The 72,089-nt window shown below is 39.7% G+C and overlaps 3 protein-coding genes across 3 annotated transcripts; 2 read left to right on the top strand and 1 right to left on the bottom strand.

Annotated features, from left to right (window-relative positions):
• The first annotated feature begins 15,674 nt into the window (after positions 1-15,674).
• rcn1 (reticulocalbin 1, EF-hand calcium binding domain) lies at positions 15,675-24,297 on the top strand. The gene is made up of 6 exons (XM_061710859.1): positions 15,675-16,103; positions 17,402-17,595; positions 17,712-17,890; positions 22,837-22,897; positions 23,018-23,217; positions 23,367-24,297. The coding sequence occupies exons 1-6, from the start codon at positions 15,883-15,885 to the stop codon at positions 23,472-23,474; spliced, it is 963 nt and encodes a 320-aa protein (XP_061566843.1). The 5' UTR covers positions 15,675-15,882; the 3' UTR covers positions 23,475-24,297.
• A 9,449-nt stretch (positions 24,298-33,746) lies between these two features.
• On the bottom strand, positions 33,747-43,546 carry wt1b (WT1 transcription factor b). The gene is made up of 9 exons (XM_061710858.1): positions 42,697-43,546; positions 41,128-41,250; positions 39,756-39,852; positions 38,001-38,081; positions 37,362-37,464; positions 37,113-37,260; positions 36,929-37,018; positions 34,938-35,030; positions 33,747-34,815 (listed from the first exon to the last, which is right to left on the bottom strand). The coding sequence occupies exons 1-9, from the start codon at positions 43,091-43,093 to the stop codon at positions 34,694-34,696; spliced, it is 1,254 nt and encodes a 417-aa protein (XP_061566842.1). The 5' UTR covers positions 43,094-43,546; the 3' UTR covers positions 33,747-34,693.
• An 18,937-nt stretch (positions 43,547-62,483) lies between these two features.
• Positions 62,484-69,467, top strand: eif3m (eukaryotic translation initiation factor 3, subunit M). Its single transcript, XM_061744463.1, has 11 exons — positions 62,484-62,601; positions 64,513-64,645; positions 64,987-65,125; positions 65,221-65,344; positions 65,440-65,534; positions 66,215-66,298; positions 66,386-66,485; positions 67,529-67,610; positions 68,028-68,171; positions 68,452-68,512; positions 69,238-69,467. The coding sequence occupies exons 1-11, from the start codon at positions 62,560-62,562 to the stop codon at positions 69,359-69,361; spliced, it is 1,128 nt and encodes a 375-aa protein (XP_061600447.1). The 5' UTR covers positions 62,484-62,559; the 3' UTR covers positions 69,362-69,467.
• The last annotated feature ends 2,622 nt before the right edge of the window (positions 69,468-72,089 follow it).

Genomic DNA, 72,089 nt, shown 5'->3' with positions numbered 1-72,089 from the left:
AAGCAGGATTTTAACCTCTTATCAGTCCATTTATACAGACATAAAGTCTTTGTAAGTAGTATAACCGTGTGTAACATACTTTCTCATCACTAGTCTTTGAAAAGAACTGCATTCCACCTCTAAAAGTTTGAAACTCGTTGACTTTTTTGTCAAGGTACACTGACCAGTGACCACAACGAACCTACTTTTTTCGTCACTTGTTACAGGAGAGCACCTCTGTAAAGCTTCTTGCTCCAAGTACATGAGATGGAAGCAGGCAATTATCCTTAATATCTCAGTAATGTAAAAAGAATGGGACTTAATTTTCCATCTGGTTGCATGGAGAGAAATGTCAAATGTATTGGATTGAGACCGCTGTTTTTATCATTAAGGGAGCACCGTTAAGGTTGATGAAGAGGGATTAAGGTTTTGCTGCTTATGCATAATTCAGAGTATTGATCACTTGGTTCTCAGGCTCATGCAGCCACCAAACAGCGTTGGTCTCCTTTATGATTCTAATGCAAAAAAATACATACAAATGTGTTTCCAACTTTGAAATATTGTCATGGCCTATAGGGTATTACAGTGTAGACGGACATTATTTAATGAAAATGTACAGAATATGTTGTATATTTTAGTTAAGCCATGTTTAACAGACACAGTGAGCTGCAGTTTTGTCTTATGATACCAAATATATTTCCCTTGAAGGTTCACTTTCTCTCCTTCTTTTTCTTTCTCCTTCTATGCATACAGGGAGGGTGGCATTTACTTGACAATTTCTTCCTTTAAGTGCAGGCTTTAAGTGCAGTGTTTTTTTTTTATCTACACCTAAGATAGCTGCAGACCAGGACAATTTAACAGGCAATTTAACTGACCGTGTGTTAGTGAAGCTGTCTGAGCCCCTCTCTTTGCCAGAGCGCCATGGCATGATGGATGTAGGCCGTCTGGGCTAGGTGAAAATACACATACACACACCAACATAGAGACGCACAAACACAAGCATACAATCCCAGTGAATATGCAGACACACAGACACACCGCCCTGCCATATTTTCCCAATATATACGCATATGGGCCCATCCACAGCCAACCCCCTTCCATTAAGTCAACATCTTGTGCTGGCGGTTGGAACAGTGCGGGGCTGGAGTCAGGTCGTCCAAATCCGTCAGTAAGAGGAGGCAGAGGCGTTTGTCATCCTCCTCTCTGGGCACCGTCTTCCTGGAAGAGAGAGGGGGGGGACAGAGGGTGGTGGAGCTACGAAGCATCTGGCTTTGGTAGCTCCAGCTGCAGGGAGAAAGGGGGACAGGAGCCTCGCTGCAGCCCAGGGGAGACACTCCACCCACAGCCAAAACCCCTCCAATGCTCTATCTGCTGAATGAAGAGGTGGAGAAGCAAAGCGGGGAAAGAGTTTGGAAGTAATGAAGAACCTAAAAGGTGGAAGAAGAAGCAAGAACAAAGAAAATGCTTCCTTGTGTGCCCTGCAGTATTGTGCTTTGCTCACTCCAGCTATACCCTAACTGAGTATAGTCCAGCACTTTGAACAATTTGCCCACTTTGTTGTCTGTACCTCTAAAAGAGAATTACTTCACAAACATGATTGTATTTGTATGTTCTGCTATAAATATGGACTGATTAGAGTAGTGCATGATGTGTACCAGATGAGATAAAAGTGGAGCAACATGCCATTAAGTCTTCAGGAAACAAAAACACAACTTTCCATTCAAAGTCAGTATATATATATATAGTATACTCTATGTGTAAAAAGAGAGATTATTATGGAGAGGGAAAACCTCTGTCCATCATATGAAGTGTGATGTCACAAAAACACCCTATGGTTACAGCAACAAAAGGCTGGAAACTGTATTTGTAGCACATCCACACACTTGGACAGTCTCCCTCGAACAACCCATAGCACAGGGAAGGTGGAGAGAAATTATTTTAATACCACTTGACTGGAATGTTGGACCACAGGAAAAATGTCACCCAAATGATGACCCATAAATCACAGGCCACAGTCCCACGGCCAAGGCCTACAGACACTCTTTAGCATCTAACGTCAACACGTAAATTATGTTTAAGCCACCGGTGAACATTTAGCACCAGAAACTGTTGCCTTGGAGGGCGCTTTGTCACAGACTATGGATGATGCAAAGCCCTGGGAGCACCATTTAGTATTAGCACTTAATGTGTGTTCCAGGGTTTGTTCTCGGGCCATTCAGTTATGCTGATTGAAGGAAAGAGATCAAATTAGATGTTTTCTGGAAGTGGATGAGACGTCCTCAGTGGGGCAACACATCCATTGTCCTCCTATTGTGCAGTGTGACCTTTATGGAGGGAAAAGCGAGGGGGCTGAGAAGCTCCTCTCCTTAGTTGGAGTTGTCCTCTGGGATTAATTAACCCCATTCTTCCATTAGGCCTCTGGGACTGCACTCAGACTGGGAGAACTGCTGCAAAAACCTCCACGCACTGGACTGCTGATCTTTACCTGATGTGTGGGACATATCTTAAACCTAAAACCATTGTCTCTTTTATACGCCTTTTATTATGATCACATATATGACTGCTGCTTCCTAGGATTTTATAAGTCAACATCAAGAACAGCTGATGTGCAGCTCTTTTAACTGCTCCGTGCCACACTTTGGCATTGCAACGGTGAGAAAACAAGCAAATAAACAGCAAACATAAAAAATATACAATGCTCCCTTGTTAATACAGAGACTCCAACTATATGTTGTTACTGTTATCTAGAGAACCTAATGAAATTTGTGGCACAGATCACAGGCAGCTGCTTGATGTCACTAACGATATGTCAAGGGTGCTTGTTCCGATCGCCTATCGATACATGTTTTGATTATGTGCTAAATAAGAGAACCCAAATTACCTGCACTTTTCTCTCTCTCTCTCTCTCTCTCCAAAAGTGGAGCGTTGGTGTCAATCATGCCGCCGGCTGCTGGCCGCCACAGACCGGCCCCCACAGCACTCATGATGACGGTCCCCAAACAGTCTGCTGTAACAGCTCCAGCTAATCTTCTTTTCATGGTCTCCATTACGACCTGTCAGGACATAAATTGACGGTAAATTGCCATGTTTATTAACACAGCACTAAAATGGCATCTTTAACCCCCCCCCCCTTCCCCCCCACACCCTGCCCTCTGCTTGCAAAATGTTCACATTTAATAGTGACCAAGAGGATCAATTACAAAGTGGCATGAAATCATGCTGCGTGTACAATAAATAAATAAACAAACGAGGTCCCAGTGCATCCACAAATCCGGCTAAATATGCCTCCTCCAAACATGATGTCCTCCGGTGACCACGTCCAAAAGAGCCATTCAGACAAGTCACTTTCTCGTTGCATATTTTCAGCTCGAGTAGCGATGGGAAGGAAGGGCCATGCTTCACAGAGCACTGCAACAACAGAGTCCGGAGTCTGAGACTCACTGCGGCCTTTGCCATATAACACAGTAATTACTAGATCAAATCTGGATTCAAACAGAAGCGACGCTGTTCCGTGATCCCTCCTCTACTAATCAGCGCGGAGGTATGGCCGCGCCACTATAAATTGCTGACTTAATTAAAACCAGGACCTCTCTGTCATCTAATTACAGGGAGAAAAGGTTATTGCTTCAATGCAATTTTCCAAATATGATTCCTTCACAGTTATTAAAGGCTGAGGTGTCGTTTATTGTTTCAGATTTTTCAATATGGAAATGGCCCCGGTGACAGACGTAATGACTCGGGGAAAACGCTTCATCTTGATAGTGGCCCGGCACGGCCATTTGTCTAAGATAAGTGGAGCGGACAGGAACGGGGAAATGTCATGGGAGGCATCCCATGATTGCCTCCACTTTACAGTTGTCATTAAACAGAGCAAAGGTTTCTTTTCTCCTGTGTGGCAGCAATGAGAAGTTTATTAATCTCTCCAGAATAGTGGGAGCTGTGAGTTATTAGAACTATGAAAATGTAAGGGAGAGGGGGTACTGGAGAGGATTTCAGTGATGAGGGCCTCTATGCTTGCTGCTATTGTTTGCTTTAACAAGTCTCATATATGCCCTGCGATGCCATCCTGAAGCTGGCACAAACCTGGGAAGGATGGCATGAAATGCAAAAGAGTGAATAAATATCAGGGATACCCCGAGAATACACTTTCAGCCTTAAACAGCGAGGTGAATGTTGTGGGAAGTCCCACTTGGAGCAATGTTTATTATGATGGAAAAGTTCACTAGTTGCGGTTCAATCTGCTTTTTTGACATGGCTGGTACCATTACTACTCAACTACTTGGAGGTGGAGGTTAACTTTTTTCCTTTTTGTTTCTTTTTTTTTATAGACCTCTTATCACAGGGCCACGGCTAGTAGGCTGGTAAACATTTTCACGGCTTATGGTTTGTCTGTTAATAGCTGTACCACAAGGACTCTCCTTTCATTTACAGCTGTAAAGGAAAACCTCAAATAAAACAAGATGAGGCTCTTGCTCAAAGTAAATCACACTAACTCAAAAAAATATCAGTTTTTATAATTAAAAATGTTGTTTTTTTTTTTGTTGCATGGCTCACTTGCTCTAACCTTTTACAAAGATGTTGGCCACCTGTATTGACTGAAATATTAAGAATGGCAAACACATACCTCCACTCACGGCAGTTTTAAAAAGTAAGAACATTGTAGTGACTGTTAAATCCGCTTCCCCTGTGCACGACCGTGGTTAATTATAGCCACTTAATTGTCTGTATGTTCTTATGAACTGTCTACAGAGAGCTCTCGGAGCACAAAAACAGACTTAAATCACATAAATGGAGAAGTGACAGTCAGCATGGGGCAGCAGGAAGCCAAAACACAGCCGCAGTATATCCTGGACACTAATGCCCTGTGTCTCCCACCATAGGGTTTTCTTAATTACATTAACCAAATGCCTTCTGCAGTGTATGCAATCTCATGGTTAACTGAACACCCCAGTAACTGCACTGCCCCACCCCCCCACTCTCCTCTTCCCGACTCCACAGTGAAATATTCATGTTGAAAGCCGCTCTTCCCATCAACTCTCGCGTTCCACCATGTTCATGCCTGCAGTTGTTTAACCACGCTGCCATTGTTTGAGAGGAACCTCTAGTTCATGCACCCCCAAAGTTGACACTATTGTTTGGGTTTATTGGGGGGGGGGTAACTGAATGGAATGACCCGATCGTAATGAGTTTAGTAACAGCACCGACTCTTTAAGATCCATTAAGTAACAAAGAGGAACGAAAGAAAGAAAGAAGGAAACATACATAAATTTATATGTTTTTAGTATATTTTGGGGGAAATGTCTCTCTAGAACAAAAAATGTTTGCATTTCTTAATTTCAGCACCACACACTGATTCAAACTGACCAGGCAGGACTAATTTAAATACATGAAGTATTCATTAATTGAATAAAGAGGCTAGTTAGCCCCAGGGCCTCTTTATAACCATAAACTGGGGTGTACTATTTATGCAAAACAGCAAAGTGCCATGTGCTGGCTTATTATGCTAATGATGAATGGCAAAATACATTTTTCTTCTACTCATAAAGGAGAATTAGGCATGGCAGTTTCAGCAAGTTGTTTCCAGCGTACAGAGTCTGCTCTTCCACATTACAGCATGTTGAGATGGGGTTTAGTAATCTGATTCTTTTCATCTTCTTCATGCAGCCTAGATGTGACCACCCCGTCTCTCCAAACAAATTCTTACTCTGCCTTTCTAAAAATATTAGAATGGAAATAAAGACTTAACTAAACTGGATCACCTTCACACTCCCACGCTCACGTTTGTCTTTGAGTTTCATCATTATCGTTGTGTTGGTCAATTCGTTTCATTTGCCGCGGACAAAATTATAAAATGTATCTGTCTATTTTTCATTTATAAAATACAAGATGAGCAAACAAAAGAAAAATCTTAATCAAATCGAGTGTGACCATCCTTTGTCTTTAAAACAGCATCAAATATTCGAGATACCTATGTGTGCAGTTTTCTGCAGGAACTCTGCTGCAAGGTTGCGCCAAACATCTAAGAAAAGTAACCGCAGATCTTCGCTGGATCTAGACTGCCCAAAATCTTTCTGTTTCGTCCTCTAATCCCAGACAGACGAGATGACGAGATCAGGGCTCTGTGAGAGCAATATGACCACTTCCAGGATTCTGTTCTTTTTTCCTGAAGATAGTACCTGCTGGCATTGGAATGTATGTTTGGGGTTGTTGTCTTGCAGCAGGATGATTTTGAGGCCAATCAGACGCCTCCCCGATGGTAGTGGATGATGGATAAGTATCTGCCTGCTGCACTAAGGACCCCATCACTCTTGACCAAATCCTCAACTCCATTTGCCAAATTGCAGTCCCAAACTTGTAAGCACCTTCCACCATGTTTCCCTGCTACCTGGAGAGACTCTTCATTGTACCACTTTCCTGTCATTCTGCGATCAAACTGCCTTCTGCTGGCCAAATATCTAAAATCTTAACTCATCAGTTCAGAAAATCTGCTAGCATTTTTCTTCATCCCATGTTTAAATGGGATGGAGAAGATGTAGATGAGTGTAGAGTAGATTAATAAGTAGTTTTGTCTTTGAGATGCAGATGTAAATGAGTGTACATGTACGGTAGATGAGTGTCCATGGACTTTGCTAGTTTCTCCTATAGTTATGAGCTAATAGCACTGCTGGACATCTTCTGATTTTAAGGGAAATAAGAATAATGTGTCTTTTGTTGCTCTAAGTTTCCTTGGTTGACTAAGGCTAAGGCATCTACAGCCTCAGTGTCACCCGTTTCTGAGCTGTTACAGTTTTTCCATGGTCTTCAGCCTGTGGCATAACATTGTCTCACCCAGGTTTAAGGCTTCTAAACAAGTGTTATATTATATATTATATATATTTCGATCTAAATATGAATTGATGGCTCTTAGCACCTGTTTGAGATAAGTACGGTAGTTAATCCTAAAAGGGAATAGGATTCAAAATCTTTGACTTTTTGCATGTGTACCCAGAAGAACTGACGCTGTTCAAAAGAGTTTCTAGTATTGATTTGATTTATTTTTACCATGTTCCCTTTGCATTTTGTAAATGGATACAGAAAGACGAATCAGTTTTTTCTCTGCAACATTTCTTCACATCTGCGTAACAGTTCTGCACAGTGATGTATAAGAAAACTCTGCCTGAGCCAAAACCAATGCCTGTTGCTTGCTTGATTTACATGTTGTCTACTGCATTTTTCTGTGACGTACTGGTGACCCGTTCAGCATGTACCCCACTGCTACCTGGAGTTGACCAGTTGACAGCTGGAATAAGTTCACACCTGAACAGGACTGAAGCAGGTCCTGTTGTACAAAATGACTGACCTGGCATATTTCCGTCTTGATTCATTGTGTGTAATTTTGGACTACATTGGACTAAGATCTTAAACTTCCCTGTACATTTGCACAATATCTATATCAATCTAATATCTATATAATATCAATATCTATATCTCTTGTATATATCTCTTGTATATATGTGTACTTATGAGCTCAAGATAGTTCAAGTTTCGTCTTGTTGATAAGAAACATAGAACCAGTTTTTGTTAACATACAGTACATCTAGTTTATGTATTTCAGATCAGCAACACATACCAAAAAAAGTTGGCTCACAGGGGCAATTTCATGTTAGTAGCAAAGTGAGAAAAAAGAAGGAAAAGTGTTTTTCTGTCTAATAAGTGACAAATAAAAATATGACTGAAATGATGTCTTTAATAATACTAATAAGTAATGTAACAAACACAGCAGGATAATAATACTAAAACTCGGCCTACTGTAACATAGTACCACTAAAACTATGGGTTATGCTGGAACTAAAACAAACCTTTTTTTTATACAGATTTTGACAAAACCACTTCAGTTACTAATGCGACCTCCGTTGTGGAGTGTTGCATTATTACCACCAACTGTGCCTGTTCATTGAGGAACAATAGATTAATCAGTGTAGTGGAGAGGAGATATTAGGAACCATGGCGGTCTCCTAACTCTCAAAGTTCACCCTGACAAACATTATCAAGGAATGTCAAAATTAATGCTTATCAGAGCTCTGTACTTGAAAGGCGCCATTTAAGAAGGCAGAGCCAAAACAGTCCCCCACAAATATGCTCTAATCATGCTCAATTCACATATGTGTGACCATTCTTTTCTTCAATCCAAAGATTTATAACTAACTTTCATATATTATACATTTCTATTTTACAGAGTCATCATATGGGATGGCTCTCTTGTATATAACATAGCCTAATTAATTCATCCTGTACGTCTTTAAGACATGCTTGCGGTCTAACTGATTTAATTACTGGTTTTGTCCAACTTTATGGATAGGTACCCGAATAACAGAATATATGTATACCAATCCAAGTTTATACTATGCTGTCTATTAACAGTATCTTACAGAAGCATATAAAGTGAAAAGTATCAGTCCAAGCTCCGAAGTGAAATCTATGACCAACTCTATTATGAAAGGAGGACAAAAAACATTCACATGAACAAACTGAAATCTGCCATATAATAATGATTTAAACAGCCAAATGTGGTTCCTTTTTAATCCCAATAAACCATGCAAGCCCCTGTAATAAAATGCTACGATCCCACACTGAGATTAAGGCCAAATATAGACACAAGTTTGTTGCCTGGGGAGATATTTTGCTTTGACCAGTGCCAGTTCTGGACGTGATCCAAATACTTACTGGAGGTTTCAAACTGACACTTTCTTTGCAAATACTCAGATGGTGTATTTGTAGCAGTGGCTTTTTTTTAAAGTTAGAAATGTAGGGGAGGTTTGATATGGGTCTATGTTGGAAAAAAGCTTGAGGATTAAGAGTTTAGTTTTTTTTTAAGAAATAGAATAGAAATAGAATAGTCCTTCAAGTTCCTGGGCGTCCACATCAATGCAGACCTCTCCTGGTCTGTCAACACCACTGCACTGGTTAAGAAGGCTCAGCACTTCCTGAGGGTGCTCAGGAAGGAGAACTTGAACACACAGCTGCTGGTGGCCTTCTACCGGTCCACCATAGAGAGCCTGCTGACCCATGCCGTGACAGTGTGGCACTCCAGCTGCACGGAGGCAGACAGGAAGAGGCTGCAGAGGGTGGCAAACACAGCACGGAAGATCATCGGCTGCCCTCTGCCCTCTCTGCCCTCCCTGTCTGACATCTACAGCTCCCGCTGCCTCAACAGGGCAAGGAACATTTTAAAGGACAACACCCACCCAGGTTTCCACCTTTTCGACCTGTTGCCCTCTGGGAGGCGCTTCAGGTCCTTACAAACCCGTACAAAAAGATTCAGGGACAGCTTCTTCCCCAAAGCTGTGAACTTTCTCAACCTATAAGCTACCTCATATTTTCTGTGCAATATTTTTCTACCTTCTATCCACAATGTCCCAATATTCTACTATCTATGTACAATACTCCCATCCTTTCAAGGGCAATATTATTCTTCCATTCATTTAAGTGCAATATCCCCCCACCCATCCATGTACATTTTTTATCCTCCCATTCACTCTTGTTTATAGTGTGTGTACATATATATACATTTATGCTTCCTTGCTTACATAGTCTTTGCATGTGTGCACTTTGACAGAGCTGCTGCCTAATTCCACTGTACATGTACATTGATAATAAAGGCTTTCTATTCTATTCTATTTAAGTGGAGGTTTAATTACAGAAACCTTGAAACCCCAAGGCACTGAACCTGCCTATAAGGATGGACTGATCAGACTCAAAATGGAAATGTAATTTAAGGGAGAAACTTCCTTTATTTGTCTTTGTCTCACAGAAGGGTTCAGGCTAACCAGGTAGTATTAAAAACTGCATTTAATTGATTGACCACTGGGGGCTCTCTGCAAAAACAAATCAATATCCACTGAACTTTGCAGCAGAAATAAACTTAACAGCCTGGTGTTGAAAAAACAACAAACATTTTGTGGCAACATTTCATAGCTACATTTCACATTTTTGCACTCCACATAACGTAAAATTATATAGAGCAATAAATGTTTGTAAAATTAGGGGCATGGACCTTTGATTGGTGACCAACTTAGCCATGGATAGCTATCATCAATTTGCCACTTAATGCTCACTCAGTTGAATTCTGTAAGCTGTGAATAAAAATCTAACAGGGCATAGTCATTCATATTTTAAAGGGAATATGTTTTGTTGTTTTACTTATTTTTTATAACAGACTGCTGGGACTGGCGGTGGATTGGCCCAGAAGTAACCAAGGATGAAGCTTAGTTAAGCAGGTGACACCTTGTGCTAAGCAAGTGTTGAAACGCAGTGCTCATTTCTGGTTTTGCCACGGAAAGGACTTTTGAAATAGGATATCCCACCACAAATGTTTGCCATGCAGCACCACTGTTTTGATCAAAAGAAGGAGCAGGGAGGCTCAGTGGATCATTTTAGGACCTTTCCAAGCAGAAGTCTACTCGGACTCACAGTCACTGCAATAACTGGCTGTAGGTTGGACGAAGCTTTGCTAAGACCAGGCAGCTTAGGCTTACCAAGTATGGACTAAATGCAACTGTTGTTTCGGATTTTGGCACTGAAATGACATTTGAAACAGGAAGTCCCATTGCAAGTATTCACCGGCTGCTTCACAGTTCCTCTGGCATTCATTGACTGAAAGAGTAGGAAGCCATTCTGGATCATTTCAGGACCCTTTCCCGCAAAAGTCCTCTGTAACCTGCAGTATGCTTGGGCGACTACAACAGGTCTAACCCTAAAGCAGATACTCAAGTGACACATCAGGGGGGGTTCCAGTGTGGCTCTGATACTCTGAGCTCTTGCAGCACTCGTTCTGGAAATAGTTCCAGTGAGAGACTCGGAAAGAGGATGTTTGGACAGATTTGATGAGAAGAAATGTAAAATAATATTAACTAGCATCATAGTTAAGCATAAGATAAGTCAGCCAAACTAAAATGGTGAACTGTAATTGGCATAAAGCGTGTTCCAGCTAGCTTCCAAGGCTCGTTTATTCCACCCTTTCGTATGATGCAGAACAGGAGTAGGCAAAAGAGGCTTCACTAAGGCCTCACTAAGACCAAAAAAGTGGACCCCATCAGTCCAGCTCTGAGGTTTCTACACTGGCTGCCTGTCCCTCAGAGTTCTGATGCTGGTCTATAAAGCTCTGAATGGTGCAGGACCAAAATACATCAGTGACCTGCTGACCCAGTATGAACCTTCCAGACCCCTCAGGTCCTCTGGATCCAGTTTTTTATCTGTTCGTAGAGTCAGAACCAGACATGCTGCATTCAGCTTCTATGTTCCACATGTCTGGAACAAACCCCCAGAAAGCCTCAGATCACTGAAACACTCAGTGTATTTAAGTCCAGGTGTAAGACACACCTGTTCTGAGCTGCCTTTGAGGAATTGTCTATATATGCACTGGTAATTTTCAAAAGGTGATCATATTTTAACTACTTATTTTATCTGATTTTGATCTATTGTTCTTATTTCTTTCTCTTTTCTTTACATTTTAAATCATGCTCTTTATTTATGTTTTAATGTAGTTGTAAAGCAGTTTGAATCACCTTGTTGTCGAATTGTGCTATAGAAATATCACCCAATGTTTATCCAATAATTATAAAGTCTATAGTCCAGACACACATCAGGTTCCACAGTTGTCTCCAAGCTTACGCTTAATGATACATTAATGACATCAGTGGAAAATGCCAATTGTTTGTTGGCTTCTCTTAAGCCCAGTCATTATAATCAGAATACAGGTTGATAAAACATATTTTCCTGAGTAACCAAACATACTGTTGTGTGCAGGAAAATAAATGCCATATGGTAAGTATTAGTTTGAATTTGAGGTACACATCTCTGCATTTGAGGAACATCTCTGCAGACCCCTCACACCCAGGACACAGTCTGTTTGAACTCCTCCCCTCTGGACGGCGCTACAGAGCTCTGGAGCCAAAACCTCCAGACACAGAGACAGTTTCTTCCCCCAAGCTGTTGCTCTGATGAACTCATAGTCTCAGAGAAATCAACACTGTGCAATAATAATAATAATAAGCACAATCATATGCTGTAACAATGCACCTTTCAATAACCATGTCTACCTCATACTGCTGCACCTTTCACTTAAAAATAAAAATTGTATATAAATTGTATATAAATTGTTAATAAGAGCTGCCATTTGTCTATTTACTGTACAATGAGCGAAAATAACCGAGTCAAATTCCCTGTCTTGTTTGACCTGACTTGGCCAATAAACCTGATTCTGATTCTGATAAGCTTTATTGTTTTTTAAAAAAAGAAACATTTTGAGCCTGATCTTAAAAGCAGAGAGGGTTTCTGCCTCCTGAACCCAAATCGTTCCCAAGAGGCACTTATAAACGAAGCATTAGTTATCAGAAATTTCCTCATTCTTTACTTGTACCTATGCAAAGGATGGCACGCTATTACCTGATGCACCATATATAGCATTTTAGAAGCAGAATTATAGATTAAAGGGTAAATATTGTGGTGGATGGAGTGAGCGTCTTGTTTTACCTGACTTGGCCAAATAAACATGATTCTGATTCTGAGGTATCTGTGTATTTGTAACACACATGTGAACCCACATGTCTCACACAAACCATGTTGTAGTGTATTGGAATATCAGAAGTGCATTATTCAGACGTGAACCCACATGTGTTATACAAACACAACATGTACATGAGTATGAATTAATGAATACTTTATTCCAGACTCAAAAGGTTCCATATAAAATACATAAAAATTACAGGTCACACATTAAAATACATGCAAACATCTGTTCCAATGTTTCCATAGTCCAGATGTGTACCTTGTATCAGTCCGTTTGATGTTAGTGAGTGCAGTTATTGGACAATTTTCTGACTCATGGAGTCGACACATAAATTTAAACATAAAATTCCTAAGCAGCGCATGTAACCAGCCAGGAACTCCCATAACAGGAGGCATTATTGATGAGGTGTGTGTGATCAGTAAGGTACAAGGAAGATCACAGGAGTCACAGGAGATGTTGAGTGGTGATGCAAGTGAAAAATTACTTAAAGCTGAAACGTGACCACTGTGTTCACATCACTCAAATGAAATGTGGGTTGTGATGTGCCATGGAAGGTGGGGACATAACAATTAACAAATAAAGTGCTTGCACTTGTCCATCTTGGAAGCTTAAGGAGGATCCTGAACGCATCATTATATGATACCTGCAACTTCTTTAGCTTGGCTTTGGTGGTATAATTACACCAAAGGTGAGCTGTGTAAAGAGGTGTACAATAGGCTCTGAATAGATTTACTTTAACATCAGCTGTGCACATATAATGGAATCTACGGGCAAGCATTTGGCCTGAGCATAGAGCTGACAGCACTGACGCTGGATGTCATCATCATCACAAAGATCCTCATTTATGATGTGACCCAAATACCGTACTCTCTTAACAACATCTAAGGGTCATATGTCGGAATCATGTTACTGTGTTGCTGCCTGTCTTGGCCAGGACCCTCTTGTAAAAGAGATTTTTAATCTCAATGAGTTTCGTTTCCTGGTGAAATAAAGGTTAAATAAAATAAAAAAGGGGCGGTCAGACAGTAAGAATGGGGGAAACTTTTGTTCCTGATCCTCCTTAGCTTTAACAATCAGAATAACACCCTTCTTAGGGTTAAACACAATGTCATACTGGACTCCATAGCTAGAGCACACTTTAAGCAGTTGCTGTAGCCCAGCACTGTATGGAGACATGATGACCAGGTCATCACCCTGTAGCGTCTTTTTCTCCTAAAGCCATCGGTGCAGCTGTGTTTTTTCGAGAGAAGAAAATAGTTATAGGTTGTTTTGTCGCTGTTTTTTCTTCTGGGCAAAAAGATTCTTATAAACCGACATGCCACCATTGGTTATTATATTTGAGACTGTAATGAACGATTCATCAAAGAGTCCCGTTCTTGAGCTGCTGCTGAAGCTCATTGGCCATTCTCAGCTTGTTGCTAAGCAACCAACGTTATTAATACAGGAAGTGAAGAAGCGGGGAGACTGTTTAGCCAATCAGAATGCAGAACACAAGGCACAATACAAATCCATACAGTACCTGCTGAAATGAAGGCTAGAGGGGCATTAATGGGAGCATTTAAAATAATGTTTTTATTTAAAGTAACTCAATAGTTACTTTTCATAGTAACGCATTACTTTTTGGTCTAAGTAACTGAGTTACTAACCGAGTTACTTTTTTAATGAAGTAAATAGTAATGGTAACTAGTTACTATTTTTCAGTAACTAGCACAACACTGGTCATCAGCATATATGAGGTGATTAATAAGACTACCACCTATCATACATCCGGTCTTGCACTCACTAAGCTTCATGGAAAAAATGCCACCCTGTCTACATTACCCATGTTACATGAAAAGGTGCAGATTTACCCAACGAACCCGATTCTTGTATAGGATCGCCCCTGTAGTTGGTAGAGACACACTGAAGATTTTGGCAAGGGCACTAGGGCACTCATTCAACCTCACTTTGATTATGGAGTTCATGTCTGGTACCGTGACACCACTAAGGCTCTGAAAACCAAGCTCCAGACAGCTCAAAACAAACTGATAAGGCTTCTGCTCAATCTTCCATCTGGGGCTTACCAAACAGCAAACCATATGCTCAGCGTGGGATGGCTCCTGGTAGCCGACAGAGTACAGTTTCTTGCATTGATTTTGGTGTACAAGATACATTACACCTCCAAAATACCCTTGTACTTGTCTAAATACTTTCAAAATGTAAAAGATGTTCACCACCATAACACTAGAGGCAGCTCCACAAATCACTTTCAGCCCAGGGTTAACTCCAAGAAAGGTTCAAACTCGTTTGCATCCTATACTACCAACATGTGGAATTCCTTACCGACAGCCATAAAAGAGAGCAAATCCCTAATCTCCTTCAAGTCTGCCCTAAAAAACCACCTACAGGAGGCTGCTACTCGTAACTGGGAATAATCAAAGCCTCTACTGCACATCCCGCTGTTCCTTCTGATTATTGTTTCTTGTTTTTTGTTTTGTTTTCTGCTTTTGTTTTGTATTACCTAGCTTATTCTATTTGTCTCATCACCTTTTTAGTCTCTCTCTGTGCAAAATAACAGTAATTCCCCCCTTTTTTCTTTTTTTTTTACAATCTTCCCTACAAAGTACTGCTTCTTACCTGTATGTCATTCAATGTTATATGAGTTAAAAAGGTCTCCAATGTAAACAAGTGTAATGCTTTCTTGGGATAATGCCTTTTAGTTGACTTTGTATCAGCGAATCTGTACTGTCATGAAACTGTACCTGATCCTATGCAATTCTTCTAATAGGCTACATTCTTCAATCAATCAATCAAAAACCGTTAATTAGAATCAGGTGTGTTGAAACAACTAAAACATGCAGGACAGCGGCCCTCGAGGACCAACTTTGGACACCCCTGATGTAGATGTTGGTGTAGCGGTATAAAACATTTTAAACCCTTTCTGGTAAACCTTAAAGCTACTCCTGTCCACTGAAGTCCTCACTTTTCTCAGAAGTCTGCTTGCAACGTGGCGCCCTTGCCCCTCTCGTGTTACGAAACTCCCGCGGACCAATAGCAGCGCGCCGGTCATTTGACGAGCCGGTGACGCCCCTTGAAACGGACGCTGTGATTGGCTGTACGTGCGACCACGGGAAACCCCGGCTCCGCTGCTTCCCTTCCTGCAAGAAAAGGGATAAGGAATGTCCCAAATTGTGACTGCGAGGACTGTAGCGATGTTAAGGGACCTGTAGGGCAGGTGCTCTTTAAATCTGCATGCTGTTGGTGAGCTCCCCGCTGCAGGTCAGTGAATAATAGCGGTGCAGCACTGAGGCATCTGGAGGACGCAGTGATTTCTCTGCAGTGATTTTTGTCAGCATCAGTCCAGACTCCACACACCGATGGCCGGCCTCAGCTTGCTGTGTGCGATGCTGCTCTGCACCGCCGTGGCTCATGCAAAGCCCATGATGAGGAAGGAGAGGGTGATCCAGGACTCTGAGCTGGGCAGGAGGACCCCCGAGGACAACAAGAGCTTCCAGTACGACCACGAGGCCTTTCTGGGGAAAGAGGAGGCCAAAACGTTCGACCAGCTCAGCCCAGAGGAGAGCAAGGACAGACTAGGGTGAGGAACAAGAAAACACTTTTTCCCACTTATTTTATTTTGCATGTACTATACTCATGTACTGACAGCACTGTAACATTCAACTATTGAACTATTTATTACTATTTATCATGTTTTACAGCAGATACAACATAGCACTACAGCACTTTAGTTCACAAACCAAAACCATCCATTTCCCCAGCACGGGTTTTATCGTCATTTTTATTGTGAATGCATATGCCATGTTATGTGTGTTATATTGTTGACTTTTTGTGATTATTATTATTATTATTGTTGTTGTTATTATGACTTTTGCTGATTACATCTGGCAGGGGGACTACCGATGTAAATCAGCCTATGGCTGCAATCTGGGTGCATCTACATTTTATTTTTTTATTAAAAGAAAATGTTGCCTGATGTACAATGTCCCTACCAAAATAAATACATTGAATTGAAATTGAACACTGATCCTGATACCAGCTCCTGCACCTCTGTCACCCTTCACTTTGAGGACATGCATCTAACATTCAGCATCACATGTTATAGAAAGATGTGCATGTGAAGATGCATATGGGGTTGACCTGCTATGCATACATTATAAGAGAGTTTCTCAGGACATGTAAAGTTGTGAAATCAGTAATGTTTCAGGCAGAGCCTGCACTGTACCACGTGGTCCTGGTACAGACTGTGCCACCCTTTGACCCGTTTGGATAAGAAAACTCCCTCCTGTGGTGTTGGGAGTGGGTGTGAGAGTGGGATGCCTGTAATATCACAACGTGGCAAGTCAAGTCTAAGAATATACTACAGTGGCTTTTACTAAATTGGCTTTGTGGCTCCTCCCACTGGAGTAATTTCATTGAAGTCACATTCCTTGTGGTTATTTTTCCCCCTTTTTTTCACTGTGTATCTCAGTGCCTTCTGCCAGTTTATCATTGTGTCACAGGGGAAATGTAGTAAAGATGACCTTGTAAGCTCTCCTTTTATTTCTTTGTACAATTTAAATTTTTTATCTTGTATTTTCTGCATAATTCTTGTCTGTAGAAATTGTAAATAGGTCATACTTTTTTTTTTTTTTTTATTCTCACTACCTCAAACTGCTGCACCTTAAAATGTTTATAATTTTGTACATAGAAATTCCACATTTGTCTATTGTTCATTTGTTTATTGAACACCTTTTAATATCATAGAGAGCGAAACTACCGGAGTCAAATTCCTTGTTGGACAATGTTCGAACCTGGCCAATAAAGCTGATTCTGATTTAAAAAAGTATACAACTCATTTAACTAATGTCTTACTTTTTTTCCCCTTTTGATTCTCAGTAAAATAGTTGACCGCATAGACGGCAACGCAGATGGCTACATCAACACAGAGGAGCTCAAGACTTGGATAAAACGTGTCCAGAAGCGTTACGTGTACGAGAATGTAGCAAAGGTGTGGACAGATTACGATCTGAACAAAGACGACAAGATCTCCTGGGATGAGTACAAGCAGGCCACTTACGGCTACTATCTCGGTAAGGGTCAGCGGGTTTCAGGCATGGCTTTTAGTCTTCTCTGAGGTTCGCCATTGAAATATTACAGAGCTATTTGTAAACCTTATTGTTAATTAATTTCAATCTGCTATTTTAAGCCAACATAGAAGAGTTTCAGGAGGAGTCAGACCAGTTCAGCTTCAAGAAGATGCTTCCTCGAGACGAGAGGAGGTTCAAGTCAGCTGATCTGAATGGCGATCTGTTGGCAGACAGAGAGGAGTTCACGTCGTTCCTGCACCCTGAGGAGTTTGAACACATGAAGAATATTGTCATTCTGGTAAGGCCTCTGGATTAATACTTTTTTCAAATAGAAAAACTGTTTTTAACACTTTTGCAACACATCAAAAGGAAGAATACATGACGTCAGACAGACCATTAAATACTGTTAAACTAGCCTGAGCCAACATGCAGGCTGAGTCGTGCTCAATGGGGTATTTACGAGCATCAGACCTCTCATTTGTTCGGAGTCTGACTGGCTGCTCCTGCCACCTGTTTCTTCAGCTCTATTTCTAGATCCAAACTGCTCGTAGAGCTGCAGGACTGTGAGCAGCTTGGATCAGGAGCCGGTTAGGAGGTCATGATTGGTATGGAACGCCACATATGAAAGTTTGTCCGGCTCTGTCGCCCACTAGTATGCTGTCAGTGAATCAATAGAGGCAGAGAAAGAGTCCCTTTCTTCTGATGTAAGCTCCGACTGACTCACCCACTCCCACGTTGCTTCTCCTGCTGGTTTACGATCATCAACCCACATGGAAGCTACTCACCTACTGCTATTTAAGCGATGGTGATCACTAGTGTACTTTCTTTTATTATTTGTTTGAATTATTCTTTTATATTTGAAATTAATTAGACACATGCAATGTGCTTCTGTAGATGTCTCTGTAAAAGTGTTTTAACAATTTAACAGTAAATACATCAGTGGCACTAATCTGCAGAAAAAATGTCTTAGCAGGCTCGATCAGCAAATGGTTTTGATTATTTATTTTTTTATTTTATTTGTCCTTCAATTTTCCTGTCAACTCCTTTTCCAAAATAAATATTTTTTTAAGATTTTGTGGCTCTACTGGCCTTTAGTCAAAGTGTAGACAGGAAGGGGGTAGACAGAGAGAATTGGGACGACATGAAGCAAAGGGCTGCAGGCCGGGACTGAAACCTGCGCCCGCTGCAGGAGGACCGTAGCCTCAGTACATGGGCCGCTTGCTTTAACCACTGTGCCACCTGGCGACCCCCCACTTTTTCCAAATTTGTTGAATCCTTGAATGATTGCTCTGAGGTATTGTATGTGATATGTTGTGCAGTGACTTTTATTATTTATTTAAGTCGCCACACCATGCAGCCACAATTATTCCCACCAAAAAAACGAGCCGGATTAGCAGGTCATGCTCATTATAGCATGCTGGACACTCTCAGAATGGCAGCTCTATAGGGCTATATTAGTCTCTGAAATGGTAGCAAGGTAAGGCTTACTGTGTTCATGTTGGTGATATTGAAGATAACTTGGAGACGAAATAATATCCCCTAAAGTAGGGCTGGGCGATATGGCAAAAAAAGTGATCACGATTTTTTTTCCCATATTGAACGATCTCGATTTTTAATCACGATTTTTTTAAATCAGAAGATCCCCCCCTCCCTTCTGGAATAAAATAGAAAGAAACCAGAGATTAGTTTTTTTTTATTAACAAATAAAGCAAATAGCATGTTTTAACAAGAATCCAGAATGCTACCAGTGGTACCCACCGAAAAAACTAGGGATGCACCAAAATGAAAATTTGAGGCCGAAACTGAAGCGGAATAAAATTTAAAGACTTGAATACTGAGTACTGAATAGCCTACGGAATGCGGTTGTTCACAGTTTTTCATTTATTTTGCCATTTTTTCACAATTGCATAGATAAAATTGCAATGACATTATTAAAAACAAAAACAGTAAACTAATATGATTTGAGCCACTGTCAAGCAGCTGGCAATGCGGTTGCTTAAATTGACCAACAGGTGGCGCTCTAACATCACAGTTTGTGTACTGTGCGTGACTCTGACGCTGGTTGGTAATTAAGGAGTTAAAACTCACTCGCCACTTACAGGACTCAGTAGCCAGCAGAAACGGCAGTTTTATTACATTTATTAACTGTAGTACCGCTATTATGAGAGGTTATTTCTCACAGTATTAGCCTAAAAGGGACTTAAGGCTGATTTATGGTCCCGCGTTACACCAACGCAGAGCCTACGGCGTCATCTGCTGAGCTCTGCTTGTTGCCTCCGCGCTCCGACACATTCACTCCGCTGACCGCGCGCGCGCACACACACACACACACGCACGCACGCACGCACGCACACACACACCCATGTCGGGGCCGCGGAGTTTCTGAAGTCGGCGGTGATGAGTAATTTGTGGTACAAGCAGAGCGAATCACAACTTTAATGAGTGCGGTTCGAATACACAATACATCCATCACGAAGGGCATTTTGCGAATCCATCACACCCTCCTCCTGTACGCTCGGAAGAAGTTGTCCGGCGAAATAAATAAATAAATAACCGCTAACCGTGAGTCCCGGTCGGCTCGAAGCTAAGCTAACGCTAGCCTGCGGTTGTTGTCTTGTAGTTTTATTCTCTCTGGTCACGCTTGCTCCCACCAGTGCAGGGGAGGCAGATGTGACTACTTTACTGCCTATGGTCATGCAACTTGCCGCGGCATGTCATGCATGATCAATTAATGCAGACAGCGCGGTGCCAGGAAAGCGGGTTGTGATTGGTTGTCGTGCACTTTGCTGCAGCATGTTTTGCACGTGATCGAGAAAGTAGACCCACAGCTGATCACCGTGATCGAGCTTAATTTGATCGCGATCACAAATCGAGATCGTATAATCGCCCAGCCCTACCCTAAAGTTAAAATCATGAACCTAATAGGCCTATTCTGGAAATGACTGAGTCTGTTTATTTATCTTAATTATTTTTGGAGCAGGTCCGATGGGATGGACACACCGTCCCATTTAAGACTCAGTCTTTAAATATAAATTTGGCATAGCCAATGTTGCACTATGCAGCACTGTGCTGCCTTGTTCATAAAAGTTGTACCACCCATTTGACAGAGTTAATTATTAATCCCCCATTTTTATGATGTCATTGCATATTACCAAAGAAAAGTTCAGCCAGTGGCATCTTCACTGATTGATGTTGAATGATCCACAGTAGTTACAGATTAGATACCGCAATGCTGGTTTGTGTTTTTATTTTTTATATATATACAGTATATATATAATGGTGATAGACTGATACAGCCTCAGGTGAGCAACAACACTATTTTTGCACTATGTCAATATTTATGTAACAAAAATGAAGGTCAGAGGAAAAACAGTCATGTTTCTAATTTTAAGTACCACCTCGCTGCTGTGTACAGCTTAAGAGTTGTGCAAATCTCCTTTAAAGCTGACACTGGTAGTTCTCTTAATATTAACATAGTACCCAGAGGGAAAGATATAAGAAGTTGGATTAAGGAAGTATTGTTTCTACGCATCAATTGGGAAATAGTTCAATGTTCTACAGTAAAAAAGTCTAAATATTTTTTTTTACAAGTGGAAAGTATTCAAGAGAGTTGTCTGTCTTCCCAGGAGTAAACATCCCAACAACTTTATACCAAGGTCAGACTGTGAAATGCTCAGAGAAACACAAGCTTCTCCCCCTATCTCTAAGGGAGAGTCCGGACACCCTGCAGAGGAAGCTCATTTCCACCACTTGTATCTGCAATCTTGTCCTTTCGGTCACTACCCACAGCTCGTGACAGGTGAGGGTAGCAACCTAGATCCGCTGCTAAATCCAGAGCTTCGCCTTTTGGCTCAGCAACTTCTTCAGCACGAGGATGTGATGCGGATGCTGCATCGATCCACCTCTCGATCTCCCGCCCCATTCTTCCCTCACTCAAGACCCCAAAATACTTAGGGGAGTATTGGATTCCCAACCTGGAGAGGACACTCCACCCTTTTCCGACTGAGGGCAGGGCATTTCCCATCTCCCTAAAAACGTGTAGGCCCTCCCTGTGAATCCCACACAGCTCTGACTTGTCCAGGTAGCATCCGGCTGGAAAGAAACCGCCAGTCATAGAAAGATCCTTTGGACCCTGTGGATTGGAGAGCGCATCAGATATGTTCTTGCACATATCAGGAATACTCCGATTTACATCTGAAGAGTTTGTAGGCTGGATCGGTGCCTAGAACTTTTATTATGCTTGTTGGTTTTGTTCCTGAGCGCTTCTTTGCAGTATTGTGGGATATGTTTTCCTGCTGGTTGAAGCATCAAGCAGCGCTGTTGTCACTAGGAGCTGTGATCGTTCTCAACGCTGTTATAATACGGTCTACGTGTTATAATTAGGGCTGACGATGATGAAACTGTAGTTGATGATTACTTGGCATATAAATAATGATGATGATGATTACCTGCAATTGAGTGGTTTTTATCTGTTTGTTGTTATATTTGGTTTTAAGTCGAATTGCTGTGTGTGTGTGTGTGTGTGTGTGTGTGTGTGTGTGTGTGTGTGTGTGTGTGTGTGTGTGTGTGTGTGTGTGTGTGTGTGTGTGTGTGTGTGTGTGTGTGTGTGTGTGTGTGTGTGTGTGTGTGTGTGTGTGTGTGTGTGTGTGTGTGTGTGTGTGTGTGTGTGTGTGTGTGTGTGTGTGTGTGTGTATATATATATATTATATTTATTTGTGTATTTCAAGTTAAGGGACTTGAAATAAACAAATCTTTGTCTAATTAAACCAAAGCAGAGCAGATAAAGGAGGGTCACCACAACTATATCATTTGGATGTCAACAGTAAAACTTCAGACTCTGAACAATTATGTAAAAAGAGTTGTGCAAATAGGGTATTTCTTTAGTTTTTTTAATGTTATTTTACACAGATGAATGAAAATTTGTAATGTTTCTTTTTATTAATTGTGATCTGTCTGAATACTTTCATTTGTGCCATCATCATGATAGTGAAAGATGCTGTTGTAACAAGAGGAAAGATGGCCATCACTTAACCTGTAAATAATCTTTTACCTCTGAGGGTTCAGTTGTCAAGCACGACACAGTAGCTACTGTGTCTCTCTGCCGGTCCAGCTGTAAGCCGACCCTCGCACAGTCACTCACTTCTGCAGCCTGAGGGAACGTGTTACTCTGTCATCACTCAGGCGGGACGTTTCACCGCTCTTGCCCCTACTTTTAATGACATTGTTAACTTTTTGTGAATACAGGAAACACTCGAGGACATTGACAAGAACGACGATGGATATGTGGACGAGGACGAGTACATTGGTGAGTTTGAGGATTTAAAGACCAACCATTTATAATTCACTTTCATCACATAAGCGTAATTAAATTTTGAAGAAACTTAAAACTGAATGAGTTGTAACTTGAATGTTCTTGTGGGGGAAGCTGACATGTTTGCTCATGAGGACGGGGGTCCGGAGCCAGAGTGGGTAAGAACCGAGAGGGAACAATTCTCCGACTTCCGGGACTTAAACAAAGACGGAAAGATGGACCAGGATGAAATCCGGGCCTGGATTATGCCCCAAGACTACGACCACGCCCAGGCCGAGGCCAGACATCTGGTGTACGAGTCGGACCAGGACATGGTACGCCTTTTCAGCTGCATCGCCACCGTTTAAAGTTGTTTCATGTCATTCTAGCTTTGATTTATTTAGGCCTTTTTTCTCTTAATTTGGCGTATTTTAAGGGTTAGTCATTGTTGCTCATCTTTCCGCTCTGTTGTCCCCCACCTCAGGATGAGAAGCTGACTAAAGAGGAGATTCTTGAGAACTGGAACATGTTTGTGGGAAGTCAGGCCACAAACTACGGAGAGGACCTCACCAGGAACCATGACGAGCTCTGAGTGTGTGTGTGTGTGTGTGTGTGTGTGTGTGTGTGTGTGTTTGTGCGTGTGTGTATGTGTGAGAGCGCGCATGTGGGGATTGTCGAAACATGTTTGTCCTCAAAGACAGAATCAGACTTGTGGACTTCCTCCCAGCAACACTATCACCACTCCATCCTTCCACTGAGTGGTGGGACAGACTCGAGGACGGACGCGCGTCGTGTTTCAGTCCTCCATTTGATGGCTTTGCTTCTGACATTCAGGAGCAAAGCCCGACCTGCTGGACTTCCTCTCCGTCAACCGGTGCCTTCCCGCGGCGTCGCAGCAGCAGCCGCCGCTGCTGCAGAGTTTTGAACAAATGCTTTTAAAATGAACAGGTCATTTTCAGATTCAGGAACGGTTTGCAAAAGCAGTGGTAATGTGAAATGTCGGATCAGAACATTTATTGTGTTAATATTTATTTTCAGTTATCTTTGAAACTAACTTTTAGAGAAATTCAGTGTTCAGCTAGGTATCTTTTTTTTTTTTTTTTCTTTTACTGAAAATACAGTTTTTCCTTTCAATGTTTCTGTTTACAGTCTTCTGGGAGAGTTTGTTTTTTTAAATGTTGATTTGTTTTAATAATGATTGGTAAATTGATGTTACACAACAGGGTTTTTTGCACACATTTGGTTTTAGCATAGCCTGTGAACAACTTTTTTTTTTTTTCTGTGCTCTGAATTGCTGTTTTTAGTAAACTTAAGGTCAACATGTATGTTTCCATTTTCAACTTTGCTAATATTTAAACTGTTTATCCAGTTTACATTTGTTAGGTTTACTTAGAAGTGATTTTATTGTTTTTTTTTTTCTTGAAAAAGCACTCTGGCTTGAATACATAAGAGAAACGAATAAAATCCTCACTTCTCCCTCCCACAACATTCAGTATTTACATTTGCCCATTTTATTTTCCCTTCTGCAACACTCGGAACTCTACTTACAAATGCTCAATACAGTTTCAGGGTATAATTCAAATTAAAACTTTTTTTTTTTTCTCTCTTTTTGGAATGAAACATCTATGAATAACCGTCTGGCTCCTGAGTCTCAGCACTCAGTCTCTCAAGAGGACTTTTCATTTTTCATACACTTGTTCTTTCATGGAATCAACTGTATTCAGTTAGAAGGACAAGTAAAATTGTGTTACTTTTATGATTGGCTTTTTGTTTTTAAAAAGAGCCCTTTTAACATTTTATGCCCTCTTGTTGCAACATATACAACTGTGCCGTCTGCACTGCCACCTCACGACAAGTTAGTGGTTTGAATTTCAGGACTTCTGTGTGGATATTGTGTGTTCCTCCTGTGTATTTTCTCTGTGTACTCTGGCTTCCTCCCGGAGTACAAAAACAAGCTGGTTAGGTTAATCAGTGATTCTAAATTGATTTATAACAGTGTAAGTGTGCAGGTTGTCTCCTTTGAAACTAAACGACTCTCGTGATGGACTTGCAGCCTGTTCAGGATGTGCACCACCTGTCACCAGGCAACAGCAGGAGGAGGCTCCAGCTCCACAGTGACCCTGCACAGGATGAAGCAAATAGAGAATAAATGGATGGATACATCACATAGCTGTCAAGTCTGACCACCCTAAAATGATTACGGCGTCAGTGGACCATGAAGAGTAACCAGGACTTCTACGTTCATTGTTTCAAACATTGTTTTTTTATTTCATCTTTATAAGAAATGGAAAAATAATTGGGATCAACTAAGAGCAGTCTGTTTGTTTTGTTTGTTTTGTTTTGGGGGTGGGGGGGTTGTCCTCATCTCTCATTACTCTGTAATCGGTGGCAGTGCAAAAAGTAACATTGATTTTCTGCTTTTTCAATTCTGCTTTTGTAGATTTAGTTCTCTTTCCACGACAAAAGGTGGTCATTTCATTCAGTCTTTGAGCCTTTTCATTCAACTGTAAGTACTAATTATACCAATAAGTACCAAGATGCAGCCAGCTTCCATGGCTCAGTGCCAGCTCTGAACCCTGGGAACAGTTAGTCTCCTGGCTCCGTGCAAAGGTTGCTTCATGCAGTCTGCTTAAGTTAGTTACTTAAGATATGGGGGGAGGAAGATTTTGATGGGACCTCAGGAAAAACTCTACTTGCAAGACTAGGAGAACCCGTCAAAACCAGAAGAGGAACTTCATCCTTGAAGCATCTCAGATCATTGCATCTTGGCAAACCCAGACTTGACCCTGGTCTTGTCATTGGTTTTTGTTAGTAGAATGTTTCTTAACTTAAAATGAACATCATATAGGCATTTGTAGTCATTTTTGTGGTATTTGGGTACTCCTTTATTAGCTTTGCACCTGTTAGACCTCCAAACAGCTCACTTTGTACAACGTTTTCAACAAGTCCAGAAATGCAGCCATGTGTTTGAGCTGCAATCAGGTCTGGTCTGTAAAAGATGGCTGAAGACATGGCTGAAACCGTCTCCCTGATGTCATGGCAGAAGCTGATCGATGAAGGGAATCACCATGTTATCACGTTTGTTGTCCCTAAACAAAAGTCTCACATCGTAAGGTTGGAGGATGTCCTGTGTTGATGTGGAAAATACATTAACACCTCTTAGACATTTCTTTTAATTTTTGAGCTAAGAATTATGTTTGAGGCAAGAATGTATTGTTGCAATAAATTAAATGTGTCAAAAAAACACACATGCAGAGCACATCAGCTCAGACTGCTGCACAGATTGGAGGGAAACGTTCTGAGAACACCACATCATTGTTATATGAAAACTGTTACCTTTTATTGTTGTACAGCTCCAATGTTGCATATTTCATCTCTAAGAGTACATGTACACAATGTTAACACACCTCCTATTTCTTAATTTCCAATCTTTGGTTTGAGTCGCCCCATAGTTGATTTTTCTCATTTAACTGGGCAAGAAAGCCTAATAGTTGACAAACTTGGGTGGGCTATTACTTTAATGAATATTTCTTTAGATCACTGCAGCTGATCTCTCTGTCTAGAAACACCTTATTACATAGTTTAATCAATAATTTAGCCAAATATGCAACTCTTTGATATAACTTCTGAGTCTACATTTCTTTGCTAAACCAACAGAATCATCAGATAATAAACATTATTTCAAAAACGACTTCAAATACCCGTCCTCTCTTGTTCACATGGTGCGTTGGCTGAGCATCCCCCGTTTACTTGGAGGACATTACAGGACTGTCTCAGAAAATTAGAATATTGTGATAAAGTTCTTTATTTTCTGTAATGCAATTAAAAAAACAAAAATGTCATACATTCTGGATTCATTACAAATCAACTGAAACTGGGAATCTTAATCTTAAACTGTAAGCCATGATCAGCAATATTAAAATAATAAAAGGCTTGCAATATTTCCGTTGATTTGTAATGAATCCAGAATGTATGACATTTTTGTTTTTGTAATTGCATTACAGAAAATCACAATATTGTAATTTTCTGAGACAGTCCTGTATAAAGGTACAGTTGATCACCAGTGTTCATCGACTGGACTCATCTCCAAAAAGCACACAAACACATTTTCAGTCTAGTTTCTCAGACTTCTGTCTCAACCTTCTGTAGTTGATATTCACACTCATCTAGCTTTTTTTCTATTGGTACAGTATTTTTTTTTAAGTTGCCTAATTGTGACTGAGGTGAGTCATCCTAATGAGCAGTATGCATTTACACTTTCATTTGGACACACTGCAGACAGCTAATATGGGCTTCTCGAGCATTAAAGTCTCTGTTCAACTCTGGATTCGCTCACGATACGGAACAAGCTGTTAACACTTCTCAAGACTAATTGCAGTCTGCACACACCGCAGAGATGGAGTTAAGCTGACTCGCTGTTGCTGCTGGCTGTTGCAGTAAAACTCTGGGATGTAACTGAGAAAGCAGATCTGCCACCCAGCCTGTCCTTCTGCTTGCTCATGCAGAACATATGGATATATGTGTGCCAGTTAGCAAGACAAGTCAAGCGGGACCAATGCGATAAAGCTCATTAGAAACAAGGGTCAGGGCGATGTATGTATGTGTGGGCCGTGTTATTCTATTGTGACATCGGGCCATTCTTTAAATTTAATCTCAGGCTAGAAACCGAATGTGCTGGGAAAGGTGCTCTGAAATATTGAAGCCGCATTTGATGTTTTTACTGATATTTGAATTACTTGGAGATTTGGATGGCTTTGCAAGAGGAAGGCCTAAGACTGATAATAGAGTTTTGCAGAAAGTGCTTCTCCAAAGTCTTGCATGGCTCCACTTTCACATCATCCAAGAATACAAAATTATTTTCAGATGAATTCCTTCTTTGTCCACCTGAGAAAAAATGCTCCTGGTCTGGGGAGCATCCAAAGTGGAGGTGTTGCCCTCGGTGACACTAGTTATTTTTGGTCTCTGTTAGATGATATAATGGGTGCTGTGTTGCTTCGCTTAAGCGTGTGCGGTCATTCTTGTTGCATACATTTGAATAATTGGGAAGCCTAAAATACTAAGGCGGTCAATGCACTTCCTCCAGACAGCATATGAGGTTTGTCATGTGTCATGGTGCATCTGTGTGTGGTAGCCAGTGTGTAAGTGAAGGTAAATGTGTATTAGCGGCGCACAAAGATGCAAACGAGCTAAATGTGTGTGCTTGCCTGAAGAAGATGGGGACACACGGACAAGCTGCCCCGTGGCCATGTTTAACAGTCTGCCCCTCGTGTTTGTGCTAGGCTCCTAATCATTCACACGGGGGGAGTGTGTGCACAGTAATGCCTTCAGACGGGTCTCATATGAGTGTCTGTGTTGATCAACCCCTCTCTTCTGATAATAATGAGCCCTCTGGGTGAAGACGGGCTGGAGACAGTAGGAAAGGACAGTCATAAAATGTAGCATACAACTGTCCAGAGTAATTTTCACTTAGCTTAAAAACTCACTGTGTACTCCTACTTCCTTATTAGTAATTCCCAACAGCGAAACCTAATTAACTGCAACAATCAAAGAGTCTACATAACATAAGCAGTTCATCTGATCCCCCTCTGCCCTGCTGCCTCCTCTGACTTTCACAAAGATGCCCTATTTTCCATCTTCATGTGTCTTTGTCTTTTTTGTCTTTTGTCTTTGTTCCCTTTATCCTGCAGGATTTGTAGCCAAGAGTGTTATTTACAATGATCTTTGGGACATCTAACCCGGCCTGTGCTGAGGCTTTCATAACAAGCTCTCTGCTCATTATATAATAACATACAGAACAGCAAAAGAGTGGTCTTTGTTCATTATTGAGCTGTTTGAACAGCGATGCTGTGCCTCAACATGACAGCTCAAGGGATCGGCTATGCTTTCAGCCTCTCCATGGAGGACAAATTGCATGTTTTTTTGCTAAAACTGGTAAATAGGCAAATAGAGACTAGAGAAATATACTATTCTCCATTACACGTAACATTTAAATGCTAACATTGTTCGTGTCATTGATTCATCAATTTAAACTGTATATTTATCAATGGCATACCAAGTAAAGAGAACAAGTGATGCACAGGTTCCACCAACATGGACAACTTGTCATGTCCTGAGGGAGAAGTCATATTGTAGAGTTATAAAACGTGCATGTTGTGTATCTTTTAACTGGATTATCATTAGGTTATTTATCGCATCATGTGTGTGCACTGTTAACCCGAATAAGTTCACAGAACTCAAAAAACTTTGTGTAACTGATTACACCAAAATATTTAAGTTATATTTTTTAATGTTTTAAGTCTCCACAACTTAAAATTTTCCTCAACTCATAGTCTGTGGGAAATACACTCAAAATTTTCTATTTTCCTCAACTTATAGTCTGTGGGAAATACACTTAAAATTTTTAATATTCCTCAGCTCATAGTCTGTGGAAAATACACTCAAAATTTGCATGCAGTGCTCATCTCAGAAATTCTACTTAAGCGGCAACACATTCATGAGAAGTGAAAATAACTTGTAGCTTTGTTTCAGGGTCACAGGTCTTTGAGCTGAGATGAAATCTCCCAACAATCTAAAGGAGCTGATCAGATAAGGAGTGTGTCCATTCTTGTTGCACGGATAGTTCTAAAACAGATTTTCCAGCTTTGTGACTTTTCTTTTCTATGTCTTAAAAGCAGCCCTGGTCATGTGCAAGCCACATTTCCTCTTCAGGCAAGCAGATATATGTGCAGGTCATGTGACTATAGGTCAATTCAGTGCCTTGCATGTTTCTCCTTCTGGACAATGAAGCTTGAAGGAATGCATCAATCTTTCATGTTGCCTCAGAGAAAGTGGTCTTGCATCCTCTCCAACAACAACAGGACTTTACTCCCCCTAGTGGTTGTGAGGCGCTACAGGGCTCACCCTTGTCTCCTCTTAAGCAGAGCACTTTCTGCTCATCCATCATCATGAGTTTTTATGCGCCATCAACACAGTGTAGATAAGAAATCGCCCATTAATGACTACACAATTAGAGAGGAGGCTTTAAAGAGCCGTACGTTTCAATTTAGGAACCATAAACTTAGTGAGTTGGTAACTAATTGTAACTGCCTCCAGAGAAACGGGAGCCCTTTGGGCTGCAGGTCAAGACGACTCAAAATCACTTTCCAACAGCTTCAGTCACCCACTCATTCTGGCAAGGCCGCTGCATATTTTCTGTGATTTACAGTGAGAAACTTCACAAGTTTTAATTAAAAGACAAGCCGAGCTGCACACAGATGAATTGTTTTTGGAGTCCATGACACAGAGGGTGGAGACATCGCTGTCCCTGTGAGATTTGATATCTTTGGACAAAATGGTTCTCTCGCTCCATTTGTCAACGTCTGTCTCCCTCTTTCTCGGGTTCTCTCTCTCCCGTTCCCGCGTCTGGATACCTTTGGGATGGAGGGGAGGAGTGAGGAGATGAGGCCTTTTCCAAACCCACGGTTCCCCGGGGAGCTTGACTTGGTTTGTGATCTTGCATCTCACATGATAGAGAAACATCTAATCCTGTTAGGAATTAATATCCTCGCGTGGAAGACAGGAAACAGCAAGAAAAAGGGGAAAGAGGAGAGGAAGAATATTTGAGGAGGGAGGAGAATATGTCTCTGTTTTGAGTTGGGAGTATGCGCTTGTGCTTTGTGTCTGTGTGCCCTCGTGGGATCTTTTACGGCTGCTGCCTCCGTATCTGACAGTCTCCTCTTCAAGGTGTTTTCCCCTCACTGTCTTTCTGTATCTGCTCTATCTCTACTCCCCGAGTGAAAAAGTTTACCCTCTAGGCCCCATCTGAGCTCCAGGCCCCCAAGGCTTCTGCATTCCCAAAGCCCCTGCACACTGCAGCCCCTCAGGCTCCCTGCGATACCACAGGGAATATCCCCCAAGAACCCCAAGGCCCCTCAGACCGCAAAACAGCAGCGCTGCACAAGACAGCTCGCCCGAGGGGAGGATGAATGCTGTCTGGGAATAGAACTAAGAACATGCTTCACTTCACATGCAAACAGTCTCTGACAGCGCCTCCTGTTGGCACAGTATTGTTTTTGCATGCAGGCCTCTTTGTATTTCTGTGAAGTTTCCTCTCAAGGGCCTTGACCTTGTTAACGGTCCCTGGAGGCTCACGCAGGCCCCTGTGTACTACATGTGCACTGACCTTTCCAGCTACCAGAGGTTGAAAAATGCCTTTTTAGCCCAAAGAATCATAAAAGCTTAGCTGAATGACATATAAAGTAGAAACTCTTTCTAAAAATCAAGAAATAAAAAAAAAACAAATCCCTCTTTGTTTAATGTGAAGCAAATACGATGTTTTTTCAAACTTGTTTGTAGGAAATAAAGTTGTTTTCTTGTATTTTACTGAGAGAGTGAGCTCATATTGCACTTCAAAAAGAAACAGTTACTGGGCTTTGGATGTAGAAGCCGTGAAGCTAGCAGGCCTGCTGTCTTACAGATGTCTTGGGCTGTGCGTTACCAGGTGTACGTCACCTGAGATTACCCATGCTGACACCCCTCGAAGGCAAACAGCCAGCAGTACAGCTGAGGGGGCATCTGGTGGCGTGTATGCATGCGAGTGTGTGTGTTCAAGCATTCAGGAAAGGAGGTAACATTGGACGGGATGGGATGGAGCGAGCCGATGATGTGCGTCCTCCCGCAGTATTTTCTTAGAAATGTTTTCATTCATAAAACACTGTAGTTAATCAGGTAAATCCGTCCAGGGGTTGAGGTCGGCGTCTCTTTGAATGTGTCTGATAATGATGGGAGCGATGACTGAGGATGTTTAAAGCATCAGCTCTTCAGGCTTCTCGCAGCCTTTGCTGTTGAGAGTGAACTGAAGTGAGTAAAATGTTCAACTCCGCTGTCCCTCTGATCCTCCTTCGCTTCCCGACGCCCCTGCAGAGAGAGAACAAAGAGAAGCCCTGCCTAATCAAAGTGCATTAGATTAAGAACCAGGGGAAAAAAAGTGAACATCACAGAGATAGTACCTCACAGCCATTATGTGAATTGGAAAACAACCTGAATCAGTGGATCAAGTGAGCTGTCTGCGACCCCGAAATGGGAGAAAGGCATTTTAATCTTCATAAGCTCACCAAGTGTAAAAGTCTGAAGCGGAAATGAGAGAAGAACTGCAAATGTGACCACGTATTGTACTCCAACTGCACTTCCGTTGACCTTTCACCTGCTACAGTAGAAGTTCAGAATTTTCTGTAATTCTGCATTTTTTTAATCTAAATCAGTAGAAATCCAATACTTGATATTTGTAAGAAGCACAAGTTTGTTAACATGTGATTTTTAGCATGGGGTGTGTCTACTTTTTGAACAAAGGAAAAGTAGGATCACTTGTGTTTATGGTCGTTGAAGTTACAGGACTCAGTTTGTGATGTCACTGAGTTTACAGATCAGAAAATGGTATTCACAATTGCCTGAATTCAGAATTACCTGCTATATACTGTATGTGTATATGTATCCAAATTCATTCTTACATTTATGATGTCCATTCTGGTTTAGATGCAAGAAAACAGGCCCATATCATACTACCACCCGAGTAGTGTCAGTGAACTGAATCTTCCTCCAATTATTTTATGAGTCAAAAGCCAGAAGGGAACAGACGCCCTCAATTTTTTGTGAACTGTGAATTGGTTGAATCTAGCTTCTCTAGATGTACTTCTGTGGCATTTTATAGTCTGACAAGCAACCAGAACGGTTTTTCTTAAGTCTTGTGTTATTGCCACGATGCACTTCCAGAAAACAGGGTTGTGGAGCTCAAACTTTGATGCCTTTTTTTTTTTTAACTACAGAACTGCAGCCACTCATACTTGCTAGTTATCCTATTAATGATATGTATCAATGAAAAACAGGTTAACAGACTCATATTTCGACTCCAAAATAATGGAAAACCCCTGAAGAGCACAACATTTTCCCATTCACAGAGACAAAACTTATCATTTTAAATGTTAGAGAAAGGATGGATTTTAATATTATTCTCTAAGGGAAAAAAAGGCTTCTATTTGTCTTATGACATAAGAGTGTAAAAAAGCACCACTACAAGTATTTTAGGAAGCAAACAGAACCCGTGGGGGCAAGTTTACATTGCTTTTCCAGTTTCATGACAAAATTAGCTCAGTTATGCAAGTGCTCTTTAAACCCACATTGAATCATATTTTATTAACACACCTACAGCAGCTGAATGATTTCCCCTCTTATGGACTTGAACACCAGCTGACACATAACTCCATCCACATCATTTACATTTAATGGGCTCTGGCGTACTCCGAACATGCCCTTTTGTTTCTCACTTTCATCTACAGTACATTACCATATATATTGGGGATACTCAACACCACTAAGAGCATGTGTAAAAGTGAACATGGCTGATCTGAAGTGTGTGCTGATGATCAGTTGTGAAGGAAACCAGCACTCAAAGCTCCAGTCCTATCAGGATGAAGCAAACGGGCTGATACTGCCGCCATGTGGCCCAAAGCTGTAAGGGGGTTGTTTTGAGTTGGAGGCTGTGATTTCCAATAGGAACATGAGTGCGTGCATGTGTACAGGACTGTCTCAGAAAATTAGAATATTGTGATTTTCTGTAATGCAATTACAAAAACAAAAATGTCATACATTCTGGATTCATTACAAATCAACTGAAATATTGCAAGCCTTTTATTATTTTAATATTGCTGATCATGGCTTACAGCTTAAGAAAACTCAAATATCCTATCTAAAAAAATTAGAATATTCTGGGAATCTTAATCTTAAACTGTAAGCCATAATCAGCAATATTAAAATAATAAAAGTCTTGCAATATTTCAGTTGATTTGTAATGAATCCAGAATGTATGACATTTTTTTTTTTAAATTGCATTACAGAAAATAAAGAACTTTATCAAAATATTCTAATTTTCTGAGACAGTCCTGTATGTTTCAGGAGTAGTCGGTGGGGGGCAGTCTGCTGACACTCAGGTATGAGTCTTTTCTAATGAGATTTACTGGGTTCCAGATGTTTCTGGTAGTAAAGATGTGTGTCTAAGACTTAGAAAGACGAGACTTGCATCTTCTAACAGTCACGGAGGTCGGCTGTTTTATTGTTTCTCCCCTCTCCTGCACCCCTTTTGCTTGTAGCCTTGTCGTTGCCTCTATATCCGAGAGCATGCACACCTGCAAACACTTTTACCCTTGATTTAAAATGTGAATCGAGAATTTATTAACCAAAATGAATATATAAAATGCTAAAAGATTGCCTGGTAAGAAAAATAAAATAAAAAAATGCACCACATATATACAAAGGAGTTTGGTGAGTGTCATGTACACTGAGAATGCTAAAACGATAACATTCTCCAAAGAAAAAAGTCTCAACTTTGTGGACAAAAAGTAACAAACTGTAAAATTCCTACATCCAGTTTGAAACTTCCAGCACATTTACAAGATCAAATCGTTTTTTTGAAATAAAAACAAAGCCAGTGCAAGCATACAAAAATAGTATGTCAATGTTTTCCTCATTTTGCATTGAAAAAAAGGCCTCCTGGGCTCAGAATGACTGCAGTGTCCGGCCCTCCCAAAATGTGAGTTTTAACGTCACATAATCAGAAAGAGTGCTAGTTGAGGTGCGGGTCTTTACGTCAGAGTGTCTTCAGTGAGTTTCTCCTCCTGACATTGTGTATCTGAGTGAGGCAGGCATCAGCTGTGCACCACATCAGTGACTCTGCCAAGGCATCATAAATGCTGACCAGGCTCCAGGCTCCAGGCGCCTTTCTCTGCTGGCTGGCACAACATATTGCTGCCTTCCTCCTCATCCTCCTCCTCGTCTTGTTGCTCAGATGGCAGGCTGCAGCTTGGTCAGGTTCCTCTGGTGCATGCTGTGGTGGCGCACCAGCTCGTCAGAGCGGGCAAACTTCTTCTGACAGTTGGACCAGCGGCAGGTAAAGGGCTTCTCACCTGACAAAGAGGGCACAATGAGGAAAAACAGGAGAAGGGATTGCTTTAGTTTGAATTTAAATGAATTACACATCGAAAACTGGCGTAAGGATGAAGAAGAAGAAAATAAAAGGTATACGCACTTGTTTTACCTGTATGAGTCCGAGTGTGCGTCTTAAGATGATCTGACCGTGAGAACTTTCTCTGACACGTCTCACACTGAAAGGGCTTCACTCCTACACAGAGATGACAGGACGTCAGAGACATTAATGAGAACAGACAGGGAGCCAAGCCAAAAGTCTGAATGTAAGATTAGATTAAGCAGTAACAATCTGAGACTGACTGATTTACACACTGCACTACCGAGAGAGAGTTTACAAAATAAAAAACTTTCTATTCTGAGAAAATGTTCTTGTCTAATTTGACACTACTGCCATGCCTTAAGTTCTGAGTTTGTGTTTCTTCCATTAGATGATATGATAGCATTTGAAATTAATGTCTCACACACATTTAAAAAAAGTAAATAACACAAATACATGCTCCCCTCACAGTTCAGATAACTTATATCAGTTTTATAGTTGGTATCTTTAGTATGAAGGCCTACACATTTATCACATGGTAGGTGAGGAGGCCTTGCTTATAGATCATTTTAAGTGTTTTTAATATTTAAATAGATTCACAACATATGGTATTTAAGATTGACAGCTTGAGCTCACTAACTAAATCTACCTAACACTATTTCAACTATATCGAGTTAGCCTTTTTACTGTAAATACAATAACTCCATTATAACAAGATATAGACTATAGTCTGGTTTACATCTGCTGTAGTGAACTTGAATATATATTGAAATGTGTGACCTCTATTCTAAATGAAGAAAAGTGATTTGATTCTGAAAAAAGAAAAGAAATCTGAAGCAAAACATAACTCCGAACACCGAAATCTGAATTGTGCTGCCTGATTATTATATTTACACATTTTTGAATTGTTTTATTCAGTTAGGCCAGTTAGGTAAAACCTCACTGGTATATTTATAACAAGAATAATTCAGAAAATGTGCAATACAAAATGAAAGCCATGTAAAAAAGAGCCATCGATGTCATATCTGGTAAAATTTCATACTAAACATGTTTAAAAGTTTAACCGGACATTATTGGTTTTCGGAAAAAATATAAGTCATTTTATAAAACAGATTTTAAACAATTATTCATCAGGACTGACATGTTTGTGCCATGACCCAGCTAAACATGATACACCACGTCATTTTAACATACTGTAGATGGTTATTATGAAGATGCTTTTTCACATTCAGTATCCTTGTTTATGAAGAAATTAAAAGTCTTAAAAAAAAAAGAAATCTCCCCTGAAAAATGTTAAATACATAAATATAAAAAAGAAAAATCAACTGTTTTAAAAAAAAATTTCATTAAAAAACAACAACCACATATCAAAAATCTAAATAAAACTATTATTTTACAAAGTTTAACTTGACTAAAAGTTGTTCCTGCAGATGTTCTGATCCAGTGTTAAATATCCTCAATTAGATGACAATATGTTCATTTCTGTTTCTGCATGTTGTGTTGTTGATACACTGGAGGAAATTGCAACATCCTGTACCGCAACAGTATATTTGAATACATTGATGATCGAATGTCTCAAAGAAAAACAGGAAGTGAAATACAAGCTTTAGGGAGGGAATCAAGGCTGTGGGCGGCATTTTAGAAATAATCATCCATGGTTCCGATAACGCAGCCTCCCCACCACCAGAAAATACTCATCTGACTTTAACAACAGCGCAAAAACAAATGCAGATAATTCTTCTCTTCTCTTCTTCTTCTCTAGTTCTGATTCTTTCTTCACTCATACTGTATTTCCCAGATAATTTGAATGGGCGGTGTATAGGTTTAGTGACATCTAGTGCTGAATTAGAAGATTGCAACTGATTTAATATCCTAATCCTAATCTAAACATGTGCAGTAGAAAAATAAGAAAGGCTTGGAGTTAGCAGTGTAGTGACATACTTGTTCTGAGCAGTTTCATTGAAATGAACAACGAATAGGGAGCACACATACACATACAGATGCACACTCACAGGTCGTGGCCTCAGTGGCGTCAGAAACATCATGTTTTGTACCTGTGTGCCTGCGCTGGTGTCTCTTTAACTGGTCTGAGCGAGAGAATCTGCGGCCACATTCTGTGACATCGCACTGGTAAGGCTTCTCCCCTGAAACATATTCCCACAGTCGCACCATCATCACCACCGTCATCACATTTGGGTCTGAGCAGAGAACGTGCTGGAGCTCTTATTCTGCTCTCACCTGTGTGTTTCCTGCCGTGCATCTGCAGATGTGACAGTTTGAAATATCTCTTGCTGCAGCCAGGATAAGCACACACAAAAGGACGCTTCTCACTGGCTTCTGAGGACTTCACAGCTGGAGGAGTTAGAGCAGGTACCTGTCTGATATCCTTTCATAAAGTGAAGGGGAAAAAAAGCATAGAGGAGATATATTAACATCTCATTTATTTATTGTGTGTCTCTGTGTGTCTATGAACAGAAACTGGCTAACCTGGAGTCCCCTGACCACACCATGTGTGTGTATGTGGTACTGGGCGCTTACAAGCATGGGTGGGGTCGGGGCCGTGGGGTCACTGTCGTAGCTGGTTGCATGGCTGTTGGCAAGCAAGGAAGGAAATGCCCATTAATTAAACCACGGAGAAAACAACGGGCTGCCACATATTCAAAATATTATAAGTCACTTTTTTAAGCTGATGGGAGCAAAAAACGAAGGAAAAATGTTTCTCTGCTTATTGTTACGTAACCTGAAATAAATCAGATTTCTCTCTCAGTTTCCAAATTGTAATAAAACTGTTTGGTTTTGCAAAGATTTCCACTCAAGATGATGGGTTGTTTGTCAGTGTTGTCTCAGATAAAGTCAATACAATCAATGTCTATGTTATAAAATCTGGAAAGTGGAAATAACTTCTTTTGTCAAAGTCAAGTCAGTCAGTCAGTCTACATACGGTAGAAGTAAAAGGCTTTAAACATAATCATGATTAAGCTCTTCCTGCCCTGTTTTCCCTGGGCAGCAGGCCAACAGCCATCTGTTCAAACCCTCCTCATCATCATCGGTGTGACCGCACTAACACTGAAAACTGAAAAGCACAGCATTTCATTTAAAAATAAATAAAAAATAATAAAGACTCACCTCTTAATGGATGATGCGAGGGAATTCATCTGGTTCCATGTGACGCACTCCAGCTGAGATGCCATTTGGTACAGGTTATCACTGAGTAAAAGAACATTATTTGAGGAAAATTAGATTATTCCCCAGAATATTTGATTTATGGCATTTAAGGGAAACTAAATATATTCATTTATTAGCATAATATGCGCAGGTAATGCGTATTTAACTCTTTAATGCCTGGCATATGAAATTATATTGTGTTTATTATATATTTAAATTAAGTTTTTTGAAACTTCATCCTACACCCTTTCAAACAGGAAATATTTATCTACATATAGATTTGTCTCTTTAATTTGCTTTGTTTTGCTTATGGTTTTTTTTTTGTTTTTTTCGGTATATACATTTTATGTATTCTGATTATTTTTTTGTTTTTGTTTTAACCTGTTTGAATACATAATTAAACGAAACGAAGGTCTCAGAACTTCATGTGTCAAATATGTTACATCCAGATTTATAGGCTTAAGCTTAAAATTAAATGTGTATGTGTCGTTTTTTTTTTTTTGTTTTTGGTTGTTTTTGTCCGTGTTAGAGTTACTTTTGGAAAATCTTGAAGTAAAAAATCACAAGCAATATTTAGATTCTGGAGCATTCCTCCTTCATTTCTCTTTTCTTGTAGGAAAAATGAAGAAGCTACGATTAGGGGAACGGTTCACAGTTCACTGATTGACACTGTCCCCAGATCACACGTTTCACCAGCTTCATTAAAAATCACAGGCACTCAGCCATTCTTTACCTTGGCAGACCTTACTGCTGAATACACACACACACACACACACACACACACACACACACACACACACACACACACACACACACACACACACACACACACACACACACACACACACACACACACACACACACACACACACACTCCTCCGTGCCTAGTACACCCTGGACCAGCTCATGACATCACTCTGTCCTCCGTATCATTAATGGCGGGAAACAGTTTCAGGGGAATTCTGGACAACATTCCTTGAGAAGTCCTTGAGGGAAGGATCGTGATGGCTCGCTAATCAGCTCTGAGCTCTGTTAAACTGCCGAAAGGCTCCCTGATATCTGACATGCGTACACTGTCTGTGTATGAGCATGTGCATGCATGTGCACGTTTGCTTGAGGGTTTCCAGTTCATGCCATGAGCTCTAACAGCAGCACAGTCTTCCCCTCTGCTTATCAACTGCTGTCCCAGTATTTGGGTTGCACATGTTCCTTTTCTCAAACAACATCTTGAGCCGGCATTTCAAGAATTTCATCCTAATTTACTGTTTGAGATGCTTTACATCAGGAAGGAAAACAAGTTCTAAGCTACCCCCCTCCCTTCACACAGCTCTCACTTTCACTGAACTTGTCTCTTTTACTTTTCTCCTCATTTTTCCTCAGGGTGGACTTAGACACATCAGCAGTAGATCACTCTGTGTTTATTTTGGCCCGCTGAGCACCAGTGGGCAGCACTTAACCTCAGAACAAATACGGATTCACTATCCAGACAACATAGAGGCGAATGCAGAGTGGGATCAGAGAGAGTTCACACTTCTAAAAATTACAGGCAAACATGTTACTGAGTGTCAGTGGAAAGAATCTGACCCCAAATGATGATGAGCGAGGAGTTTGAGAACTTGAGGAGTTAAGGTTAGGGGGAAGAGTGGAATTGTGCTGAAGGGGGATTCAAAGTGGAGGGAGTTAAATATAAGCACTCGCAGTGGGAAATAATCTTACCTGTTGTAGTTTCTCAGCAGCAGCGCCTGGCTGCTCGGGCAGGATTCTGGCGGACTGTAGCAGCTAAACATGGTATTGGCCGGGCACTGTTGGTCCACTGAAGATTAGAAAATACAAGAGTTGATTTGAAATAACCAGCAGCTGCCACTTATTTTAACAATTAGTTACAATATTTTTTCCTTTAGTGTGACATTGTGACCTTTGTCTAAACAGAACTCTTCCCTGAAAAGACGCAAATCTGTGATTCTTGTTTTGTTTAACTTTTAGTGTATGAGAACACAAAGTAAACCCTGCAAATATTCAGTAGTTCATCTCTAACATATGTGTTTGCTCAGATTACTTTAGCAATGACTGGGTTACTTTTTTGTGCTGCATGTTGATGCAAATAGTCTTTCTTGAGATTTCATATTTCCTAAAAATCAGAGGTGGACAGAGTACTCGACCCCAGTACTTGAGTAAAAGTACAAATACTACTGGTCAAAATTTACTCCGTTACAAGTAAAAGTAGCTCAGTCAAAATATTACTCGAGTAAGAGTAGAAAAGTACTTGCTTTTAAAGGTACTTAAGTATCCAAAAGTAAATGCTTTTAAATTTACTTTAAGTAAAAGTAAGAGTAAGAGTAAATTTCTTATTTTCCACATCAGTAAATTACTATATTTTTTCTAAATTAATTTAAGGATCTTTTAACTCTTGTTTCTGAGAATTAACTCTTTGAAACCAGCTTTAGGGAAGAAGAAAAAAGAGCAGACCTGAAAGTAACGAGTACTTTTCAGCCTTCCTAGAAATTTACTCGAGTAAAAGTAAAAATATTTGTCTTGGAAATGTATTCAAGTAATAGTAATAAGTACCAAAGAAATCTAATACTCAAGTAAAGTACAAATCCTCTGGATATGTACTTAAGTACAGTACTCAAGTACATTTACTCCGTTACTGTCCACCACTGCTAAAAGTGTAAATAAACAATGGTTCTATTTTCAATTGGGGCGTGTGGATATAGTATATTTGTCAAATGAATGATGAATGATAGTTTTAATAGTATTTACAGCTCTTCTTTTCAAGAAAGCCTGTTAAAAAAAACCCCAGCGGTGCTTTTCAGGTTCATCAAGTATACAGGTCCCCAGACAGTTTTATATATTTCAACAAGGTCATTTAAAGCTATTTCATCCAGTTGTCATTTGCAAAGTCATTAAGCAAGGCTGTGTTCGTGTGTACCTGGGTGTGCACACAGACACGGACATGATGGAAAGTGGGTATTAGTGATACTTTGGTGATATGACAAATGATGGGTTCCCTACATAACCTCGCTGAGGCGCAACGGTTTCCCGTCTGCGTGTCAGTTCAGTGAAAACATGTCAGGCCGCTGACGGTTACCTATGTTGTTTGGCAGTGACAGCGCGTCCTCGTGCTTGAATGAGAGGCTGGAGAGCTGAGGGGTATGGTGAGATGGTGTGTGACCGTAACTGGGGTTGCTGTCGAAACCCACCGATCCATAACCTGAGAGACAAACGATAAGCGAGGCAATGGAAATACATTGATCTTATTCCGCCTGGCTGAGTCATTACACATCACCGTCTAGCAAATGACTGTAACATTCTGAGGCTTGAAAAGTCTTCAGATTGTTCTCGGTTATCTACTTCCCCCTGAAAGTCACTCTAAATCCCTGGCAGTGTTACCACAGAGGGACATTCATCACAGGATGAAATCCTCTTTGCTCTTAACATATTCTTTTTCCCCCCATCGATCTTTTGCCTTGTGGTTGCAATATTTATGGCAGGTGGAAAAAGAAATTTGGCAAGCACACCACACAGCCAGGCTGAGAATGAGCTACTGTAGAATATCCTCACTAAAGAAAAGATTAAAAAAACATTTAGGAGTAATAAATTGTATTTAGTCTGACTCAAACACAGACCCTGCACAAATGAGAACAATAAGGCCTTTTTACCGCAGGGATTTTAGCGTAGATGAAAGTACAAGCTAATAATCGCCTCACACATGTCAATGAGATGTTTATTTTACAAGCACACAAACAGCCTGTGATATTGAGTGTCAGTCCTACGTGGGATGTTGCAAAAGCTTCTTAGAAAAATGACTCAGTGCTTACTGTTGTGAACACTGAGAAACACATCAGCAGTTACATCAGCGGGTTAAAAAAAACTCTGTAGTAGGCCTAAAGACACGCAAGCGCTCCTTATCGTAAGGGTAAAAAGTTCATGTTTATGACGAAATGGCAATTTACATGTGATCCCAAGAGTCCTGGTAATAACTGCTGAACTTCTTCTTGTTTGGTTTTCACAAGTCCTGAATTTAAAAAAATCCCAAAACGTAAATCTTATAATTTTCAGTTGAACTATTTAAATTATCTTTTTTTTTAATCTCATATGTTGCTTTGGGAATCCTAAATTAAAACATACAAAAATATATTTTTTACCGCTGCAATTTTCTCATTTAACAGCAGTACACCACCTGAAATGAATTTTTTTTTTAACTCATCGTCTACAAAAGGAAGGCTTTTTAAAGGTGTTTACTGAGCAAAGATCGAAATTAGGCCAATGTATTAAATTTACGCTGATTCATAACCGTAAGTTACTTTTAATTCTCTGGATAGATTTAAGATTTGTTCACAGCGTATGATTCTGTCATTAACTTTTTTTTTTGTTTTATAAATGTCTGTACATTTATAAATGTGAATGCACTAGAGTTAAGTGGACCCAAGAAAAGTGGGTGATATTGTCACAGTAACAGTTGTTGTGATTCAGAATGAGCCAGTGCCACACAGCAGCCTGCTCAGACACAACACTGCTGGACACAAACATGGAGTTACATCAAAAGCATGTTCAGCAGGACGTTTCCAGAGACGCAGAGGTTGTAACTGCTGAGCGATGAAGACAACTCTTCCAGAGGTAGAGAAGACACCAGGGTGCTGCTGATAGGTATGCTTACCCTGGTTCCTGGGTGCAGGGGAGCTGTCCACACAGCCAGGTAGGTAGGCTCCGTTGGAAAACATCCGTGTCTGACTTGCTGTCGGCTCCCCGAAGGCGCTGACCCGACAGGGACCTGAACCTGAGAACTGGCCGGAGAAGTGCACCGTGAAGGCCCCGAGTCCACAGTGAGGATCCTCCAAGGGGTCGGGGGACCCCCAGCCCGGCTCCTGCTTGATCAGGGAGTGGTGGGAGTTCAGGGAGCCGTACGGAGAGCCGGGGTGAAGGTCCAGCAGTTGGGTCCACTGGCCACCGCCAACAGACATCCCACAGCCGGCAACGGGAGGCGCTGGTGGTAAGAGGGTCAGGTCACACAGGTCTGACCCCACCGACATGGCTCCATACGGTTCAGTCAGCATTGGAGAGACAGTCCAAGATGAGATGGTCGTCCAGAAGAAGACGTGGCCGGGAATTATACGTTTAGACACGGAGAAACTCTACCTGGACAACCAAAGATCACGGAGCCATATATTCCAGAAACAAGCGTGAGTGCTCACAACGTGGGAGGAGCCAGCCCTCGTGGCTGATGTGATGTAGAGGATGAAATTAACTGACTAATGACCAAAATCTGGAGGCACAATTTCCAGCTTTCAAGGGTATCGTCAAAAGATGTGACTGAGAGCCTGTGAGGTTGACAGTGTCTTGTTGCTCTGGCTCTGTAATGTCTGGCTTTCCTTATTCTCCTGAAGGCTGAAATACTGCATAACTCAGAGCAGGGGGAGGAGCAAGACAGGCCAAGAAGAGGATGACTCCTTTTCTTGACCGTGGCCAGCTTGGTCTGCACATCCGAGCAGAATCTGAGGAGCATCACATTTGCATGGGAGGGTGTTGCTCTTCCCTCTTTGTTCAGGTTGAAGTGTTGCTCTTGTTGGGTTTGGGTGGAAAGTGTAAAATATCAGTTTAGAGTAGGTATGGAAAAAGCTAAAATTAAAAACTTTTTAGATTCTACAAAGTATCATAAAGCATATTTCTAAAATCTATGAAAATAATATTCTTGAACTTAGTCCCACACACAGATGTTTAAAATGAGACGTCATTTCTGAGTCACCTCTTTTTTTTGTACAATTTCCAGTTTAAAAACATGTTTCTAACAGGATGGAGCAACAGTAAAAAAGGAAAATGGATGAGAAAAGTATAAAATCAGCGAGTCAGAAGATTTCCCTTTTTTTAAATGTAATAGAAAATACATTTTTTTCAGAACTCAGACGTAATTTTAAAGATTCTTTATCCCAATACATTTTCACACAGCAATCCTTGGTGTAGTGTACTCTTAATAATTAATTATTAAGAATAAATAAAAATGCATTCAAGCATGGATAAAACTGGTGTTGAATATTTTCATCCTGGACTGCTTTGCTAAAAGCAGCTCACATGAAGTGCACGGCCTTGGAGCAAAGCCACATCACACAAAAGGATAATTATTTATTAGTAGAGGAGAGGGGGAGCTGTGTGTGTGTGTGTGTGTGTGTGTGTGTGTGTGTGTGTGTGTGTGTGTGTGTGTGTGTGTGTGTGTGTGTGTGTGTGTGTGTGTGTGTGTGTGTGTGTGTGTGTGTGTGTGTGTGTGTGTGTGTGTGTGTGTGTGTGTGTGTGTGTGTGTGTGTGTGTAAAGACACAGGGGTTTTGACCTTAACTCAAACTTAGCTCAAAGTGGAGCTCTACAGGAATGCAGCCGCTTCTATGTAGCTATAAAATCCAGACAGCTGCTGTGGATCTTTTAACAATATAATATTTGTCAGAACAGCCCTTGGGTTCCTCCTTTCATTAGAAGCTACAAGGGTTACAATGTGGAACAAATCAATGTTTGTTTTTTAGAAAATAACTAGCATGCTACATTAGTGTCAGATAATAGTGGTAGATTTTTTCCCTACTATAACATCCAGTTACAGCTGACCTGGAATGACACCAAAGAAATCTTAACACTTTACTACTGCAGATGTTCATTTTCTCTGTTACAAACACAACGCAAGACAGTTTTAGTCGTAAATGCATCTTTGATTAGAAAATACTATGAAAGTGAACTTTATGCTGGGCTTATGGTTGTAACGTACTTTATTTATTATGGTTATCAAATTATACCTGATTATTCGCATTTCCTAGAAAATAACCTTTTTTTTCTTTTGGAAACTCATACTTCTTTTTATGTTCTCTTTGGAATCCAAGGACTGTAAGCAAATATTCAGCAATAACTTCGAAGGATTTTTTTTTTCTTATTGATCAATTCAATTCTACACGCAGACCAAAATTTCAAATGTCTCATCCACTGATGTAAAATCTGAGACAAGAGGTTACTGACGCAGTATTAAGGGCTAAACCACTAAAGAATTGGCTCCAAAAAAATCTCAAACGCCAACGGATGTTTGTTTATTTGCTCTTGTTATATGCTTAATAGAGTCATTTCTCCGGTTGGCGTCACTAACTAGATACACGGCGTCAGATCAGTGTGTTGATGGTAATTTTGGAAATACAGACCAGCGACTGACATCACAGTGCCTGTCCTTTTCTACAATCGTGACACTTTCTCTGAATAAAATTGGCCACTTGTATCAAGTATATTTTTCTCATGAGCTTTTATACTTTTATCACAAAAAAGAAGAAACATTCCAAACGATATGAGGAAGTCAGCCAACTTCTGAAATCCCAGAAGCAATTAATAATGCGTCCAGGTTGTGGCACTAAAAAGGAACTGAGATAAGTCTGTGAAGGCTGGTGCAGATAGTGAGATTTTCCTTTTTTCAAGAAATTGTTTTATCAAATGATGCACATGGAACCGAGAGGCGCTCCAAGGGTGAAGGTCAAGGAGGATGCTGCTTCTGAAGAAAAGGCAGATATCGAATAAATGATTTGGATGAAAAGAAAAAAGAGAGATCAGCAACTGTTTTTTAGGGAAATGATCCATGAATGGAGAAAAGCAGAACTGCTTGGCTGTGCTCTACAGTTGTGAAATGAACGTTTGCCGCCAGTAAAACTTGCTTGGAACCGGTCTGTAACTTATGATTAATGAATGTATCAATGAGCGTATGATGTCAGAAAACTATCAATACATTTTAAATCAGAATTTGTTATTTATTTGTAGAAAAATTACATGTTTTATCTCAATAACTTCAACATATTCACAGTAAAACTGAGAACTGGAAATTGCTTAAATCTTGGTCTCTATGCTGATTTCTAAATGGTTAAATTCGGTCAGCTTCAGTGTGTGCACTCATTTTCAGAGTTTAGTTCCCGTTTTCTTTTTTATACCCCCTTCTATTAGTCCTCATTGTTTTCATGTTACCTTTTACGCTGCCTCTTGGCCAGGTTGTCACTGTAATTGAGAACTGGTTCTGAATCAACCCAAATATAGGTTGTTATTGTCTCCCGAGTGACTCTGCAGGGAGTTGTCCTGGCTGACAAGCATATCATCTCAAGAGAGTTTGAGATCAAGAGAAATTTGACTTCCAAAAAGCTGAGTCTGTGTTTTTCAGATTCATACCAGCATGTTTATTGTAAAAATATCAGATGAACTGTTACGTTATTTTTAATAGTAATTGGTTGACACAGGGGCAGCACAGTGGCTTGGTGATTAACACTGTTGTTTCAGAGCTAGTTCGAATCCTGTGTATATTCTCCCGTGCCTGTGTCGGATTCCTCCAGTTTCCTCCAACAGGCCAAAAAAAACACAAAAAACCCACAAAAGAACAAGCATGTTAGGCTACATGGTGAATCTAAAACGATCATAGGAGTGATTGTTGTCTTTATGTGGTCCTGAGCAGGTAAGGGTTCCAGCACATTTCCATGACCCTGAACAAAAAGACAGTTTGCATAGCTGATGTTTCTCAGCAAATTAAACATAAATATGCTGAAGCTTTTTATCTCATAGATGCACATGTGTTTGCTGGTTGGAATTCATGGTATTTGAAATCTAAAAGTAAGTTTATGCAACTTTGATAGATTAACTGAACAAATGATGAGTAGTTGGGACAACTACACCATATGTGTTTTTTGTCAAAACTTAAAAAGCATGTGCAATTTCCTGAATTTGGTCTGAAAACTAAAAACTATAGTGTAGTAAGTTGTCTCGGGAGTTTTCAACTTTTCCATTTTAACAGTGTGCTAACTGAGGGGTAAAAGAAATACCAGAAGACAGGTGAATGAAACACCATGACTACGGGAAATAAGAAGCTCAGAAGTTATCGTTGGTTCTGCAAAACAATAAATGCACGCATTAGTTTATTTAGGAATATTTTCCATTTCAATACCTTTTCCCTCCTCTAATTGTTAACTTTGTAACTTTAGACATCTTCTTAAATGTTTCGGATTATTATGTGTGTCATTGTGTCACACATCCATTAAAAGTGTTTTATAAGGGATTTTATTTTACTCCAGCTAATTTCCATGTGAGCATTATGCTTATTATGCTAAATGAGCAAGTGCAGTCGTGCACAATCAAAGACAATCTTACACATACAAGACATGCAGTGGATATAAAAGGTCTACACACCATTACAAAATAACAGGTTTTAAGAAAATAAATGTAGAGATAACAACAACAGAAATGTCAGAACTGTCATATCTTTAATAATATAACCTTCCGACAAACAGAAATCAAGGGAAAAGATAACATTTTAATTATTAGGGATAGAAAAAGAAGACTATAAACTACTAAGACTATAAAATGCTCTGAATGTACTACGTAACTCAATCGAAACTACCATCAAAACGTAGAGTAATGTTGTACCTCAGATAGGCTGCAAAGATCAGGACCGCTCTCCAAAAGTTAATGAATGAATGAGGAGAAAACGTATCATGGATGCTGCCAAGAGGCCAACTGAAACACTGAAGGAGCTACAGGAATTTCCAGCAGATTCTTGTCAGGCTAGCATACCAACAGTTGAGCATGGTGGGATTGGCATTATGCTTTGGTGCTGCTTCTCAGGACCAGAGCACTTGTTGAGCTGGATAGGAAAATGAATCGCTCCAAATACAAAGACAAAGCCTAAGCCCAAAACCTTGACCTCTGAAGAATCTGAAAATGAGGAAGATTTTCACGGTCTGATGTTACAGTGACCTGAGACACAGATCAAAATCAATTAAGTCATGACTTCAAAAAAAGAAAATCAAAGTCCTGGCCGTGTCAGAGCCCAGACCTCCATCGCAATAAAAACCTAATAGGAGGTCAGAGGACAGGCCTTTGCAAGAAGAAACTTGGTAAAATGGTAAATCTCTAGATGTCTATATGTCTAGATGTGAGAAGTCAATAGAGATTTAGTCACAAAGACTTGAAGCTGTGATGGGTTTTCTTTTCTTTAAAATATTCTCAAATAAATGTTAAGTTTTCTCAGAATTTCTGGTTGTTGGAATATTTTATTAATGATTTAATAAGCCTGACATTTATGTTGTTGTTATTTTTGTTTTCATGTTTTCAAAAATTGTCCATTCCTAATTGTAGAGACTTCCATTATCCACTGTAAAAAAAAACAACCTAAATAACAAGACAAAAAGTTAAAATGTTTCTAGTTCCATAGCATTAATTTTTATGCGTTTATGTTTTTTTTCAAACATTTCATTAATGTCATGTTATCGTTGTCTAATTTCTAACTAAGACCCAAAGTACACTGGAAATGTCTTATGTGAGACTGGAGATGGTTTTGTAGAATTAAAGAGTGAATACTGTCCATCAACAGATGGAAGATGGTTTAGGATTCCAGTTAGCATCCATGACCCTAAGTCAACCAAAAAAATAAGTGGGGGGTGGGGGATGGGCACAACAATCAAGCAAAAAAAAGGAAAGGAAGCAGACGGTGGGCATGAGGATGCTGTAGGAGTGATGCAATCAGGTGGTGAACTGCTGAGATGGCTTTACAAAGTCTATAGTTCTTGAAAAATGTCACTATCTCCTCGAGTTTTCATGTTTCCTGGAAAGATTATTACATGTTTCAGCCGTGAACATTAAAAACATGTCCAGGAGCAAGAACCTGATGATAGATCCAGTCATACTGCATGTATTAACACTACAACGAATTTTTATGTAAAATAACAATTTCATGACAGCAGCTCAGATTCTGTCATTTCAATGTTATTTTACACTAATTCATTTTTAAAGTACAGCACTCTATTTTGGCTATATCAGATGCCCTTTATTAACAAAGGGTAGGCAAATCTTTATCATTTGTATCAATTCTCATATGAATCCCAATTTATTAGAATTCTGTGGAAAACCTAAACTGATTTTAAAAGTATCAAATCACTACTACTACTGTCATTTAACAGACACTTTTATCCAAAGCGACTGAGAGAGCATCTGAGAGAACAACACAAGCACAAAATCACATAGGAGGGTTCAGCTGGATAAGTGCTGGTCAGACTGCTGAGAGTCCAGGTGGACACAGGTGCTGCCATGCTAGTGCTAGAATTTTCTTTTTTAATGTTTTTTGTTCCCTTCCCCTACATTAAAAACTATCATGTCTCTAAAGCATCCATAGGCTGCAGTGTGTATTAAAGTGGAATCCTTAGTGTAGATGTCCACATTTATATGATAACTATGACTCTGCATCCCTAACTTAAAGCTAGTGTGACTGTAAAAGTCTGTTTACAACTGAGTTTCTTCAAATCCCAGATTTTCCTGACAAAAGACTCCCAGTTTGAGAATTTTAGTGAGATGAGTGCGACACCCCAGAGCACACATTAGTTGGGTGAATGAGAGAATAAGATTTAGAATACCTTATTAATCCCGGAGAGTAGAGAATGTTTATCAAGTGAAGAGAAAATCCAAAGTGCTCAGGGAATTATTCAGAAAAAATCTTCTTTGGTGTTGGGGAAAAAAACAATATCTTGTCAAAAAAGGGAGTCCAAGGCACTCTTCTTGTGGAAAAATATTAAAAAGCCTTTATTGAAACATGGCTAATAAGTTTAAAAACATGGGAGCAGAGACCAGTAGAGAATGTTTATTTAAATGAATTACAGTTATCTACCGTATCTGACAGCCTCTACAATTAATTTGAATAAAATAATGTCCATTTAGCTTTTATTTGCAGTTGTTATTATATCAATTAATTCTAGAGCAATTCTTTACTGTGGCACAAAAAAATTTGAACAATGTTTGTAAAGCTACAGGCATGATTTGAGCATATATGATGACATCCATTACAGTGGTCATAACCTTACAAAAGCCACTAAAAGCTACAAACAGAATCTTCTGGCTGTTTTTTTGGCCACTGAGACGATTAAGTGCTCTCTAACTCACTCTTTTCCTGGAAATAAACAAGTGCAAAGGCAGACTCTTTATCCCTGAGGAACACCATGACATTCACAGGATGACCATGCAGCTGACATGAAAATAGTTGCAAAGAAAATTAATTTCTTCCAAAACATTACTTAAAAACCCCTCTGTGGTCCGCCCATCACAAACAAACACAAACTAAAGTAATGTACTTCGTGGACAAAAGGTTGTGGCACAAGTAAAAGTATCTTGCCAAAAATCAGAGGGAGAGAAAGGAAATGCAGTTCCTCCGAGCCAAGGCAAATGCTGGCCGTGCCTTCCACAGAGGAGTCTTTAGCGGGGATTCATCAAAGTTGACAGCGCCGGGAGAAAACAGCCCCTTCAGGCCCTATGACGAATGGCAGTCCCCAAATACACCCTTTCTCCAGATCAATCTCTGGTTAACTCAGGGTTTAAAACAACATCACTGTGCAGAGAAAGGGAAATGGTCAAAACTGCCGGTGACCCTTGACAAGACATACACGGGACTGAGCTTTCTCCAGCACAACAACGGAGAGGGAATCCGAGAAGGGTAGGCTTCAGCCAGGAAGATGCATGATAAACTACACAGAAATGGGGCCTGGAAGGACACGGGAGAAATAAATTACTTTTTCCATTTTCATAAACATCTGTATTCATGCTCCTGCATCTGTACATACAAGGGCTGTTTATCAGTTTTCTTCTTTTAAAGTCGAGCGTGCGGCTGATTGAAAATGACATGATTTACCCACATTTTAAAAGATTAGGAATCAGTAATAAAACGGCTGTGATATGATTTTTAAAACAGCCGGCAGGAGAGCCCTGACAAAGACCAACAGGTGGTATTCAGTTGTGCTGACGGCAGCGTAAAAACATCCTAGTCCTTCACTTCTCCTTTTGAAGACATAGGAACGCAACTGTGTTATAATGTTGCGTAATTTCTTTAATCTGCTTGTAGCCTGTGAGGAATGGATACAACTGAAAGCAGGACATTATTCCTGTCTTTGTTGCTCTCACTCAGCCAGAGTCTTGTCTCGGGGGGACGGCAGAGGATCATCAGCAGACCTTGGTCTTAACACTTAAAGGAATCCACTCAGAATGAAGTAACTCCAGTGTAGAAATGATTTTATTTGAAGGTATACTGCCAAACTGTGCCATGAACAAGACTCTGTTCTCAAGGACATACACAGAAAAGAGAAGTTGCCCGTTTTTAATCATCCCCTATCACATCCAAACGCTCTTCAAAGTGTGGCATATCAGACAGGAGGAAACAAAGAACAGAGACGTGTGGGAGAGTTAGCCATGGCTCATGTGAGCGTCTCAACACCAGCTCCAGGGATGTTTCACACACCCGACGCTCTCTCCTTTTTTATATGCTACACTTTTTCCCTTCTATCACCACCCTCACAACACTCACCTGTCCTATATTCACTTATGACTGTGGATGCTCCTGAATTACATAAACGAAAACAAAATATCCATCCGTCCATTCATTTTCTACACCTGCTTCAATCTTACTCAGAGTCACAGGGGTCAGCTGGAGCCCATCCCAGTGGGAAGCAGGAAAAAAGCAGGGTAAAACATGGACAAACTGTAGAACCATTTACAAAATATTAACACATAATTGATGTTGTCACAAGAAATGAGCCAAAACTTTGTAGGCTAAAATGCATAAATTACTGGATTATCTTCTGACGATTCAGACTGAAATGGCACGTACCAAAGTGGTTCCTGTCAGTTTATTCATGATGAAACTAAAACTGATTTATTACTGATCTATTGCACTAACCTGTAACCTAACGTTGACTCCTAAGCATAAGCCTTGCATCATAGGGATGTCAGATAGGCGTTGTCTTTTCATATTTCTAGAAAACACAGATTACTGTAATTGTAATTCGTTTCACCAGACTGTACATGAGCAAACCTTATTCACTAGCAAACTAGCATGTGTTTGTGTTTTTGGAAAGGTGGTGGGGGTACAAAAATGGTTTTATGCAGAGGAACAAGAAAAATTGTATGGTTTTGGCTCCAAATCAACTTGGAAGATGGGGATAGGCCAAGATTTGGGGTAAAACACAGCCTTTCAAAACGCAACATGTTTGTCAGAATGTGTCCGACAGGTAAGAGACAGATAGGCCTCAACGTCAAAGGCCAGTTCGGAAAGAAAAATGTCAAAGTTGGCTTTTACATAATGAACAAAATGTTTGTGCACATGACGGACTAAAGTTTCATATACGTTTCTCTGCCAGTGTTATTGGTAGAGACACTTAAACACTATTGTCCATAGGTTTTCTATACCAATTTTATCCTTTGCAGGGTCACGGGGGCTAATAATGTAAAAACATAAATTCTGTGGTTTGTTTGTAGGGTTTGTTTTCTGTTTTCAGGTCTGTTGAAACAGTAAATGTGGTAAATGTTCTCTATCTGCGGAGTAATGCATTTTTGCTGCTGTCTCATGGAGCAGGAATGTGTTTTGTATGATCTTAAACACTTATCCTCTGGTTCATTGCAACAAGTCACTCACTGTAGCTCAGCTACATGTTACAACTATCTATAAAAGCCCATTAAAGATTCTTAACAAGAAAAAATAAATAGAAATTTACCATTTGATTATTTTGAGCAATGTGAGAACACTTACAAATATTCTTGTATACTTATGCAAAGAGTTGATGACGACATTCTACCTGGAAACCTCACGCAATCCCAAATCACAGCCCAGGACTAGAAGCCACAGCAGAAAACTTCCCCAAACATCTCTGCCAACGCACCTGCAACAAATGATATGAAGGACACAAAAAGACAAAAAGCATCCACAGTCTGCTTCCTCTGCTACCATCTGGTAAAAGATACAGAAGCATCTGCTGTGATACCCGCAGACTTTGGAGCAGCTTGATATATTTGCAACCATAGATTAAATGTATTGGTAGATTTTTCTTGAACTAAAAATGTTTTCATTGATATTATCGTGATCCATGAACCATCAACTGCTATAACGTGTTAGATTAGATTAAAAACAAGCAGTTCTGTTTACATAATTGAGTGTTTGTTTGCTAGGCTTTCCTTTTAAAAGATAATAATAATTTAAACCTTTTCCAAAAAAAACATACCATGACAATACTTCTGAAAACCTGCACAAAACTATGAGTCAAAGCATCTAGAATATCAGATTTGTGCTTGTACACTTCCATCTCACTCACGGAGTTCCAAGATTTATGATTGATGTGCTTATGGCACAACATGTATAGTTTACCAATAAACTCATCCCAGCTCTGCAACATAATTGTAATCAAACTCCAGCAGGAGCTGGACATAGATGATGACTGAAAGTTCACTCCAAAATACAAACGTTGAAGTCTGAGGAGCCGCTGGTATAGAATTGTGTTTTTAGCATAACTATGTGTTATGGTTGTGCTGGATGTTGCTGAATAACCTCTGTCTCATCTCAGCAGGTGTCTTTGTGTCAGCATCAAGGCCAGCCCTTATCAGTTCTTTACAGTAAACCACGGCCTCTTCCATGCCGTCACACCCTCGCAGCTGTGGCTGGGCTGTAAGTCATCAGAAAACATTTCAGATATCTCTAGCGGTAACTGGCTGTTGTCATACCCTTGTGCCTCATTTTCAGGCTAGGCGAGCAAACGTTTACAGGATGACTCTGAAATATGTGCACAATGATGGGAAATAAAAAAAAAAAACAGAAAAAAAAATGACCACAATCAGGACAAAATGTGACTGCATCATCTGACACCAAATTTTAGGGAAATACCACTTTACTGCAACTTTCTCAATCCTACCACAGAAACACACTGAAGACCGTGTTGAGGACAATGCAGATTGCTAACAATGATTTGTTTGGCTTGCAAAAAACTATTTTGATACAACACATCCTGCTCAAAGACAAAGATCTGAAGATCGTCTGCTTACTGTCTTCATAACTTTAGTCAATATCAATATTACCAGGATGCGGAGTATAAAACTTAAAGCTTAAACCTCTTGGAATGTATCCCCACTTGAAACAAACTTGATTCTTTGTTTGACCCTGCCTTTAAAACTCTCCTTGCCCCTCCTAGCCTGAGTGTGTTAACGTAAACACTATCTGATGACAAAAGACCACTCCATCATTGACCGAGCCCCAGTACCAATGCCGTGACTTGACCTATCCAGGCAGGAACATCAGAATTCCTGGAAGACTGTAACTTTTATTTCTGCTGCTGCCATTAGGATGAAACACAGCATTCCACATGGGAAATGCTCTAAAAACACACAAGTGAAACGTGCAGTGACCGACTTTGCTGCGGTCTTCAGTGTGAGATGTCGCTGGTCATTTGGTGATATGGTAAGATAACACTGGTATTTAACCTACAAGGCTGTTTCTTGTGCTCATGTGTGAGCTTTTGCAGCAGACACATCTTAACGCATAGCTGAATAAGTGTCAAGGGGATAGCTTAATGAATAACAGTCTTCTCTCCGAATTAACAAAGGGAATTGTTTATTCATTTCACAAAGTCAAAGGTTTGACTGTAGCTGTGCCGGGTGATTGATCGCAGAGTCAAAGGGGGGATCACAAGGACTGAACAGCTATCACGATAGCTCACAAATATTCCATTTGTTAAATTACACACACATGCACACACACAACTAATGCAGCTGTATTCAGATGGAGATATCTTCTGTTTTATTAAAGCCCGATAAATTAACATTTGGCCAGTAGGGGGCAGAAAAACGAAGCTTCACTGATGGTCTGTACACAGTTGCCTATAAATATATATAAATATAAACAAATAAATAGATGGATGCAACCAAACCGCATAAAGATCTGAGAACATATTTTCTCAATTTGACTTTTTAAATTCTTATTAAACTATAGAAAATTAAAAACAAAACACCCACACGCTTATAAAAGCACAGATATATCTTTCTGCATTGACAAGCTTGTCCCCTCTTCCCTTTATTTGCTTATTTATAAACGTTATTTATGCATACTTTTTCGGTGAGCCTTGGTCCCTTTATAAGTACTTAACAAGCAATTTGCTCCACCTAGGAAAATGTGGGGGGTTACTCATGCAATGCACCCTGACAAGGTCACTGGCTGATAGATGAGTTAGAGCGAGGGGATTTTTCAGAGATTGTGAAGGCAGGCGGAACTGTGGGAACCAGACAATTAGTTGGTGGAAGTGTAGGCGGCCATGCTGGATGTTGACTATGAGACTGGTTTACATGAATACTCACCACTTGGCCGGCTGACAGGGAGAGAGCCGACACCTGGGCTCAACCAGCTCTTAACACACAGTCATTTATCTTTGAGGAGGCTGATCAGGCATCTTGCCAGCAGTTTAGGAAGACCATGTGCTCTTTCCTGAGAAACAAATAGGGTTGAGGTCAGCATAAACAAAGTGACCACAGCATCGATATGTTCTTTTAAAAAAAACAATTACATACATTTCTTAAATAACTTTAGCGCACTGATGTAAATGTTGAAATATGTTGTGCATTAAATGGACCAAATAATTTTTTTCTTTTACTTTCTATTGATCTAATCTCATTTTTGGGAATTGTCTCGTGAGACCAAACATTTTTCTCATTTTTACAAGCTTAAATTGAATAACACTAATCTAATTATTACTAACAAAATTATTAATTTTGTAATAGCCTTTAGCAAATTTGTGAAGCGTGAGCTTCAGAAAGTGGTGTAAAACAAATCCGTCCCTGCAAGCTTTCAAAACAAATAAAGTGAAAAATGTGGACTTAGTTTACACATAGAGTCATGCAAACTAAATAAAATAAAGGGATAAAACTACTACTTCCACTACTGAATCATGGAAAAAATATCTCCACTTTGGTCTGCGTTTTTATTCTTTGTTCAGGCTCAACTTTTCAAACCAAAGCCATGCTGCCATGTTCTTTTTGGAGAGAAGAGGCAATTTCTCTGGTCTGACCTTGAGGTGAACTTGCTGCGATGCCACACCGGGGAAGATTGGTGGCTGGGAGGATTTGCCTTGGATGTTTTCTTGTTTGTGAATTATCTTTATCACCACAGAATCCTAGACTCAGCTGTTTGGACTTTGCATTAGAAACCTTCCCAAATTGATCAGCAGCGAGAATTGCACTTCTAATTTAATTGCCAGTGTTTTTCCTATTTCTTACTGTGTTGCCATACAGACTTTCAGCTAAGTGTTGGAAGTGCTTTTATATAGGCGCTCACTCTTGGGGATGATCAGTAAATCAAGTGTATTTCCTTTACTGCTCCCGGTTGTGTTTTCCTATTGAAGCAGTAAGGCTGTGCTTAGATTTCCCTCAACACCTCTGTGTTTATGACCTTTTTTTTTGTCAAATAAATAATGACACAGTGTAATGCGGCGTTACAGTTAATCATCTGATCCTTTAAGACCACATAACCAGATGTACTTAAACATAAAGCCTTAGAAAGAGGGTGTACCTTTTTTTTGTTGTGCACTTTATATATCTTTATATATCTACTTTGATCAATTGGATTTAGAATGAAATAAACATATTGATTCCCAAGACTATCAAGCATCTCAAGGCCTTGTGGTGTGTTAATCTTTGTCTGAGGGGAAAGAGCAACTTGTTCCATGTAACTGGAGCTTCAAAGTCTGCAAAACTCTTATTCTGGATTTGAAATACACCAGGCACTTGACAAGAGTTGTTAATCAAACAATGAAAGCCTCTGAGTTACTCAAGTCCACTGGTGGAGAAAGGGCTGTAAATTCTTTGCAATGACAGCATACGAGGGCAGGGTGAGGGAGAAGGTAAGATTTGGTACCAAGCGCTTGCCTTCCCAAAAGAATGACGCATCAAATGAGGCCTGTGGTGAAACACGCAAGCAGCTATTTCCCTTCACTTTTTTGAAGTAGTGTGAATCCTGATTAATGCAACAGAGTTGACTTCCCTTTCTGTAACTGCTAAGAGAAATATGTGAGAAAGAGAAAGAATCATATCATAGAAACAATGTGTCACCATTGTTTCAAAAGTTTACAGTCTGAGTTGACTGATCAGTGTCTTAAACAGCTTGTAGAATTCCCTGTAATTATGTTTTGGCATTAGTAATGTTATTTGGAGGGAGATCTGTGGATGTATTCTGAGGTACTTCTTCAAATGAAAAGATGTGTTGCACAAAAAGTAAAAAAAACATATAAAAAAAACAGATATCAGAATAGTGACCTTCAGAAGTTTGGTTCAAGTCTTGATGCCTGAAGGTCCCACATTAATTTCCTCAAACAGTAATGAGCAAATATAAACAGCCTGGGAGCACCCAGGCATCATAGCGCACAGGAAGAAAACAGCTCCTGTGTCTTAGCCTCCTGAGACCCGGGCTTTTGTTTGATGTCCTTTTTTATCGCTCCTTAATATTTGGGATCAGTAGGACCTAATTTTTGTTGAAATTACATTTTTGCTTTCTATGCGCTGTTGAACTATGTCAAATCCAATGGCCTCACATGAGGACAATGGGTTTATTTTTGCATATACATTTTTTCCTTGCTATTTGGAATCAGGAGGACCCAAATAACCTAAAAATGAAATTTTAGCTTTCTTCAATAAGTAGTTATCTCAAAAACCACCACAACTCTATTTCCCTTTCTTGGTCCTGCCCTGCGTCCGTGCACCTCCTGGTCAGGTTCTAATAATAAAAATATGACACATTTTATTTGCAAGATACTCAGCATTTTGAATGAAATAAAGTGCTACTGAGTAAAAACATGGGTATTAGGTTATATCTCTATATCATTTATATTTATATATAATTTTCAATTGTTTATTTCCTATTACAAGGAAATAAAAACTTGCTCCACTGGCAGATTATTCTACTTATTTCTAGTGAAAATGTGCTTTAAACAAATGGAAATCTAAAAACAAGTATTTTAAGTGTAATGAGACTTATTTTGACTAGAAATTGGACATTTGAGCAAGAAATAAAGACAAATGTTCCTGGAAAGAATTTACGTGTTTGCAGTGAAGATAGGTGATGTCCTCAAACGAGTACTTCATGTTTACAGACGTTGTAGCTTGCTAATATTTCTCAAATATATCAAAAAAGCATGCCATGTGAAGCTGCAGGCGTTATTGTGCATAAATATACTAGTTTCAATCATAAAATTAGGTTAGGATTTTTACCTTGTCCATATTTCTGTCGGGAGCTGCCATAGAAGACTTTCATTGAGATCCCAGCCATCTTGTTTTTCCCCAAATTAGTGTAATTTCATTATGAGACCACTAGATGGTGCAGGCGGGGGTCCCGGATGAGGACAGTGGGTCAATATGTTCGTACAAATGAAGTATCATGGCGCAGAACAGCAGAAATGTAATGTCCTCATATGAGAACGCAGGGTCTCAGGAGGTTAGAGACTAAGTAGAGAATTTTTGCAAATAAACAGCAACAGCAAAAAACATTGTAAAGATGCTGGCAGAAGATAGAGAGTATCATTATCCATAGTAAAACACCTTCTATATGAAATGAAAGGCCACAGCGAAAGAAAACCGTTACTACAAAACCATTTTGAATAAAACAGATTACAGTTTATAGCTGTGCTTGGGGACAAATATATTCATTTTTGGAGACGTGTCATGTGATCCGATAAGGCTAAAATAGAAATTTTAGGTCCTAATGATCATTGTTATGTAGGAAAAAGGGGAAAGCTTGCACGCCTCAGAGCAACATCCAAACAGTGTGAGTATGGGGGTTGCAGCATCATGGTGCGGAGGCTTTTTGCTGTAGGACAGACATGTGCACTTCGTTAAATTGCCAGCATCATGAGGAAAAAAGATTATGTCGACGTAATGATCCAAAGACCTCAGCCAACAAGTTAAAGTGTGTGTGTGGAAGGATCTTCCGAATGGACCATAACCACAAGCATACGTCCAAATTAGTTGCAAGTGGTTTAAGGACAGCAAAGGAGAGTCATTGGAGTGGCGGTCACAAACCCCTGACTTCAATCCAATAGATCATTTTTAGCAGGTACTGAAATAGTATGTGCGAGCAACCAGTTCTGCCAAAGGAACACGGAAAAATTATAGTAAGATATACTGAAAAGCTTGAAAAAGACAACCCTAGATATTGGGGCCTGGTTAAACATTTATTATTATTATTATTATTATTATTATTATTATTATTATTATTATTATTATTATTATTATTATTATTAATAATAATAATAATAATAATAATAATAATAATAATAATAATAATAATAGTGATCATCTTTATTATTTGTCAGTATGTATTGCATGAAACACCAAAAATAGTCTTCTGCTTTTAACCCATCACTAGTTACACTAGGAGCAGTGGGCTGCCATTTTTCTATCAAATAATAATAGAATAACAAATAAATAAAGAAATAATAGTGTGTGCTAATTTTTTACTTTGATGAGAGTCATAAAATTATCATCTAAAAGTTTTCTTTCTATATATTCAGACAGCAAATTCAGACACAGTAAAGCCTGGAAATGAATATCAATCCACAGTATCCTAACACAGGGACAAAGTTTGCTCAACATCCAAATGTGAGTAACTTGACTCCACAGTTGAAGATGACCTCTTGCTCTACATGCCCCACTCACCTCCATCTCCAAGTGAGCTGCCATAGTAACAATACACAGGATCCCATTTGGTATAGAGGACCAGCACGTGCACCTATATGTCACTGGGTATGTGACAGAGGAGATGTGCCCTCTGACACTGACAGCATCTCCACGTTGGGAAATTCGGGGTCAGACCTCCATGGTGGTCCATGAAGATGGGCTGCAGCTCAATCAGATAACATCCTCAGGGATCATTTCGATAACTCTTGAGGGAAGATTGACATCTAGACAAAAAATAACTGGGGGGAAGCCAAAGTGACTAATGAAGTTAAGCTTATCTGTTATCAGAAGCTGAACCAATGCTGAACTCATGCAGAGGTGCAAAGACATCTGGACATTCTTGGGCATCTGCATCCCAATTTATGCACATTTACACTTACCAGCCAATTCATTAGGTACTACTTGATAGTACCATGTTGGACCTCATTTTGCTCTCAGAACTGCCTTAATTCTTCATGGCATAAATTAAACAACGTGTTAAAAACATACTGACATGATAGCATAGCAAACTTGCAGCAGGTTTGTCTGCTGCACATCAATGACGCGAATCTCCCTTTCCACCACATCCCAAACGTTCTTTATTAGATTGAGATCTGGTGACAATAATAATAACTGCCTAACTAAGGAAACAAATAGATTCCATCAAAACGTTTATATGATACATTCCCCTGTCCTGAGCACGCCTCAGATGAGTGTTGATGAGTACACTGTGGTCATAAATGGATGGACCGTGTCAGCAACAATATTCAGGTAGGCTGGGGCATTTAAATGATGCTCAGTTGGTACTAAGGTGCCCAAAGTTTGTCAAAAAAGTACCATTACACCACCACCACCAGTCCGAACTGTTGATACAAGGCAGGATAGAGCGATGCTTTCATGTCGTTTACGTCAAATTCTGATCCTATTAACTGAATGCCTTTGCCCAAATTGAGACTCGTCAGACCAGGCAACTTTTTTCCAGTCATCTATTCCAATTTTGGTGAGCTGTAGCCTTAGTTTCCTCTTCTTAGCTGACAGGAATGGCACCAGTGTGATCTTCTGTAGCCCATCTGCTTCAAGGTTCAATGTGTTGTGCATTCAGAGATAGTATTGGTTTTAACGAGTGGTTATTGGAAGTGGTGTTGTCTTTTTATTGTCTCGAAGTCTGCCCATTCTCCTCTGACCTCTGACATTTACAAGGCATTTTCGTCCAGCCAACAGCCACTCACTGGATATATTTTCTCTCCTGTGGGCTATTCTATGTGAACCCTAGAGATGTTTATGTATGAACCTCTCAGTTAATCAGCAGTTTCTGAAATACTCAGACCAGCCCAACAACCATGCCACGTTCAAAGTCTGGGTGTGACCCCTCACACCCAGGACACAGTCTGGTTGAACTCCTCCCCTCTGGACGGCGCTACAGAGCTCTGCAGCCAAAACCTCCAGACTCAGAGACAGTTTCTGCCTGAACTCTCATCACTCATAGAGTCTCAGAGTTATCAACCACTGTGCAATAATAATGATAATAATAACAATCATATGCTGTAACAATGCACCCTTCAATAACCATGACTACCTCATACTGCTGCACCTTTCACTTTAAATTGTATATATGTTAATAAGAGCAATTTGTCTATTAGTGTTTGTTCCTACCAGGTTAATAGATACCACCTGAGTTGACCATGTGACTGCTTACCTGAGCTAATCATGTGACTTCTCACCTGAGTTTAAAGAGCTGCCTGAAGGAGACCCCTCTGTCTTTGCTATCTGCCTTGAGGAAGGCCTACATGGCCGAAACATGTTGGCATTTTAACTTTTTCTAGGCATTTTAACTTTTTGTAAGCCATGATTTAATAAAGGCCTTTTATATTTTTCCAACTTCTTGAGTGCCTCGGCTTTTTCTTGTTTTTGTATCTTTTGGATCCCCATGCCGAAGAGCACCTGAAGTACACTCTCTTTTTTACACCCAGCAGCACTCCATGCGTTTGTAGTTGCCTTAGTGTTTGTAACTATTTAAATCTTGGTTCAGTGAGCAAAAAAAAAGCGAAAACAAATTCCCTGTCTGGCATGTTCATGCTTGGCCAATAAAACGTATTGTATTGTATTGTATTGTATTGTATTGCATTGTATTGTATTGTATTGTATTCTATTCTATTCTATTCTATTCTATTCTATTCTATTAAATCCCCTTTCTTCACCATTCTGTTGCACCATGACTACATGCCTACATGCACTGAGTTGCTGCCATGTGATTGACTGATTAGCTATCTGTCTAAATAAATAATAATAAATAAATAAATAAATAAAAAAACAGTTTGAGTGTAAGTAGCACTCTCTGTATTTGAAAAGTTGCTTGGTTGCAAAAATAAATTGGTCAGGAGGGTCAGGAGCTCTGCAGCCGCATAGACACTCATAGACATATATACATGTCTAAGGGTGCATACATATGTACATGTACATATGTATGAACATGTACATTATGTATATATGTCTATGGGTACATACATATGTACATGTACATACATATGTACAAGTACATATATATGTACATGTATATATGTATATGGGTACATACATATGTACATATATACATGTCTATGGGTACATACATATGTACATGTACATATGTATGTACATGTACATACATATGTACATGTGTACATATGTACATGTATGTCTAGGGGTACATACATATGTACATATACATGTCTATGGGCACATGCATATGTTCAGTACATGTGTCTATGGGTACATAAATATATGTACATACATATGTACATATATGCATGTACATACATATGTTCATGTATATATGTCTATGGGTACATTAATATGTACATGTACATACATATGTACATGTACATACATATATACATGTATACATAATATATACATCATGTACATGTACGCATGTAGACCCCGTCCCGCACTGCGCCTTTAACTCGTTGACCCGGAAGTGTTCCTAGTCTCTCTTTTCCCCTCAGACCTCACCGTGGTGGGAGCGTGGACTTAAACATCCAGGCTTGCAAAATCGCCAAAATGAGCGTCCCAGCATTTATTGACATAACAGAGGAGGACCAGGTACGGCATGTCTTTACGAAGACACTTTCGGATCGTTTGTGTTGCGAAGTTGTTGTTAGTTACAGACTACTCAAGCAGATAGCCCAGCGTGCTAACACGCTAGCCGCAGCAGGCTGACATGTCGCTGCCGCTTATCTGATGATGTCGCTGGTTCTGATGGACCATTGTCGCCGCCGGTACAGCAGCTGTGGCGCTTAATTCACCTTTTTAAAAGGAATTGTGTGTAACTTTGCTGAGGTCAGATGATGCTGGCTGTTTCCAGCTACTGGCTGGTAGCGGATACTAACTGTTCAGCTGGTTATTTACATCATCCATCATGTAAATGGTGACTATAGTGGTGACTGTAAACTATAACATGCTATGAAAATCATTTGGTTTGATTCGATTTATTTTAGTTTTGCACATGTAAAAAACAACACTTCAAGAGAAGTTTAAGAAAACAAAACAACAAAACAAAGAATGTCATCCTTTAACACTTGATATCTTAATTTACATGTGCAAAAAAAGGAGTAGGAAGAAGTGTAAATTTATTTAATCCTACCCCCATTCACTAATCATTTAACCCGTATTTATAAATACTCACACTGCTAAATAACAGTATTATTATTATTATATACTGTAATTATACTCACACACATACCTATACATACATACACATAGTTGAATATTTCTATATAATTGTACACACATGCCCATATAAATAATTATATAAATATACTTATTTATACTATACTGTCTCTATTAACTGCATCTGCTCTATGTCTATGTATATATATATATATACTTACACACACACACACACACACACACACATACACACATATATACATATACATATACATATACACATATACATCTCATATATCATTTAATCATTTATATAGATATGTCATTTTGCAGGCTTATTTTAGATTAGATTGTCCTTTATTCTTCCCTCAATGGGGAAATTCCCTTTGTGCAGCAGCAGTACACTCAACACATGCAGGGAAAGGGTAAAAAATGTATAATTACAAAATATAAACAGTATATACATTGGAATGAAAATAAAAGTGCAGTACGGGAAATAAAGAAAACAGTGCCAAAAAAGCAGGTAGGATGTGTATGAGGTAGGGAGATGTTGCACATCATGTTGTTATTGTCCGTTACTACTGTGTGCACACGACTTAAGTCGAATTAATTAAAAAAGTATTTTATACCCTTTCAATTGTTAGGATTTTATGAAATTGTTAAAGGTATGAGGGGGTTTTCTATAAGATTGTACACTGGTGGTGGCTCTCAGCGCAGGACTACCTCCTGTTTTTATGATTAGACTGAATAGATGAGTTCTTCTTTAGGTGAAGACAAAGAAAAGAAACAGATGTTTTAAAATGTATAGGTTTCATCCAGTTTTTTTCAAAGTTATAGTGATCTTAGGTATTTACTGAGTTAGCATTTTAAGTAAGAAACACTCAGTAGGATATATATGGCTGGAAGTTTGACGTGTTTAGGTTTCTTTCCCCACAGATGTGTCCACAGATAAGGTTCAACATCCGCAGCTATAACGTACAAAACACCTCCCTTCTTAGTATAAATAGGGCTGGAACGATGACCACAGTGTGCATTTCTCTCCTACCTATGTTGTTTGAGAAAAGTGTACCTCCGGCTAGAAAATATTGTGCATGATATAATAAAAGCGTGTATTAACATTTGATTCTGTTCACTGGTTTTCTTATGGTACACCTGACAAACGAACACGCAGATCTTTCACAATTATTTGTAAAAATGTCTAAAAAAGATATAACTGCACGTTTTGTGTAAGTGATGCTGCTGGATGTTTATGTTATTACTTTAATTTGTGGAGTTTGGCCTTTGTTGTGCTGTTAGGTTTGATTTAACCACCAATATGGGTGTTGTCACTGTTTAACGTTTCAGGCTTCGGAGCTGAGAGCTTACATCAAGGCCAAAGGAGCGGATATTTCAGAGGAGAATGCTGAAGGTGGACTTCATGTTGATCTTGCTCAGATCATTGAGGCATGTGACGTCTGCCTCAAGGACGATGATAAAGGTAGATGATGAAGACCACCCCTGCATCTTACATCTAGTAACTAATTTATAACAATGGACTGTAGCAGATGATACACCATTTTAATAGGTAGGACGTTTTCGATTTAACAGGAGAGCAAAGGTAGATGATACCGTTAATGTTCAGTATTACTGAGTTGTAGTTAGTGTCTCCTTAACAAGTCCATCACAACAATTTCTTAACACCCAGCTATTTCGGTAAAAATGTAACTGTTTATGCCTGTGGATTTGTCATATGGCACTTGTTCATGCGAAATGCAGTTAACAACACCAGATGTGTTATATTTCTCTTTCCCTCGTGGCCGTCTCCCTGCGCCTCTGCAGATGTCGAGAGCGTAATGAACAGCGTTGTGTCCTTGCTGTTAATCCTGGAAACGGAGAAGCAAGAGGCTCTCATTGAAAGCCTGTGTGAGAAACTGGTGAAGTTTCGTGAAGGAGAGAGACCCTCTCTCAGAATGCAGCTGTGAGTCCCATCACAGATTTTTTGCTTTATTGAAATAAACTGTTGGGTACTTTATAAAAAGTGCAAACGCATCTCTCTTTGCTGTGCTTTTACAGCCTGAGCAACCTGTTCCATGGCATGGATGAGAACACTCCAGTACGGTACACCGTCTTCTGCGGCCTCATCAAGGTGGCCGCCACCTGTAATGCCATTGCTTTCATTCCAACTGATCTTGATCAGGTATTCATGATGGTTAAGAAAATTGTGTCAGATCTCTGCGGGCCGTATCATTCTCTGCACAGCTCATTAATGATGCACGTTTGGGTTCTAATCAGGTGCGCAAATGGATCGTTGACTGGAACCTCAACACAGAAAAGAAGCACACACTTTTGAGGCTGGTGTATGATGCTCTGGTTGACTGCAAAAAAGGGTAACTACATTCATATTTCAATGTTTGAAGTGTATATTTTTAGTATGAACAGAAAGGGGGGGGGGGGGGGGGGGGGGGGGGTGATTCAGGGTATTTAAATTTAATTGAATAATATTTTATTAATCCCAAAAGGGAAATTTACATGGTGTGATATATCTATTAATAGAAAGCATATATTTTCAACTGAAAACATACTGCTTTCTGGCATAAAACGTATTTAAAACGTAAGAATGCAGCAGGAGGGAGAGAACGTGTCTATTCAGACAGGCCTTTAAATGCCAATATATTCCGTACTGCCTGATGTTCATTCACATTTTTTCTCTTCACTGTTCCATATGGAGCTCTCTGGCTCTTCCCTCTCTTGTTTCCAAATTTTAAAATTTGCAGTCCTGCATATGTTTTTTGACATATTGTTATCGCGTGCGTGTGTGTGAGTGAGTGATGCACCATCTGGTCACAACATGCAAAATGCTCTGTTGTGATTCAGAATGTACACGTTTTTTAATGATAACCACTAATCAGACTAGGTGGGCTCGCTTGAGTGTTTTGGAAACATTTAGATGGACCGCCTTAGCTTTACATTAGTGGGTCCTGCCATCTGTTGATGACTGGCTGGTTTAAATTGCATGCAGTGATATTAAATACATTATTTTTACCCACGCCAACCACCTGTTTCACAGTGAACCTGCAGCAAAAGTGATGGTTGAGTTGCTGGGGAGTTACACAGAAGACAATGCTTCACAAGCACGCGTGGATGCCCACAGGTAAGCTGCATGAACGGGCTCAGTATTTGCTGCTAAATATCAAAGCAGTACGTCTTCATTCATTCATCTGTGTTCATTCTGTCTTAGATGTATCGTTCGTGCCCTTAAAGACCCCAACACCTTCCTGTTTGACCACCTGCTCACCCTGAAGCCTGTTCGCTTCCTGGAGGGAGAGCTTATCCATGATGTGAGTACTTAAGGAGGTTCTGTTTAGGAAAAATACCGGCAAAAATTGAACCTAAATTGTCTTTTTTTTTTTTCCACCCTTCTTTACATGATAAAGTTGTTCAGAATTAGAATTTGTCTTCAAGATTTACTCATTCAGAACATCTCATATCGAGTATTATAATTACATTTTTAATGGTGTAAGAGTGTCAGAATGCACCTATTTTCATAAGAATGACAAGTTGAACTTGATCGCATGAACATTACCTGCTGAATTTCTTAAGTTATTAGTAAATAGACACAAGCAAAAATAACTGCTCAGAAATAAATTATTACGTACTAAATTATAGGGGTGTAACAATATATCGTGCCACGAAATTTTGCGGTATAAAAACGTCACAATACGTGTCGTGTAGGTGACAAACTGTATCGCGATATTGGGTTATGAATATTAATCTATTGTGTTGACTAGTAACGCGCATCCGACAGCGCCTCGACCCACGGACCAAAATCTTACTCCGCTTTTATGATGTAAAATTGTATGTATTTATTTACTTTTATTTATTCATTTAATTTTAGTAGTTACATTTCTGGAAAAGAAAAAAGTCAAATCATACATTAGAGAAACTATTCAGTTTGTGGCAAAATATTTGTACTTGTATGAAACTGAAGATGCATAATGCAAACCTGACATTTACTTTTAGTTCAGTTTGTGGAAAATGGTTGGTCTGGCTTTCTTTTTAAAACTTAAACAGTTATAAAGCATTACAAACTGGAACAATAGGGCAAACGCACAGTATTGTTTTGTATTTTGTGTTTTTCAAATAAAAGACATTTTTTTTCCAGCCATATGTTCTTCATTCAAGGTTGTTAAAAAAATACTGCTATAATATCGTATCGTATCGTTATCGTGACCTCAATATCGTGTATCGTACCGTATCGTGAGATTAGTGTATCGTTACACCCCTACTAAATTATGACTAACTTTTGCTCTGTTTGTCCAACAGCCTTCTAATTTTACAGACTTATCATGACATTTCTCTATTCTCTCTGCTCCCTTTCCAGCTGTTAACCATCTTTGTGAGCGCAAGACTAATATCCTATGTGAAGTTTTACCAGAATAACAAGGACTTCATCGATTCTCTTGGTAAGTAGCTGCAGCGTTTTACTTATAATGAAGCATACATTTGCACAGAGTGGTGGTATAAAGGTTAATAAACAGAAAGATTATTGACCAGAGGTGTTTTGTTTTTGTTTGTGTAATTGACAATTTTCCCTGTAAGGAGCTGGTGTGTCATTACACTGTGTTGGCACAGATCAAGAATGTGCGTGTCAGCAGTATGTTTTGTTTTGTTTTGTTCTCACTACAAAGAAATTGGGTGTAATTAAAGAATGTGTAGGATGGACTCTCCAAACAGACAATATGGGCCAATGTTTGTTTTGATGAGTCGGTGGCCTGACTGCTCTTAAATATAGAAACCATTATTACAGGGAAACTCCCTGAGTGCAGAGTAATTGACTGTGACTGTTTCGTGTTAAATGATCCCTGCGTAATGCTCTTCAGGCCTCAATCACGAGCAAAACATGGCCAAGATGCGTCTGCTGACATTCATGGGGATGGCCGTAGAAATGAAGGAGATCTCCTTCGATACCATGCAACAGGAACTGCAGGTCGGAGCTGAAGATGTCGAAGCTTTTGTGATTGACGGTACAAACACCTCTTATTTCTCTCTCTTATTATTAGATCTTATTACAGTGTAATCACAAAATATATTTTGTAAATGAGTAGATGGGCAGGCATCAACATTTTACAGGAACCACTGGAGAGTGTCTTATTTAGCCTACGGTACATTTGCATTCTCTCAGAGCAGGATCAGGTCTAACCAGACTGACTGTTGTGTGTGAAGAGCAATATTCTAACCTGCTTTCACAGGACTTGGCCTTTTTTTAATGTCTTTTTTTTATGTTTGTGTGTGTCCCTTTTTAAGCTGTACGGACCAAAATGGTGTACTGCAAAATTGACCAGACACAACAAAAGGTTGTTGTGAGGTAAGTGTTGCACTGACACACACATTTTAAATAACCTTAACATTATATATTAAATGTTTGTTCCACTGTGTTAAACATCTGTATGCTGCTTAAAGACATTTTTGTTTTTTTAAGATTTCGTCTTCTTCACCAGTGCATCATTATTGTCAGTTTTTTGCTGTGGTTGTACATTTCTTTTTTTTCTCTTTTTTTCTTTAATCAAGTCATGACTTGTGGTGGCTTTAGCTAATTTCTCACGGTTTGAACTGGATATTAAAAGCAAAACATTTTAGTTGTAATTAGTTGTGAAAAGAAAATCAGGATCACATTTACAAGTTGTTTTTTTTTTTTTTTTTTTTTAAGTAGCTGATCTGTCTTATCTTCATTTATTGAGAAGTATTTTCTCAAGTAATCCTACAGGACAAAAGAAAAAATAAATAAACGCAACCAAAAATTGATAAAAACTTGTCTTGTAGTCCTGAATCTGGCCAAAAGTGTTCTGATCCTGCTGTTGAAGAAAAGATTGAATTCTTTTATTACAATTTCCATAATGGTATCTTGTACAAACAAGCCAACAATGTTTATAGCATTACTTAGAGGATTTTTTTTTCTTCTTAGTTCATTGTGATACTGCCTCAATATGCTGATAAAGATGGGTTGAGGTGTTTGCACAAAAGAAGCAACCTCACATGTTTTTCAAAGTTGCATTCGTGACCTTGGCGTTGCTTTTCTCTCTGTTCGCTCAGCCACAGCACACACCGCACTTTTGGCAAGCAGCAGTGGCAGCAGCTGCACGACTGCCTCAGCTCCTGGAAGACGAACCTAACAGCCGTCAAGACCAGCCTGCAAGCCCTCTCACCTTCTGCCTAATTCCACCGTAACCCCAACTGTCTCGACTCCTCGGCCGTCAGTTCCAGATTCTCAGACTGAAATGAGCAGTTTTTATATTCATCCAATAAAAGAACGGTGAAGATAACCCGTGATGGTCGTTTTTATTTTCTTGTTTGAATCTGGAAATTATTTTGGAATCGAGCTTTGCAGTAAAAAAGGCATACTGAATTTAACATCGGTGTAGAATTTGATATTCCATTTGTGGAAAATAAACACTTTTTTTATGGTCCCTTTTCAGTCATTTTAATTGGGGCTTTTTCCTCTGTTGGGTTTTTACATCTGGTTTTACTTAAAAGAGCAGCATGCCAGGGTAGTGGATGAGCTGTGACTTGGTGTGAAGTACGCTCCAACAAGAGGGTCACTTGTCTGGGAGCTGAGAAGATTTGAAAATGTCTGTGAACTCGAGGTCACCCTGCCTGCTGAGGCCTGAACATCATTACTGCAGTATCAACACATGCGGTGTCGGCTGATTCACTTTCCCTGGAAATTTGAAACATGGTTTAATACAGTGTCTCCCAACCTTGGGGTCCGGGCCCCCCCTGGGGGGGCGCAAAACTTTGTCTGCTTTGAGGATATGCAGTTGTAAAAATTATATTTGCACATGTTAAATAAATAAAAAATCATAACACACCTAATGGAATACAGTAATCCAAGTCTATATAAACCCACTTAGAAATATATTTTGGTCATTTTAAAATACTAAGTTATTTATCAGGATAAAAACTTTAAAACTTATTATTATATCATTATTCAACATTTAATCATACTACTACTCTGACAGGTTGTTAAAGGAAAAAAAATAAAAAATTTCCTCTCGTATTAAAAGAGACATTTTTCAGAAATATTTTTATGTCCTTGCAATAATTTTTTTGGGCGTATTTTATACATTGGAGACAAAAGGAAGGTGAGAAAAACTAAGTACAGGGTAAACCAAAGAGAAATGTATCAAAAAAACTTAATGTTCATTTTTTCAATTAAAGGTTTGTAACGAATAACTTTACTCTTTTGCTGCTAGTACGTACGGGTCAGGGGGCCCGGCTGGTCTTAGACACAAGTAGGGGGAGCTCCAAGGAAAAAAGGTTGGGAACCACTGGTTTAATAAACACTCCTGAGCTGTAGTCAACATGACTCATGGTCCATTAATATGCGTGAAAAATGAAGATGTGTGAAAAATAAAAAACTGACATCAAATGAAACATTTTATTTCACCTCTGCTATTATACTTTTTTTTTTTTTTTTAATACATTACAATTGACTTCAATTTTTATGCAATAGCTAATTGAAATGTGTTATAATGGAGTGCATCGGTTGGGACTAAAAGAAACTGCTGAGCCACCAAAACCCTAACAAGTAGACTGGAGCAATGATAAAGAACACAAGGTCATCAGCCATCACAGAGGGATCCTTCACACCCTCAGCAGCACCGAGTTTGATGAGTAAAACATCAGGAAAGTAACATTATATTAAATACATTATTTTTACGCACGCCAACCACCTGTTTCACAGTGAACCTGCAGCAAAGGTGATGGTTGAGTTGCTGGGGAGTTACACAGAAGACAATGCTTCACAAGCACGCGTGGATGCCCACAGGTAAGCTGCATGAACGGGTTCAGTATTTGCTGCTAAATATCAAAGCAGTTCGTCTTCATTCATTCAGCTGTGTTCATTCTGTCTTAGATGTATCGTTCGTGCCCTTAAAGACCCCAACACCTTCCTGTTTGACCACCTGCTCACCCTGAAGCCTGTTCGCTTCCTGGAGGGAGAGCTTATTCATGATGTGAGTACTGAAGGAGGTTCTGTTTAGGAAAAATACCGGCCAAAAGGTTGGGAACCACTGGTTTAATAAACATTCCTGAGCTGTAGTCAACATGACTCATGGTCCATTAATATGCGTGAAAAATGAAGATGTGTGAAAAATAAAAAACTGACATCAAATGAAACATTTTATTTCACCTCTGCTATTATACTTTTTTTTTTTTTTAATACATTACAATTGACTTCAATTTTTATGCAATAGCTAATTGAAATGTGTTATAATGGAGTGCATCGGTTGGGACTAAAAGAAACTGCTGAGCCACCAAAACCCTAACTAGTAGACTGGAGCAATGATAAAGAACACAAGGTCATCAGCCATCACAGAGGGATCCTTCACACCCTCAGCAGCACTGAGTTTGATGAGTAAAACATCAGGAAAGTAACATTATATTAAATAACATTTTTGTTTTAAAAGCCATCACTAGAAATTGGTGTAGCTCACATTGCAGTCGTCTTCTGTTTGACGTTGAACTTTGGATGGAAACTTCTATATGAGTTTTCTCATTGAATGCTAATGCTTAATTAGTGTGATCAGTGGAGGAATGCCCTACAGGAATTTTGTATGAATGTTGTATTAGGTCTTTTTTTTATTTCACTACAGTCATTCTAATTAAGTGCCTGATTATTTTCTGAGAAACTACGTTTTCACAGAGGAAAAACACCAAAGTAAAGTAACCTCACTGACAGACGGCTCACAGAGGCCTCACACTTGCTGTCAGTAGTTATGAGGTGAGCTACTATCGGATCTGCTCTTATCGGAGCTGAGTTTCTTGACCAGCAAACCCACAATTCTTTTGAGGATGGACGTGTTTTTTCTTCTTCTTTTTATTAGTGCACATAAATATTTACAGCTGTCCTTATAAGTAATTAAAAATAATAAAAATATCTCCTT

This window comes from Cololabis saira, chromosome 2, assembly GCF_033807715.1.
Source record: "Cololabis saira isolate AMF1-May2022 chromosome 2, fColSai1.1, whole genome shotgun sequence".
Taxonomy (NCBI): Eukaryota; Metazoa; Chordata; class Actinopteri; order Beloniformes; family Belonidae; genus Cololabis; species Cololabis saira.
Note: the sequence above shows the minus strand (reverse complement) of the source record. Positions and strands in the feature narration are given on the sequence as shown.

What these genes read in the sequence shown, in the direction of transcription:
- wt1b (XM_061710858.1), bottom strand. Translation starts at nt 43,093, where the DNA reads ATGCTGACTGAACCGTATGGAGCCATGTCGGTGGGGTCAGACCTGTGT. An exon ending in CTCGCATCATCCATTAAGAG is followed by an intron (nt 37,465 to 38,000) that starts GTGAGTCTTTAT and finishes GCTTGCCAACAG; the next exon opens with CCATGCAACCAGCTACGACA. An exon ending in GCACGGCAGGAAACACACAG is followed by an intron (nt 37,019 to 37,112) that starts GTGAGAGCAGAA and finishes AATATGTTTCAG; the next exon opens with GGGAGAAGCCTTACCAGTGC.
- rcn1 (XM_061710859.1), top strand. Translation starts at nt 15,883, where the DNA reads ATGGCCGGCCTCAGCTTGCTGTGTGCGATGCTGCTCTGCACCGCCGTG. An exon ending in CACTTACGGCTACTATCTCG is followed by an intron (nt 17,596 to 17,711) that starts GTAAGGGTCAGC and finishes TGCTATTTTAAG; the next exon opens with CCAACATAGAAGAGTTTCAG. An exon ending in ACGAGTCGGACCAGGACATG is followed by an intron (nt 23,218 to 23,366) that starts GTACGCCTTTTC and finishes CCCCCACCTCAG; the next exon opens with GATGAGAAGCTGACTAAAGA.
- eif3m (XM_061744463.1), top strand. Translation starts at nt 62,560, where the DNA reads ATGAGCGTCCCAGCATTTATTGACATAACAGAGGAGGACCAG. An exon ending in CTGGTTGACTGCAAAAAAGG is followed by an intron (nt 65,535 to 66,214) that starts GTAACTACATTC and finishes CCTGTTTCACAG; the next exon opens with TGAACCTGCAGCAAAAGTGA. An exon ending in CGAAGCTTTTGTGATTGACG is followed by an intron (nt 68,172 to 68,451) that starts GTACAAACACCT and finishes TCCCTTTTTAAG; the next exon opens with CTGTACGGACCAAAATGGTG.